This window comes from Plenodomus lingam (genome assembly GCF_022343315.1).
Source record: "Plenodomus lingam strain CAN1 chromosome Unknown contig_8, whole genome shotgun sequence".
Classification (NCBI taxonomy): domain Eukaryota; kingdom Fungi; phylum Ascomycota; class Dothideomycetes; order Pleosporales; family Leptosphaeriaceae; genus Plenodomus; species Plenodomus lingam.
The window spans coordinates 51,855-120,614 of NW_027093972.1; the positions used below are offsets into that span (position 1 = coordinate 51,855).

At 43.6% G+C, this 68,760-nt stretch overlaps 17 protein-coding genes across 17 annotated transcripts; 8 read left to right on the forward strand and 9 right to left on the reverse strand.

Annotated features, from left to right (window-relative positions):
- Positions 1–18,461: 18,461 nt before the first annotated feature.
- Positions 18,462–19,439, reverse strand: IAQ61_010077 (uncharacterized protein; the record flags this gene model as incomplete). Its single annotated transcript, XM_003841403.1, has 1 exon — positions 18,462–19,439. The coding sequence occupies one exon, from the start codon at positions 19,437–19,439 to the stop codon at positions 18,462–18,464; it is 978 nt and encodes a 325-aa protein (XP_003841451.1).
- Positions 19,440–19,927: 488 nt separating this feature from the next.
- On the forward strand, positions 19,928–22,801 carry IAQ61_010078 (uncharacterized protein; the record flags this gene model as incomplete). The annotated part of the gene is made up of 3 exons (XM_003841404.2): positions 19,928–20,167; positions 20,227–21,775; positions 21,830–22,801. The coding sequence occupies exons 1-3, from the start codon at positions 20,022–20,024 to the stop codon at positions 22,799–22,801; spliced, it is 2,667 nt and encodes an 888-aa protein (XP_003841452.2). The 5' UTR covers positions 19,928–20,021.
- Positions 22,802–23,603: 802 nt separating this feature from the next.
- On the reverse strand, positions 23,604–27,867 carry IAQ61_010079 (uncharacterized protein; the record flags this gene model as incomplete). Its single annotated transcript, XM_003841406.2, has 4 exons — positions 23,604–24,531; positions 24,647–26,645; positions 26,704–26,898; positions 26,968–27,867. 4 exons carry the CDS (start codon positions 27,865–27,867, stop codon positions 23,849–23,851), a joined length of 3,777 nt encoding a protein of 1,258 aa, XP_003841454.2. The 3' UTR covers positions 23,604–23,848.
- A 1,384-nt stretch (positions 27,868–29,251) lies between these two features.
- On the reverse strand, positions 29,252–31,984 carry IAQ61_010080 (uncharacterized protein; the record flags this gene model as incomplete). Its single annotated transcript, XM_003841408.2, has 3 exons — positions 31,258–31,984; positions 29,950–31,203; positions 29,252–29,884 (listed from the first exon to the last, which is right to left on the reverse strand). Exons 1-3 carry the CDS (start codon positions 31,639–31,641, stop codon positions 29,252–29,254), a joined length of 2,271 nt encoding a protein of 756 aa, XP_003841456.1. The 5' UTR covers positions 31,642–31,984.
- Positions 31,985–32,230: 246 nt separating this feature from the next.
- Positions 32,231–33,781, forward strand: IAQ61_010081 (uncharacterized protein; the record flags this gene model as incomplete). Its single annotated transcript, XM_003841409.2, has 1 exon — positions 32,231–33,781. The coding sequence occupies one exon, from the start codon at positions 32,231–32,233 to the stop codon at positions 33,779–33,781; it is 1,551 nt and encodes a 516-aa protein (XP_003841457.1).
- A 420-nt stretch (positions 33,782–34,201) lies between these two features.
- IAQ61_010082 (uncharacterized protein) lies at positions 34,202–34,947 on the forward strand (the record flags this gene model as incomplete). Its single annotated transcript, XM_066098655.1, has 3 exons — positions 34,202–34,274; positions 34,332–34,420; positions 34,480–34,947. 3 exons carry the CDS (start codon positions 34,202–34,204, stop codon positions 34,945–34,947), a joined length of 630 nt encoding a protein of 209 aa, XP_065951200.1.
- A 233-nt stretch (positions 34,948–35,180) lies between these two features.
- Positions 35,181–36,113, reverse strand: IAQ61_010083 (uncharacterized protein; the record flags this gene model as incomplete). The annotated part of the gene is made up of 2 exons (XM_003841411.1): positions 35,181–35,727; positions 35,797–36,113. 2 exons carry the CDS (start codon positions 36,111–36,113, stop codon positions 35,181–35,183), a joined length of 864 nt encoding a protein of 287 aa, XP_003841459.1.
- Positions 36,114–36,534: 421 nt separating this feature from the next.
- Positions 36,535–40,182, forward strand: IAQ61_010084 (uncharacterized protein; the record flags this gene model as incomplete). Its single annotated transcript, XM_003841412.2, has 2 exons — positions 36,535–36,927; positions 36,988–40,182. The coding sequence occupies exons 1-2, from the start codon at positions 36,679–36,681 to the stop codon at positions 40,180–40,182; spliced, it is 3,444 nt and encodes a 1,147-aa protein (XP_003841460.1). The 5' UTR covers positions 36,535–36,678.
- A 922-nt stretch (positions 40,183–41,104) lies between these two features.
- IAQ61_010085 (uncharacterized protein) lies at positions 41,105–42,046 on the forward strand (the record flags this gene model as incomplete). Its single annotated transcript, XM_003841413.1, has 1 exon — positions 41,105–42,046. One exon carries the CDS (start codon positions 41,105–41,107, stop codon positions 42,044–42,046), a length of 942 nt encoding a protein of 313 aa, XP_003841461.1.
- A 255-nt stretch (positions 42,047–42,301) lies between these two features.
- Positions 42,302–42,879, reverse strand: IAQ61_010086 (uncharacterized protein; the record flags this gene model as incomplete). Its single annotated transcript, XM_066098656.1, has 3 exons — positions 42,628–42,879; positions 42,469–42,601; positions 42,302–42,422 (listed from the first exon to the last, which is right to left on the reverse strand). The coding sequence occupies exons 1-3, from the start codon at positions 42,785–42,787 to the stop codon at positions 42,302–42,304; spliced, it is 414 nt and encodes a 137-aa protein (XP_065951201.1). The 5' UTR covers positions 42,788–42,879.
- Positions 42,880–43,301: 422 nt separating this feature from the next.
- Positions 43,302–44,225, forward strand: IAQ61_010087 (uncharacterized protein; the record flags this gene model as incomplete). The annotated part of the gene is made up of 1 exon (XM_003841414.2): positions 43,302–44,225. One exon carries the CDS (start codon positions 43,302–43,304, stop codon positions 44,223–44,225), a length of 924 nt encoding a protein of 307 aa, XP_003841462.2.
- A 370-nt stretch (positions 44,226–44,595) lies between these two features.
- Positions 44,596–45,009, reverse strand: IAQ61_010088 (uncharacterized protein; the record flags this gene model as incomplete). Its single annotated transcript, XM_066098657.1, has 1 exon — positions 44,596–45,009. The coding sequence occupies one exon, from the start codon at positions 45,007–45,009 to the stop codon at positions 44,596–44,598; it is 414 nt and encodes a 137-aa protein (XP_065951202.1).
- Positions 45,010–45,121: 112 nt separating this feature from the next.
- IAQ61_010089 (uncharacterized protein) lies at positions 45,122–45,452 on the forward strand (the record flags this gene model as incomplete). The annotated part of the gene is made up of 2 exons (XM_003841416.1): positions 45,122–45,216; positions 45,266–45,452. 2 exons carry the CDS (start codon positions 45,122–45,124, stop codon positions 45,450–45,452), a joined length of 282 nt encoding a protein of 93 aa, XP_003841464.1.
- A 119-nt stretch (positions 45,453–45,571) lies between these two features.
- Positions 45,572–48,035, reverse strand: IAQ61_010090 (uncharacterized protein). The gene is made up of 5 exons (XM_003841417.2): positions 47,145–48,035; positions 46,847–47,095; positions 46,416–46,795; positions 46,111–46,360; positions 45,572–46,058 (listed from the first exon to the last, which is right to left on the reverse strand). Exons 3-5 carry the CDS (start codon positions 46,715–46,717, stop codon positions 45,621–45,623), a joined length of 990 nt encoding a protein of 329 aa, XP_003841465.1. The 5' UTR covers positions 46,718–46,795; positions 46,847–47,095; positions 47,145–48,035; the 3' UTR covers positions 45,572–45,620.
- A 932-nt stretch (positions 48,036–48,967) lies between these two features.
- IAQ61_010091 (uncharacterized protein) lies at positions 48,968–49,576 on the forward strand (the record flags this gene model as incomplete). The annotated part of the gene is made up of 1 exon (XM_003841419.1): positions 48,968–49,576. The coding sequence occupies one exon, from the start codon at positions 48,968–48,970 to the stop codon at positions 49,574–49,576; it is 609 nt and encodes a 202-aa protein (XP_003841467.1).
- A 283-nt stretch (positions 49,577–49,859) lies between these two features.
- IAQ61_010092 (uncharacterized protein) lies at positions 49,860–53,289 on the reverse strand (the record flags this gene model as incomplete). The annotated part of the gene is made up of 5 exons (XM_066098658.1): positions 49,860–50,486; positions 50,546–51,970; positions 52,047–52,591; positions 52,664–52,882; positions 53,268–53,289. The coding sequence occupies 5 exons, from the start codon at positions 53,287–53,289 to the stop codon at positions 49,860–49,862; spliced, it is 2,838 nt and encodes a 945-aa protein (XP_065951203.1).
- Positions 53,290–53,560: 271 nt separating this feature from the next.
- IAQ61_010093 (uncharacterized protein) lies at positions 53,561–54,259 on the reverse strand (the record flags this gene model as incomplete). Its single annotated transcript, XM_003841421.2, has 1 exon — positions 53,561–54,259. The coding sequence occupies one exon, from the start codon at positions 54,257–54,259 to the stop codon at positions 53,561–53,563; it is 699 nt and encodes a 232-aa protein (XP_003841469.1).
- Positions 54,260–68,760: the final 14,501 nt, after the last annotated feature.

The following is a 68,760-nucleotide window of genomic DNA, read 5'->3' on the forward strand; positions in this document are numbered from 1 at the left end:
CTAACTAACCTTAGTGTAATAATTTGGCCGCGCGTCGCGCTAGCAACCCTACTAGCTACTCCTAACTACTTAACCTGTATGCAAGACAGCTTTATAGCACTTTTCCTAGACACTACTACCTATACTATAACCTAAGGGACTCTAGGATTGTCTCTAGTAGAGATTAAGGGCAACACTAACCTTTCTTACCTAGTCTATAGTGTGTTTAACAAGGTAGACTAGGATAAACTAAAATTCTACTTTATTATATATATAGTAGAGCCTATCTAAGTATTTATTATATATAACCTAGACAACGCACTAAAATAGATATATTAATATATTAGCAAGGACTAGCTTTTATAACTTATTAATAATATCTATAAGGAAGCTATTAGCGTAGTGCTAGATTCCTTTAATAAAAACGCTGCAAAACGCACCTATACCTGCAAAGAACCTATAACTTACTAAGTTAACAAGTAACTTAAGGAGAAGTTTAATATTACTATATTAGAGGCTATTATAAATACACAGGACTTTATTAAAGCTAAGTAAGAATATATTATATATAATTCTACTAAGTAATAATACTAAGCGTTTGCAAAGTTATTATGTAGTATTAGTATAAAGGAAGTTACTAAAATAATACACTAGGCAAGTATAGTAGCTATAGTTAACTATTTACAGGATTAGCGCGTTATCTTAGATACCTAGCAAGAACTTTATTAAGAGGGTAAGAGGCTCTTTATAAATATAGGGGTGTAGGTGCTAGGGCTAATAGACGCTAGTATAATAGAATATGCTATAGGCAACGAAAGTATACTAGCAACCTAGCTTACCTAGACACGTAGCGCAGGGTAGGGAATAAGCCTTACACTTATAGGAATTAAGGTTGCAAGCTTTTGTTAGCTATTAGCTATAGTAAAGTAGAGCAAAATAGCTAATATCTTAGGAGATATATAGCACTAGTAGGTAATAGCAGCACTATATAAGGAGTATAAACGTTTAGAAGGCCTCTTATAGTAAAGAGTAAAGTTAATAGGTTAGTAAGGGAGGGGCCTTACTATAGTAGCAAGAGAGTAGTTATTTAGTAAGGTCTATTAGGACAAGAATAGCAACACTATATTAGTGCAGGATAATCTAACAAGCTATTAAGCCTAGTCCTAGTACCTAGAATATAGTAAATAATAGAAAATATTAAAGGATAGGTTTAGGGTTAGGATTTTTGCCCTTCTGCTAAGAGGTGGCGTACTAAACTCTTTTGTAGAAAGAAGACCCCTATAGGTCTTGCAAGAATAGATTAAAATAATTGCGCGATATAATAAGAGGGTTAAAGACATAGCTAAGGCAATTAAACTATTGTTGCTAAGCTGTCTGCAAGAAGAATAGCCACTAGGGGAGCTATGTTAGAAATAGTAGATTGTAACGACTTAGGTAGGTAGGGCATCTAAAAGGTATCCTATACGACTTAAAGGCATATGGGAGTGCGCGTCTATACGGAAAAGGATGAGATTCCTACACCTATAGGTCTTGTACGAAAGGACAAGAAGAACATGCCTATCCTAATTATAGGCGAGCTATTCTCTATATACATTAGTAAGTCGGGCCTTTATTAGGCCTAACTTAGCATAGAACAATAGGCAGGCAATTCTGCCTTATTATTACACTACCCCCTCCTGTAGAGAAAGGATAGTCCCTATCCTTAGGATTAGGTTTAGATCCCTTATTAAAGAAGAGCTTTTTGCAAATAATTCTACCTTTACCTCTGCCTTTACCTTTACTTCTTCTTCCTAGGGCACGGACCCCTATCCTTAGCCTGCCTATAACTAGCCCTCTACCTACTAACTTTCTTATTCCTATATCCCTAATTTTTTAATTATTTAACCTAATCTATCTAAAATTTAGTAAGTATTTAATCTATATAATTAAACAGTTGCTAATCTAAATTAGAACCTTTAGCTATGCTAGTACTAGTACTACTAGGAGTCCTCCCTGTTACTTATCGCGCTCTCTGTATAAGAGTAGTTAAGGCTCTAGCTAGGGGCAGGTTTAATAATTTTAATTTTAAGTTAAAGAATTCTAAGAAGTGCTAGTACTATATCTCCTAGAATAAGTATTGCAATCTAGTAAGTATCTAAGTCTAATAGGGTTCCTTTACTAATCCTAGTAGATTCCTTCTTTTGTTAGCTAAGAGTACTCTACCCTTAGGGGTGCTCTAGAAGAATACTATAGTCTAATTAGAAACCCTACTAAAGGGGATAAGGATAACAAAGCTGTAGTTACCTATTAGAAGGATGTTAAGCAGTTTAAGGCTGCCGTTTAAGAAACTGCCTAAAACCTAGCTAAGTGCGTTACTATTGCTAATACTTAGACTAAGGGTATAGAGGCTACTAAAATCCTTATAGCTACCTATTATACTGCTATATCTAATTTACGTTAGCTTTAGAACAGTATCTATAAGATAGTCTTAGTAGTTAAGGGCTTAATAAGGGCTGTTAAAGAACTTAAGGAGGAATTAGCGCTGAATTAGGAGGCAACTTTCCTAGTCTAGGCTAAGATAAAGGCGTTCCACGAGAAGGAGTCTAAATTGGTCCTAGCTCCTGTCCCTACTCCTGCACCTGCTCTAATTCCTGCTGCACTAGTTGTCTAGAAGCTAGCAAAGAAGAATAGTCTAGGCGCGATCTTAGCTAATACAGAGTCTAAACTAGGTTCTAATAGAGAGATAGATATAGAATAAAGAGGTTTCCTAGGGGTAGTGTCCTAGGAACCTTTAAGGTTCTAAATAGGATATAATAATAAATAGCAACAAGAATAATAGTAATAGATAGTAGTTAATAGGTAATGCGTAGCTAAATAGGATATAAATTAGTTCTAATATTAGGTATAATTGTCGTGAAGTAATATTAGGTTCTCTTTCCCTTTTTCCTAGGCTTAAATCTATTTTAGTAAGCTGCGTAGGGGACCTAGCTAATTTAGATACTGTTAGTAGAATACCTATAATTTATAGGGAGCACCTATAAAGTTAGAGGTAGGATACTAAATAGGATTAGGATTGTGTCTAACCTACTTAACCTTATATTTTAGCTTAGATTAATATAATTTGCTAGCTAGGATTTCTTCTACCTCCTATTCCTCTACACCTTGTATAGGAGTACTAGGGGGTTTTAGAGCCTCTTATCTAGGCAATAGGTCTTAGGGATCTTTATATAGTATATTAGGAGAGAAAACGTTATAGATCTTAGAACTAGGTAGTAATTAGAGGCGATACGCGTTTCCTACTTGTTCTAATACCTTAAAGGGACCTTCCTATTATTTAGATAATTTTTAGCTAGGTTGTGAAATAGCAAGATTAGCGGTGGATAGATAAACATGGTTACTAACCTTCTAGTTAACTAGATAGTAATAGCAATTAGTAGCGGAGCGCATTTGGTCTTAAGCTCTTTCTATATTTTCTTTAGCAATCTTCTAGGCGTTGTGCATCTAAGTAGCAAGGGATAAGGCGTCCTTGTAGTTTAGTTTCTCTAGTATAGTAGATAGGGTCTTTTCTAGTTTCTAATTCTAACTTTACTTTAGTAAGGAACTAAAAAGGAGCTAATATAGAGCTATGCTAATAGATAAATATAGAAGAGTACTTTAGGCACAGTCTATTATAAGTAGTAGGTTGCTCTAGTTATCTTAGTAATAGGATACAAAAGGCCTTAGTCTCTAATTAATATACTTGTTTATAATCTTAGTTTATCTATTAGTTTATTTGTAGTAGGTAGTAGAGAGCTTAACTTTAGTGCCTATAATCTAACAGAACTTAGACTAGAAACTAGATATAAACTAAGGGCCTTAATTAGAAATAATAGTATCTAGAGTGTGTCTAAATTAGTACACCTACTAAACAAATAAGGTAGCTATACCTTAGGCGTCTATAGTTTTATAGTAAGGGATAGTAATAGCTTGCTTTAATAGGCGATTAATAATAACTATAATCTAATTATAACCACGTTAATCCTAGGGAAAATCCTTAAAATTAATGCACAAGTGTTGTATTAGTAGACTAGGGATAGGAAGGGGATAGAGCATGCTAGGGAGTTAGTGCTATCTTAGGTGCCCTCTCCTGTATAGGATACAGTTCTAAACGTAGCGTTTATAGGTAGTCTCTATACCTTTCTAGTAGTAATGTTAGGCTAGAATCTAATAGGTTTTAGTAGCTAATAAGTAGGTAGTAGATACTTAATTATAAGCCTCACGAATTAGTCTAGTATATAGGACTAATCTAGCAGGCACGCAAAGTTAATCCTAGTAGAGAAGGAGTCTGTTTTCTATCTAATAGTGCTTAGGCAACTCTAATCTTTCTATTAGGAATAAGGACCTATTTTCTTAGAGAAGAGTTTTAATAAGTTCTAAGGATCTAAGAGTTATAGGGTTCTAAACTACTATAATTAAAGCAAGGATTAGTAAGGAACGCTTAGCTAGGTAGTCTTGCGCTAAGTTAGAGTTAATTTAGGGGTGTAACCTGTCTAGGGAGATTATTACTTGTAAGCGATTATCCCTTTGTGTAGTCTTAAGGTTAACTATATCCTATTCCCTTCTGCTTAGGATATCCACTTAGGCGTTGTGAGATCTAGGAGTATACTTAATTTAGAAGTTAAAAGGACTTATAACCTCTAGCTATCTAGCTTGCCTAGCACTAAGGACTTTAGTAGATATAAAGTACTCTAGTGCTCTATAGTCTGTGTATACTCTAATAAGGTGCTAAGTACTTATTAGGTTAGCACGCTATTTCTTAAAGGCGTAGATTATTGTAAACAATTCTTTGTTATAGATTTCCTAGTTAAGTTTAGAACTAGTAAGGGTCTAACTAAAGAAGGATATAGGGTACTATTTCCTATTAGGATACTCCTATAAGAGGACAGCTGCAATAACTCTATTAGAGGCGTCTGTCTCTAGTTTTAGAGGGTACTTAGAATAGAAGTAAGCTAAGCTTAGGATTACTAGCAGGGTATTCCTAAGCTAGTTAAAGGCTTGTTAGTATTCTAAAGTCTATACAAATAGGGTAGCAGGACTCTAGAGAGCGGTTAAGGGCTTAGCTATCTTAGAGAAGTTTTCCACAAATTGCCAGTAGAATCTAGTAAATCCTAGGAAGGACTTTACTCTAGTTATTGTCTTAGGAGCAGACTAGTTTTAGAGTACTTTAACTTTGTTAGGGTCTACCTCTAAGCCTTTGTTAGTAAGGATATATCTAAGGTAACAGGTACAAGTTGTATAGAATTTGCTTTTCTTAATATTAGCCTGTAATCTAGTAGAATAAAGATACTTAAGGACTTTTTAAATATGGTCCTTATAAGTAGCAAGGTTTTTAGAGTAGATAAGGATATTATCTAGATAGGTAATGCAGAAGTTGTCTAAATAATCTATTAGTATATTATTTATATAGCGCTAATAGGTTGTAGGTCTGTTACACAGCCTAAATAGTAGGACTTTGCATTTATAGGCACTATACCTAGTGCGGAAAGTAGTGTACTCCTCTAAGTTAGGGTCTATTTAGATCTTATTAAAGGCAGCACAAATATCTAGCTTAGTGAAGATTTTTATATTAGCTAGCTAGGATAATAGATTGTCTATATGGGGTATTAGATACACGTCCTTTTGCGTTAAGCTATTAAGCTTATAGTAATCTACACAGATCCTAAGGCCTCTATTTAGCTTCTTAACACACAGGATAGGAGAGGCGAATAGGCTCTAACTAGTCTTAATAAAACCTTTCTATAGGTGCTCTTAGATATATTCCTTAGTAGCCTAGAGTTCCTTAGTATTTTAATAATAGAGGGGACTCTAGTAGTTTAGAAGGGGTTCCTCTAGGACTATCTTGTGGTTGTAAGGCTAGTAGATTAGAAGTTTGTTAGCCTTAGCCTTGTTAAAGACGTCCTAATAGGAGTTATAGTTAGATAGGAGCTTCTTATCTAACACGTAGTAGTTAAGAGTATCCTGTTTAGATAGGGTTTGGATCCTACGCTTAATCTTATACAGGCTAGTAGTAAAGAATTTATTAGAAGATTTTTTTATATTAAAATAGAAAGCATTAGCAGAAATAGTAGCAATTTAGAATTTTGTAGGTAGGGTAACAGTTAGCAATTAGGCTAGGGTAGGTAGTGTAATAGGTTTAGTAGCAGCCCTATAAGTAGCTAGAATATTAAGTATACCACGTATCCTATTAATTAAACTAGGACTATTTTAGTTCTAGTTCTCCTCTTAATCCTAAAGGGCGTCTCTTTGCAAGATGTCGTGGGTAACTAGAGTAGACAGCACTTGCTAGTGGAGTCGTACTAGAATAGGAGGTGCAGGGTTATAGGTTAGAGGATATTTCTCTAGCTAGATTAGTTAAGATTTATCTGTATTAATTAGGATTTAGAACTGTTTTAGCTAGTATTTTCTAATAATACAATCCTAAGAACCTAAGTCTACTATTACAAAGGGGTAGTTGTGAACCTTTTAGCTACTAACTATTATATAAAGCTAAATATAGTAGGCAACTAGGGAGGTAATCTAGTCCTAGAACCCTTTAATAGTAAGCTTATATAGTAACTTTTAGATAGGTACCCTAAGCGTGGAAGAGATATTATAAGCAATTTTTAAATTAAGAAATAAGTAACCTTAGGCCCTAGTATCTACTAAAGCGTTTAGGCAAACACTAGATCTATTAAGGCACAGGGTCGTACGTGCAAGTAAATAGGAACTAATAAATAATTTAGTTAAGGAAAGGTTTAATAGGTTATATTAAGTTAGGCCTAGGAAGGAGGATCCTCCTAGGCGTTGTCGTTTCCCGTCTAATAGCTATCTGAATTGGTTAATTTAGCGGTATCTTCTTCCTTAGAATTCTTGACACCCTGTTCTATATCTATGGCCTAAATCCTAGGGGGTTTAGGGCAGTTACTAGAGAAGTGTCTAGGCTTTCTATAATTATAGCAAGTTACTAGGGTTCCTATTATAGTAGCGCTAGGAGTGGCTAGCGTAGCAGATAGGGGTTAATTATTTTAAGGGATAGTGCCTTGTTATTATAAGTAGGGCATATAAGGTTTGGCTATTAAAGGTCTATTATAGGGTTTCTAATTAGCGTCTAAATAGGACTAATTTCTAGAGTGTTAGAAGGGGGTTAGTCCTTTTCTAGATAATAGAGTAGTCTAGGTAGGAGTAGATAAGGTAGGGTATAGGCAGCGTTCTATATTAAAAGTAGTAAGATAATCTACTATAGTCTTGAAATTATTGTGCTAATTCTATTAGAAAGCGAGGTTTGGCATCCTTAGGGAAGGTGTAATCTTTATCTAGAGGTAGTAATACTACTCTAATTAGGGTACTTCTCCTCTAATAGCAAGACTCTAGAATTATAACTTAAAAATAGGGAACATCTCTATATTAGTTATATATAGGCGGTTAAATGCAGTCTAACTCTTAGCTATCTTATTTCTAGTAAGGAAGTAAGTTTAAAGGAGGGTAATTATTTCCTTAGCTTTTTAGAATTAAAGACTTAGGGAATTAGATAGGTAATGTGGCTCTAAGTATTCTCTTACTAGTCCTAAGCAGTGTCCCTAGACTAACGCTATCTAAGCTCTAGAAAAGGGGTAGTAATTAGCATTAATTTCTAGCCTATCCTAGATAGATGCTTGCTATTATCTAAAAGTAGGATTAGCACTATTACTAAGTATAGAGATATTTAGCGTCTTTTTAGATTGTCTCTTAGCTTTTATAGTATATACTATAGGGTTTAATATAGAAGCTAAAGACTAGCTAGGTTAGGTAGTACCCTATATCTCCTTATAGAGGGAGGTGTTGTACAACTAATTAGTAAGTTGCTTAACTTGTTCCTCTAACCTCTCCTTTTTAGATAGGGTTAATATATATTTATCTTTAAGGGAGGTGTTGCTTTAAGATTTCCTAGGAGCACAAGGTACCTTAAGAGATAGATAGGAAGCGGGTCCTTTAAGGAGGGCGTTATTAATTAAGTCTTCCTTATCTAATTTCTTTCTATTAGTAAATAGGCTTTTAAAAGTGGCTAAACTAGATACCCTTCCTTTGCCTTTGTCTAATATTTTGTAGTTAATAAGAATAACAAATCTTTTCTTTTTAGGGGGGTTAGTTATAGGAGGATATTAGCTTTGCCTCTAATTCCTCTAGGCTTTTAGTAGTCTCTAGGTCTCTACCTTAACGCAATCTAACGCGATTTTTCCAAAGGTAATCTAGCACTACCTATAGGTCTAGAAGTCCAAGCCTATAGGCTTTAGTCGTTAGAAGTTCTAATAGCTATTCTAACTGTGGAGTTACAGGGTTAGGTAGCTACTAGAACTAAATTAGTAGCTTAAAATAACAATAAGTGCGATATTCTTAAATGCCGTTACTAGCTAGGGTGATATTCTTCTTATAATATAACAACTTAGGTAGGTAGGGCATCTAAAAGGTATCCTATACAACTTAAAGGTATATAGGAGTGCGCGTCTGTATAGAAAAGGATAAGATTCCTACACCTATAGGTCTTGTACAAAAGGATAAGAAGAACATGCCTATCCTAACCATAGGCGAGCTGTTCTCTATATATATAAGTGAGTTGGGCCTTTATTGGGCCTAACTTGGCATAGAACAATGGGCAGGCAATTCTGGCTTATTGTTACACTAGGTTTACAGGAAATAGGTTCTAGGTCTAGGTTTGCAGGAAATAGGTTTTAGGTCTAGGTTTATAGGAAATAGGTTTTAGGTCTAGGTTTATAGGAAATAGGTTTTAGGTCTAGGTTTGCAGGAAATAGGTTTTAGGTCTAGGTTTGCAGGAAACAGGTTCTAGGTCTAGGTTTGCAGGAAACAGGTTCTAGGTCTAGGTTTGCAGGAAACAGGTTCTAGGTCTAGGTTTGTAGAAAATAGGTTTTAGGCAGGGGTTATAGGAAATAGGTTTTAGGTAGTAGGGGTTATAGGAAATAGGTTTTAGGTTTTAATTTTCCTCGCATAGTTATTTCCTGCCACACGCTAGTAACGCACAGTCCTCTTTAGAGTCGTTTCCTAGTAGGAAACGACTTTCCTATAATATGTAGGTAAGGGAAGACTTAGTTAATAAGTATAAATAGTAGTAGTAGTACTAGTAGGATAAGGGTAGTGCTTTAATACTCTACTAATAAGTATCACCCTAGGCCTAAAGAAAATAAACGTTAGAATAAATATAAGGGGACAATAGAAAATTAATACTAATAATAAGAGTCTTAATACTTTAGGTAGTGCGCTTAGTAGCGCTCTTAAGCTTATTAATATAAAGGTTAGTTTAGGCCTAAGTCTTATTTATATACTAGTTAATACGCTAGAAGGTAACACTAGTAGTAGTAGTAAGCTATATAACGTTGTTATTACTATATCTACTACGTAAGGGCGTAATAGTAGACTAAAGTAGAAATACTAGAGCACTAGTAGTAGATAGGATAATAGCACTAAGCTAATACTAATTATAGGCGCGCAAGTAGGTAAAGGGAGTAAGTAGAGTAATAGTGTTATTAGTTTAGGCCCTTAATATAATATCCTTAACCTAATAGTAGAGCTAGTAAAATTATAGTATAAACTAGTAGTAAGTATATTTAGTAGGTTTTCTTATAAAGGTCCTAAGGGTCCCTTTCTTTATAATATAAAGGTAATCCTCTTAGTAACTATAATAAAACTAAAGCTAGTTATAGAGGGCTTAGTAGGTATTAGGATTATTAGTAAGGATAGCCTCTAACCTAGTATAGGTCTTATAACTATAATAGCAAGACTTATATAAACGCCCTAGATATAGTTATAACTTGCTATAAAGAATATAAAAATTAAGAGGAACGTACTACTACCCTCCTAATAGTTACACTTACTAAAGAGATAGAGTTAGTTAATATACTAATTATAAGGAAGTACCTTTATAAAACTACTATTATACTTTTTATTATCTAAGTTACTAGAAATAATAAAGCTACTAAGTAACTAGGTTTAGGGAGGTATATACTAAGCAAAGTTAGTATAGGAAATATTAGGAAGAATATTAGAAGTACGTATATTATTATAGTAGGCCTAGCGTAGGGTCTAACTGCCCTATAGTAGATCTCTACTACTAGCACTAGTAGTAGTAGATAGGGATATAGTAAGTGTGGAAATTTGGATCACTAAGGTTAGGAATAATTTAGGAGATGGATTATTAGATTGTATCTACTACGATCGGACTCATATATATAGAGCTTTAGCTACCCTTACTAGAAGGTAAATAATTAGTAAACCTTCCTTACTAGAGCTCCTGCTTTTTATTAGGCACTTAGCAGTAAGCTAGCAGTTAATTAGATAGTGGGTTATATAGGGGTATTAACTAGGATTAATTAGGATTAATTAGGATTAAGATGCTCTGTAATCTAGTTAATATCCCTCCTATAACACACCCCCTAGGTGTAGGTAGATCTTTTGTTATTATAGTTACACTTATAGTTAGTAGGTAGTGTAGCTAATTAGAGCGTTGTATATCTAAAGGGTTAAATTAGCTTACCCTTTAGATACTAACTAGCACGCCTTCCTTGTTTAGCCTGCGCTTACGCGCGTAGATATTATCTAGATAGAGCTCTATAACTCTATCTACCTAACTATAATCTTTTACTATAGCTTAAGTTATAAGATTATATAACCCTAAAGATCTAAACTATACCTATATCCCTACTAACCTATATCTTAGTTAAAGTTAAAACCTGCTACTTACGCTCGCTCTACCTACGCTACCCTTATTGCCTCCTGCGTAGCTAAAGCTACAGTTACTAAAGCTGCTACTACTAAAGAAAAGCGTGCTGCTACTAAGCGTAAGGCTATTATAGAGTGTGCAGTAGCTAAGCACGCAGCTACTACTACTATAGCTAAGATTATAAAGCTAAGGTAAGGCGCTCCTGCTCTAGCTCCTACTACTCTAGCTCTAACTCTAGCTCCCACTCCCCCCTAGACCCTACCTAAGGCCCCCGCTCCTGCGCCTACTCCCTCTCTAGCTCCTAAGGAGACCCTAAGATCCTCCTACTATAGAGAGCCTAGTATTTGTTGTGCTAAAACTTATCTAAATTATCTGCGCTTAGCGCTCTTTAATAAGTCTAATAGCGAGTGCTATAACTCTTCTAGTAGGGGGACTTAGTACTAGTAGTGCTCCTCTAGGTATAGCTATATCCTAATATATATAATCTATATAAGAATTTTTCCTTTATAACGCTTTTAGTAAGATCTTATACTAATAAACTAATTAATAGCCCTAAGCTTGCCTAACACTCTATACTATCCTTCCTAGCAAGGAAGTAGGTAGGTAAGAGCTAAGACCTTCTTAAGGATAAGAAGCGAAGGGTCTTAGTGCTCCTTAAGGAGAGCAAGGCTAAATAGCAGAAGCTAGTAAAAGCCGCTACTGCTACTGCTAAGCTTACGCACAAGGCTACTTCTGCAGCTAAGGGCGCCTAGAGCTTCTTATTAGAAGATAAGGACTCTAGCTCCTCTAAGGTTCCCCCTATAGATCCTAGGGTAGGGCATCCTAGGTAGCTCCCTATAGACTCTAAGGCACGCTTTGCGCGCGTAATAGAGCTCCTTAGGGAAGCTACCTAGTTAATAATAGAGAGGTAGGCTATAGTTAGTTATTTTTATATTATATATTAATAGATCTTATATACTACCTTACTTTAATTAACGCTATATAATATATACTCTACTATTATATAACTTTAGGTGCTCTCTAAACCTTATAAATTATTATACTATTAGGTTTTTAGTAAGCCTATTAGCTAGTATATTACTAGTAGGTAGGTAGGTAATATAGAAAGATCCCTTTATATACTCTTACCTAAGCCACATGTTTTAAATATCTATATAGCGCAGCTTAGTGGTAATCCTTTTATTATTGCCTACTACTAACCTAATAGTTTATTAATTATTACAATTAATTATCTAGGTAGTATCTAAAGTAAGGTGTATTTTAGTTAAAAAGCATTTTAACGCTATTACTTCTTTACTTACTTGCTTAAGCGTAAGGAGCTCTACCTTAGTAGTTAAAGTAGTAACAGTTGCTTATTAAGCTACCTTCTAAATAATAGGTCCTCTAAAGAGCGTAATTAGGTATCTATATAATAATTACTAAGTATTAATATTATTAGCAAATAACGCATTACTATATATTATAAGCTTATTAGGATTCCTATTCCTATATTAGATTAATTAGTATTAAGTTTAGTATAGATAGATAATTACTTAATTAACTGTATTAAAGTGTTGTTTAGATAGGTTAGTAAGGTATTAGGAGAGCTAGGAGGCTGCATAGGTAATATTAGGGGGCACTATAATTAAGGTGTAAAGGATTAATCTAACGCGCTCCTAATAGTCCTTAATCTCCTTTTTAGTGGCTTCTCTAGTGCTCTTTTTAATATCTTTACTTAATAGTAGTGTAGTAGGGAATTTTCCTATCTCTGCTAGATTAAATTTCTTTGCAATCTTGTTAATGTATTTATTATAAACAAGCGTTATTGTCTATCTCTTTCTATCCTAGATTACTCTTACCCCTAGAAACTAGCTTACAGGTCCCTTCTCTTCTATAGTATATCTTTGCTTTAGAGCTTAGATAACTTTATAAGCTTAGCTTACGTAGTTTTAGTAATAGAGCGATAGGATATTGTCTACATAGAATATTAATAAGATACTACAATCTCTATTAAAGAATAGGTATAGCTCCTCTTTAGAAGTAATAAGCTTATTTTCTTAGAGTGTAGTTAAGAGCTTATTATACTATAATAATAGTAAGTCTTTTAATCTATATAGAGCTTGTTTAAGCTTAACGTACTTCCTAGGTATTTAATATCCTTTAGGTAGCTTATAGATAACTATAGGGTGTTAATCCCTTAAGGCGTTAAGGAAAGCTCTAACAACGTTATATTAATATATCTTAAGGTTAAACTTAGCTCTAATAGCTATTATAGTCCTAAAGGTTTAAGCTACTAGGGTAGCTACGTAGGTTAAATAAATTAAGTTAGTAAGCTATAGATCTCCTCTTACTACTATCCTTGCTTTGCACTTAATTAGGTAACTATCCTAATTAAGCTTATATGTAAACACCTATTTAAGTAGGAGTAGATGCTCTCCTTTAGTTAGCCTATTAATCTCCTCCTAGGTACTAGCTTTTAGTAGAGTATTAATTTCTTTATATACTGCGTCTCTAAATTGCTGTCCTATTTAGTGGTTATAGAGATCCTTCTATTATTTTAGCTCTTTTTGTAGAGCGTCCTAGTGCGTATTCCTTTTAGAGTTTTTAGGAGATTTACTCCCTATTACTACTATAATTACAGCGTAGATTATAGCGTTTAGTTTAGGATATACTAAAAGATTGTGCAAGGGATTTCTAATTAGATCTATATCTAATAGATCTATTACTATATATATCCCTATACTTGTAGATCCTCCTAGTAGTTTATTAGGGTCCTATCCCTAAGCTTGCTTACTAACACGCGTTAGTAGTAGTCCTTTAACTTGCAGTTTTCTACTTCTTCTAGGAGCTCTAGGTGCCGCTTGTAAGGGATCTGCAGGAGATACAGAATCTAGTCCTAAAGCAGGTAGATAGGAGCTCTACTTACTACCCCTATAAGAGCTAGATAGGGTGCCCTTACCTATCTCCGTGCTCTTATAGAGTGACCCACTAATAGCACTCTCCCCTCTAGGTCTTTCCTAGGAGCTACCTATTATAGCATTAAAGTAAGTTAGATTACTACTATCTTAGGTAGTATAACCCTAATCTATAACCTATATAGATCCTTTGTCTCCTATACTAAAGTTTAGTTCTAGTGTTAGTTTAGGAGTTTAGAGCCCTATTAGCTTAGGGGACTTTATATAGATCCTTTGTGCTAAGCTAGCTATACTTAGTACCTACGCTAGAGGTATCTACTTAGGGGGTTGTAAATTACTAGGCTAGCTAGCCTAATTATCTACCTCCTCTAGCTCTACTCTACCCCCTAGCTCCTGCACTAGGTTTAGTCCTCCTTACTTACTAGACTCCTTATATTGCTCTGCTATAATATAAAGCTAATTAAAGATATTAAGCTCTTTATATGCTTCTCCTGTATTATAGATCTTATCTTTGCTAATAACGTTAACTATCTTTTAAGCCTCTAACTATTAAAGCTACTCTTAATCTTTCTCTTTATAGAAAAGATCCTTATTAAAGGTAATATTCCGCGTTATAATAATCTAATTAAGCAAGGGGATCTATATCCTATATATATTAGATGCTCTATATCCTACTAGATATCTAATATAACCCTAAGGGTTTACCTTAAAAACCCTCTTATAACGCCTAGCTACTTAATCTCTGTTAAGGGGGTAAGCTTAATAGCTATAGGCGTATATTCTGCTCTAATTAGGGCAGAGATTAGTAGTTGCCTCCCTTATCTGCTCTAGTTGCCACTACCTAAAGTATCTAGTAAACTAACAATCTAGCACTTTATTAGGTGATATTATATTGTAAGCATAGGACAGGCTTATATTATAGAGCTAAGTTACTACTTTAATAATTTTAGGCTAGAGCTTTGTTAGTAGGTTAGCACTAATCCTTATTTTAATTGATTTTGTTATAATCTCCTGCCCTACTCTTTCTACTCCTCTATTAGGTTTATAGGTATATATAGGTAAGCTCTTAATTTTAATACTATTATTAGCTACCTAGATCTAAAAGCAAGATTCGCTACGCTAAGGGAGCGTTGCAACGTTGTTGTCTTGTATAATCTTAACTATGCTAAGCTTATATTAGTTAAGTATTAAGCTCTTAAAATTTTTAAACACCTATATAATCTTATTAAGGTTTTTAGCTTGCAGTAGATAGGTATAAAGCTTTCCTAAGTAGTCGCACTTTAATACTAAGATCTATTGCTTATAAGCTATACCTGTTAGTATATTAAATAGATCCTATAATACCTAGTAGTATAGATATAGTAATCTTTCCCTTAGTTATCTTAATATAACCTATTAGGCATGTGTAATAGCGTAGTGCTCGTATTTGCTCCTAGGAGTTCCTTTAATCCTAATATTTATAGCTAACTTAACTAGAGCTTTAAGCGCCTTAGGTCCTAAATAGCCTAATTATTAGTGCTAAAGCTCCTTACTGTTATGTCTTAGGTAAGTCGTCTAGGATCGCTAGGGTTATTTAGGCACTATGCTTTAGATTATTAGATAAGGAGTAGAGGGCTTGTATTCTAGGAAAGTTAAGTTAAACTTGCGTAGTAACTTAGCTAATACAACGCTCTTTTCTAATAATCTAAACTGCAAGGTAGTATCTAGCCTAAGGAACTAAACTCCTGCTTTAAGCAATTAAGCTTCTAATATAATATTTATATAAAAAGCTTCTACTAATACTACGTTAGTAAGCACTAAATCTTCTGTTTTTAGACCTCTTAGTCTATTAAGAGTATTAGGGATTACTCTAGTCCCTCTACCTAAGATTAGAAAAGCTTAAGTTCCTGCTTTAACTATCTTATATTTAACTAATCTAAACAAGCTTTCTTCTAGGTAGCTTATATTATTAACTAGGTGCACTACACCCCTATTATTAAAGATAGTGCTCTTTAATAGAGCGTAAGCTTTAAAGTCTATAGTTAAATAGATCCTGTTCGTTTTCTCCGCTATTAACATAGGGTTAATTAGTGCCACCTAGATACTGCCTAGATAGGTAATCGCGTTTTCTTTTGCCTTACTACTATAATCTTAATTAATAGGATAGGACTTAATTAGAGCTTTTCTTAACTCTTTAAATTTTAGATTCCTATTAATCTTTTTCTTAATCTCTAATTATTAAGTAGTAGTAAGCTTGTTACCTATATTAGTCTAAGCTTTAATAACGTTTTTGTATTTAGGAGGTTTCTATAGGTAAGATCTAGTATATAGGTATAAAGACTCCTTCTTAGGTTAATTAGAAGGTAGAGCTCCTATTATTATAAACACTCTAGGACCTTTAGAGCTTAATCTTATATTATTTTCTTAGAGAAGTAATAAATAGATCTTAGTAACCTATAGGAGGTTATAAGTTAGCTCTCCTATTACTAATTTTTTAATAATCCTTTAAAATATAGTTTAACCCTAATCTAGTAAGATCCTAGTAGATAGAGCTTTAAGATAATCCTATACTATAAGCTATCCTTTAATATTAGGAATATTATATACCTTAGCTTACGTATATAGGATTGTCTACTCCTTCTACTAGTAATTAGTGTCTTAGCTACTTATCTTTGCCTTAGCAAGATAAGCTTTATACTATAATCTCGCTAGTGTTGCAGCGCTTAAGTCTATTAGCGCTAGGTTGTTGTAGAGCACTTAGATTAGTGCTTAGAGGGTTACTCTTCCTTAATTAACAAGCTCTATATAGGCTAGGGTAAGGATCCCTTAATCTACTATATTGTTAACCTATATAAAGAGGTTCTAGATTACTAATAACTTTAATACCTAATCTAATAAGCAGGCTTAGTACTAAGCTATTTAGAGCTTGTACTGCTCGCTTATTGTATTAGATAGCGCGATATCTATTAGTATATTAGGCTTAATAGGTTTATTCTTAAAGTAGTTTTTAGCATCTAGAGCCTTAGGGTCTACCTCTGCCTAGATCTCTTTAGTTAGGGCATAGTATCTAAATTAAATATACTAGGTAGGCTAGTTAGTTAATCTAGTAAGTAGGATATCCCCCTTTAGGATTTAGTCGCTTATAGTAGAAGAGTAATAAGTAAGCTTTTGCTTAAGAAATAGTATAAAGAGTAAAGCTTGCTAGCTTAGTATCTAAGTTAAATAATACGCTTAAATAGATAGGACAATCTTTAATAAGGTAAAGCGCGAACTAGGCTTATAACTATAGAAATTTAGATTACTAAGGTTAGGAATAATTTAGGAGATAGATTATTAGATTATATCTACTATAATTGGACTTATATATATAGAGCTTTAGCTACCCTTACTAGAAGGTGAATAATTAGTAAACCTTCCTTACTAGAGCTCCTGCTTTTTATTAGGCACTTGGCAGTGAGCTAGCAGTTAATTAGATAGTGGGTCATACAGGGGTATTAACTAGGATTAATTAGGATTGATCGGGATCAAGATGCTCCGTGATCCAGTTGATATCCCTCCTGCAACAGTAAGGGTAATAGGGGCTAGATTATTAGAGAAAGAATAGAAAGAAGGCTAATTAGTAGGGAAAATTAGTTATATAACAAAGTAAGTTTAGGAAATTTATAGTAGGGTAGGATAGCTATATTAGAACTTTTATAGTAGGGTACTAAAATAAGTATATAGATACTACACACGTATACTACTTAATATATAGGCCTATTATAAATTAGGAAAGAATATAGAGATATAATACTAAAACCTAAATATATAGTAATAAAGCCTAATATAGATTATAGAGGATAAAAATTTAACCTTAAACCCCTAAAAAGATAATTATATAATAGCTTATAGGGAAGGTTAGGGGTATATAAAGGGCTTTGGCTTACGCCTAAGCCTAGGCCTAATATAAGATAGATAGAGTCTAATACTACTACTAAGCAAACACGCTATAAACCTATAAAAAGGCGTAGAGGGCTTACCTCTCCTTTAAGATACTAAATACTATTATTAACACTTATTGTATTCTCCCTTAAGGCTAGTCTACAATAGTATTTACGCTTAGGATGCCTTATAGTGCTAAGTATTCGCGTAAGATGTGCTCTTCTATTATTACCCTTTATTATTAAGGTCTTAGATAGACTACGATATTAAAATAGCTACCTATCTTACCTAATAGGGCTTTTACCTTTATAAAAAGACTCCTTAAATAAGCTAGTATAGCCTATATAGTAGACCCGCGTTCTTAACCTCTCGTCCTACTAAAGGAGACTCGCCGCGGTTGTCGTGAACAGTTCCCTAAGGGCTCTAACGTCGCTAACGCCTTAGTAGAGACGGCGGTGAGTGACGATAACTAGGAGACTCTACTCTCCTTGTTGCATAGTGTTGATTATCGCAAAAATAGGTGGCAACAGGTAGCAAATCACATGATACTCAAACTACCCGAGCGCATGAGAAGTTATCTAGCTAGTCTTAGAAGTCCAATACTTTCTTCGAGTACCCTTCCCTCGGACCAGCGTCGCGTAGCGAATCGTCGAGGACAAAGTACGTCTATTAATGTAGTTGTTCCACACATCCTTTGATGTATCGAGAATACCACTGCCAGTCACTGAGAAGCATATGGCATGTGAGATGGCCATGATCTGTTTCGCAAGGCATCATGGCCAGGTGTAGTACTAGAGACCAAGACACTCGAAATATGGCATTCGCTTGGCTATAGACTGACAGTACTTTGAAGGGACAACAAGTGTTCTGGTTTTCTTAAAATACCTCCATCAATATATACAATTCAGGCTCAGCTAAAGTGGTGTCTTTCGAGACGCGCTAGCTCGATCGACAGTCGACATATCGATGCCTGCATGGAACGACTATGTTGATTCAGCAAAGTCGACGTGCCCAGATTCATTGTGGTGCAGTGTTGCTGCCTGTTCACCTGCACCCTTCCAGCCACACGTGTTGCACTGAATGGAGAACTTTTGGGTGTCGGTGAAGTAGTGTTGTTTTTTGAGCTCCCCACAAAGTTGCCGCGCGGCCTCGAGTATGACGTTATCGGAAGCGTCGAAGAGCTTCACGTCATTCTCCGTGTCCAGAGGCGAGACGCCCTGTGGGACAAAGGCGATGGTGTCGTAATGTATACCCGAGTAGACGAGGATGACCCGTCTTGTCTGGCCTTCATTGAATCGGTCGACCCGCAAATCCTGGACATTGATACTGGCAATCTCAATGTCGAAATGCTGTGATAGGATGCTAAGCTCGATACCACCACCCCATGAGTTGGGGTTCATTATCCACTTGCAGTACTCGTCGGGTGACTTTTCGAGCGTGGCCTCGTTATATAGCTCTGGGTTGCTCTGTATGCCTTGCGCGACCAGTGAACGCAACTCATCCATGGAGTCAAGCTCACCAGTCAACACTGCCGTACCAAGAGCTCGAAACATGCAGGAATTATCGTCGGGCATAACGCGCATCACAATGGTACCGCCACGAGAAGGGAGCGGTACTTCGGGTGTGTCTTTCAGCGCTGCTACCTGCTTCCGCTTCAGCGAAAGTAGCTCAGAATCTGTCTTGGCTTCCTCTTCCTTCTTCTGTTCGCTTGGGTCGCCTGTCGCCTGACCGATGACTATGATTTGTGCGCCATTCAACTTGAGATCGGTGTCTCTGAGTGGCGTTGATAAACCATATAATGCGGGGTCAAGTGGCTGTGGTGGGAAGTTCCATTTGAGCTCGAATAGGGGAAGCTCTGTGGCATTGCTGATAGAGGACAGCAGGTCGGATACTGCGGCGTTGTCATCGAGGGACAGTGTATGCTGGCCATTGGGTGCACGAAGACGTATACGGATGGGCATGCTGCTGATTCTGGAGGGAGGTTGTTTAGGCGGAGGTCTTGGACGGATGGCGTTGAATAGACAATCGATCTGGATGTGAGTGGTGAGCTCAAGGGCAAGGTGGTGACGATAGATGGTGGGGCGTGCTAAAGTAGGTCCAAAAGTAAGGAAGTGGTGGAGAGCTATCTGAGAGAGGAAACTGTAATCAGTGAGTGGGGAGAATGGGGGAGCATGATATCACGTAGGGTCAAACACGAGTAAACTAAGGATAGTGAATCATTTGGGTCGTTTGTCAGCTATAGAGAAGTAGAGAGAGAGGCGAGAGCGGGCAGAAAGCCGCGGGCATGCGTTGTGAGGTTGCCAGTGAATGTTCCCGAATCACAGGCCGAAGGCGGACTTCCGAGGGGTTGTTGGCTTACATAAGTGGGTGAAAGGGGTCCGAGCGCCCGGACGCAGGGGCCATGGCCAGTCGCGACTTTGTACATGCCGGAGACGCGACAACCTCAGCAACCGGCGTGCAGTAGAAGGGGGAGGAACTTCTCGACAACATCATCGGACAAAAGAAAATAAGAAGAGTAAAGACCAGATCATCGAGCAGCAAACATGACGTCTGCACGCGCTCCGAGTTCCACCCCGGTTCCGACCACAGAGACGGCTGAGTCTGCCGGCGCAACTTCGACGGTGACGGCGCAAGAATGGGAATCCATGGCCGAGTTTGTCAGAAATGTGTACAACTACCGAATCGACGAGTATGTTTCCTCCATGTGTGCGTCTGCAGCGGGCCATCTGTGCTTACCATCAATGGCAGTGACTATGATCCCACGAAGCTCTTCCAGCGCAAGGTCAATAAGCGCGCGGTGCCCGACTACTACGACATCATCAAGGAGCCCATGGCATTGAGCACCATCAAGGCAAAAGTCTCGCAAAAGGAATATAAGAGTTTTTCTGAATTCGTGCGCGATCTCGCACTCATCCCGCACAATGCCCAGGTCTACAACCGGCAAGACTCGCAGGCCTATGTGGATGCGCTCGAGGTAAAGAAGGTCATTGAGCGCGAGCTCAAGAGGCTCGTGGACGAAAAGGTCATCACAGAGGAAGTCGCGACCCTTCCTTATCTTGGTGAGATCCCAGAGCAAGACCCTCTTCTGCCCGAAGAAGAGGAAGAGGACGAGGACGAGGATGACGAAGAGGAGCTTGAAGTGGACGAGGAAGAAGACGACGAAGAGGAAGACGAGGGCGGCAAGCGGAAGAGGAGGCGCGGCCCTCGCTCTACAGCAGCCATTACGAAGCGCGAAGGCGGTTCGAGGGCGACCAAAGAAGACCCAAAGAAAGACGACGATCCGGAATCGAGGAAAAAGCGTGGACGGCCGCCGCGGGTCGATACGCCCATGGAAGCACGAATCAAAACCATCATGAAGGGCATCCGGAAGCCGCGCAATTCGCTCAACAAGCTCATGGTCAGTGCATTCGAGCGCGTACCTGACAAGGCTGTCATGCCCGAATACCACGCTGAGATTAAGAATCCAATGGCCATGGATATCCTCAAGCGGAAACTTAAGCGCAAGAAGTACAATTCGGTAGACCACTTCATGGTGGACGTGGAGCTCATGTTTGAGAATGCCAAGCAGTACAACGAGGAAGACAGCCAGATCTACAAGGACGCGGTGCATCTGCAAAAAGAGGCTCGTAAGATTGCTAAGGCCGAGAAGGAGAAGCCAGACACGGACTACGTCATGGAAGAGGGACGCATACCTATGCCTAATGGCATCCTTCACAACGGCGAGCTATGGAAAGTTGGCGACTGGGTGCACATTCAAAATGCAAACGACCTCACCAAGCCCATTGTCGCTCAAATCTACCGGACATGGCAGGATGCAGAAGGGGGCAAATGGGTCAATGCATGCTGGTACTATCGTCCTGAGCAGACTGTGCATCGTTGGGATCGTCACTTCCTCGAGAATGAAGTGGTCAAGACGGGGCAGTATCGTGATCACCGCATCGATGAAGTGGTCGATCGCTGTTTCGTCATGTTTGTGACGAGATACAACAAGGGACGCCCTCGGGACTTTCCGCCAGACAAGGAGATTTACGTTTGCGAAGCTCGGTACAATGAGGAAAATCACAAGCTCAACAAGATCAAAACATGGGCCAGTTGTTTACCTGATGAGGTACGCGACAAGGACTATGTCATGGATCTGTTCGACTCGCAGCGAAAACTTAAAAAAGTACCCAGTCCAATTGCATACTTGCTAAAGGACGAACAAACCGAAGACGACGACCTTCCGAAGCCTGAATGGGGCGCTGAAAATGCTCCTCCAAAGATTGGCGCCGTTCATCGTCGCCCTCGTGACCCCAAGGTAAAGATGCAGCTCCCCTTCACCGCATGATGTCAAGGCTTACACTAATTGTAGGATTCACCACCACCTGAGCCAACTCCACCACCTCCGCCAACACCTCCGCCCGCGCCGGTGATGCCCACACCAAGCGTACCCGCTGCCTCGTCGCATGTGTACGACCCATCAAGAAGTTACTCCATTGCGCAAGCCCCCACTCTCACCCCAATGCCTGCTGCAACGCCTCAACACAATCACATTGCGCCTGCATACACGCCAACTCATGCACAGCACTATCACTCTCACTCGCAGTCGCCAGCACCGCACATCCACCAGCAGGTTGCCCAAGCACCAGCCTACCAACCCATCACGCCCCACGTCCCCTTCACCCCCCAGCCCACTGCGCCCATGCAGTCATTCCAAACCCCTCGTCCAACACCCGCCGGCTACCAACAACCCTACCCCCAGCATCCAGCCTCGGGCTACAAGGCTCCGCAGCCCATTGAAGTCTATGTCCTCAACGACCACGCCAACGCCGGCATACCAGAAGACATACGCCAGCAATTCCAGCGCGACGACAAGGGCCGCGTCCTCTTCTTCACCGCCCCCCCACTCAACATCCATCAGCCCCTCACCAAAGACGGCCATGCCCTCGGCCACTCAGCCCGCTACCTCGCCGCCAAAGCAAGGAAAGAAGCCCTCCGGGCCGCCAAACGCAAAGCCGACGACGCCACCCTCGACCCGCGCCAGACCACGGCGAAACAGGCAAAAGCCACAGAGACACAACTCCAATCCGCCATCCACCAACTTGGCCTCAAGGCCCTCGGCGCACTCGAGGACCAGCTCGCCGCTGCGACAAAGGCTGAGCTTCAAGATGCGTTTGGGGCGCGCGCGGACTCGGCGCTGCGGGTTTTGGTGGATGAGTTGGCCGAGGCGCAGGTCCGGGCTGGGCGGGCGCAGGTCGAGCGGGCAAAGTATGTGGAGGGGAGGGAGAGGGCGAAGAGGGTTGCTGTGAGGGGGATGACGGGGCGGTTGGAGGATAAGTATTAGGTGTTGGGGTTTTTTTTCTCTCGGTTGAGTGGAGGTGGAGGTTCTGGGGTTTTTTTCGGTAGAATGGGTGGTGGAGAGTGTGGTTCCTTTTAATGTTCTCCCAACCTACTTATCCAAGTCTGTCTTTTTCTTCACTTTTCATTCCAAGGACGGGGATTATATGGAAGTGCGTAGAGATGGACATGGACATGCACTGCACATGGTCATTCAAAAACTTCCTCATCTTCCCACCTTTAACCTACTCCTCTTTTCTCCTCCCCTGCTTTTCTCCCCCGTCTCTCTTTCTCTCTCTCTCTCTTGTCGAAAAGCTAGTTTGCAGGTGGAGTGAGTACGACTAGTGAGGTGTGTTTTCTTTTTCTTTTTTTTTGCTTGGGGCTGGGGGTGTGAGTCTGGGTGTGGGTGTGGGTGTGGGTGTGAGTAGTGGGCATGGATATTGGAATGTGAACCGAAACTGGAGTTTGGGTTGAACCAAGACAGGCACAGTGCATCTTGAGTAGTACTCCTCTGATTTGGCGTGTACTTTATATGTAGTTCAAGGCCATGTACCTAGGTTCTTGACTCTTGATTCTTGCTTCTCATCTCATCTCCTAGCCATGTTTATCCACATCATTACAGTTACTTGGTATCCCCACTACCATTTTACTGGCAACACTCTGTACAACAGACGCGTCCAAAGTCTCTCAAGTCTCCAAAGCTGAAAAGTCCAACAGTCAAAAGTTCAACAGGTCATGGTCTCCAAAGTCTACAATTCAAAAGCTCAAAAGCTCAAAAGCTCAGAGATTGCAAGACTTCTTCAATATACCATGGTATACCATGACAATGGTATGAATATAAAGGTATGAATATAATACAATACATCAACATGATGCTACGCTATGCTATTACTTTGCTATTGCTGGCCTGCAACACAAGTTCCTTCTCTTTCTTCTCTTTTCCCCTTGATTACAATGACGGTTATTGCAAGCCATCTTGGCTTCAATCAAGCCATCTCCACTCAAGTCAAGCCCATTGCCCAATGTCCCCCTTTCTGATTGCCTACTCCCCACCCTAGTCCCCTCCAAACATGTCCGCCACACCACCCAGCTCCGCACTCCCACCCCTCACTATCCTCTGGCTTGTATCCTCCTCCATACGCATATAGCCCTCCATCAACTTCGTCCGGCCCTTAGCCACACCCGCACCCGCACCCGCACCCGCACCCGCACCACCAGCCGCCCCAGCCCCACTGCGCCGAATCTTGCCCTGCTCATGGATCCCCACGCCGCGAACGCCCTGTAACAGATCCAGCACCACACTCCTCTGCGTGCGTTCGTCCCTCGGCCCGTTCCGCAAGCGCGCGAGCCTGCGCTCGACCCGCGCTCCATCCTCGAGGCCCGGCAGACCGAGGACAATCTGCCGCGTGACCTCCTCGTCCAGGTGAATGATGCCGGCGATGAGGCTGGCGAGATCCTTTTGGCAGTCGACAAAGTAGGGTTCGTGTAGCGAGGAGATTGCGGATTTGAAGATGTCGGTGCAAAAGTAGGTGCGTATGGGCGAAGCGGATTTGAAGTGTGGGAGCAGAGAGCGCAGGACGCGGATGGTGGTGATGACGGAGCGGGTGTCGTGGACGCGGATGGTTGAGGTGCAGAAGAGGAGGATGGGCTCGAGGACAGAGGGTGTGGTGAGGATGAAGGTGTGCATTGGCGGCGCGTTGCAGTCTCGTCGGGGCTCGTCTTCGGGGCGCGTGTACTCTGTTTTTTTCGATCCGTTAGCGAGATGTCATTCTCCATGTCCAATTGTGACCTCGAACTATGCAACGAGTGAAGGATGATAGAAGGAAAGAGAAAGGAGACATGACAGACGAACCTTGTCTACCATCCAACAGGACAGCCACCAGCGAAACACTCGAGTACGTCAACTGCCTCAGAATACTCTCCGTCTTCATCTCATCCGTCAAGTTATCATTCTCCCCACTCTCGGCAACTTGGCGGGCAACCTCATTCCACTCGGAGCTAATCTTATGATCCAGCTCGCGGAACAAGCCTTGAATCATCGGCGGCAGAAAATGCGCGCGCAAATCCGGCGGACAGCCTTCAATGAGATGTGTCGAGACAGTCAGCAGGACAGAAAGATGGTGGGCCGTCAGCGCCCCAGCGTGGCCGAATAGCGCTTGGCTGAGGGGCCCGGGTAGGTCCTGTATGCCGTAAAAGACGTCTCGGAAGCGGGTGAGTGAATACAGAATGTAGTACGAGGATTCTCTAATCTGGCGCACGGTTCCACGTACCGTCGACGCAAAGCCCTCGAATGTAGACTTTGAGCCGCTGACGCGGGCAAAGAAGTCGTCGCGGCTTTCGGTGGAGATGCCCGCTTGCCAGAAACGGTCGGTGAGTACGCGCTTGATGACTTGCTGGAGTTCCGGGGGCAAGTGAGACCAGTTGTGATCAATGTCATTGAACGCTTGGGCATGACTGACGAGCTGGAGCAGGTTCGGCAGGAGGACTGGAATAGCCTCTGCCCACAGAGCGGCAGCTGTCTCGTATGCCGGCGAGCCATCACGTAGCTTCTCCGTCGACGCCGCAAGCAAGGTCTTGGTCAATCGCAAGGGGAGATGCTGTGATCGCTCCAAAATGTTAGCCTGCAATGCCTGGCCATCACCCGGCAGTGTCTGCTCAGACCAATCCTGCACAGCTCGGAAGTTGTTGGCTGCCAAAAAGTCCGGCAGCTGTCCCATACCCAGGACCCCACAAAAGGACTGCAACGAAGAGATGGCCTGCGTGAATTCATCGTTCCGCCAGGCCTCCTTGACCTGGTTGAGCATCTGTCGCATGCGCTCTTCCTGCGTCGAGCGGTCTAATGTTGTGCATCTATGTATGATTATGAAAAGGAAAGCAGAGTATGCCATGCGTTGGCGTTCATCGGTCGTGGGATCACTGATCATTTCATTAATCTTGGCCTCGAGCTGGTCGTATACGCTCATAAAGTCGTCGGCAAACTTCATCGCGAGTTTCTGCATTTCCAAACTGCACATGCGCTCCAGGTCCTTGACTGCATCAGAGTACAAAGCAAAGGAAGTGTCGTCTGCTAGCCGTATGGTGAGCATATATTCCAAGAAACTCAAGGCAAACGCTGGACGGTCGCCAAGAGCTTTTGTAGACAGCGTGGACATGAGTGAGATGATCTTGCGTGCAATCTCTGGGTCCTCGAACCGAGCCTGCAGAATCTGGCGTCCCCACTGCTCTAGTGAGTTCTCCAAGGAGATTCGTTCGCGCTCATTCTCTGGTGTTGACTCTTCAGCTTGGGCTTGCAGCCATTTCATGTAGCCCTTGAGCGCTGCCTCGATGACCGTGACTTGTGCATCCACCTGAAGCACTGGGTATGCATTCTTGGAGAATGTACGGGGCTGGAAAGCAGGGTGTTCGCGGTATAAATTCTGAAGCATACTCGTGGCCTGCGCGAGAATGTGCTCCAGGGCTTCCACGGGGGTCCTTCGCACCAATGTCTCCACAACGTCGGCGCAGAACCTACGGTAGTTTCCCAAAAAGGCGTGGCGTTCTGGAACAGTGTCAATGTCCTCGTTCAAAAACTGTAAAGTAACATCTTCAGACTCTTCCGGAAGGTTTTCGTAGCGGACTAGCCGTGCACAACATGTCTCTAAAAGGCCACCGACCATGGAATTAACGACCTCGGAGTCGCGCACGATGCGTGACCGCAAGAGTTTTGTCCAACAGTGCAGGACAGGTATGGATACAACAAGACTTGGGTTGCGCATAATGTCATAGAGGAAGCCAAAGATGCCAGGGAGATCGCTACCGTCGGGTATGGCTTGCGGTTTCTGCTCAATGAAGAGTCCCAGGCTGTTTGCCAACTGTGTATGTCAGCCACCAACTACCGTAAGCTATGCCAGATGGAGAGAGTCATTGTACCTCGGAAAGCTTCTTGCAAAGCGTGTACTTTTGGTCATCAATCGCATTGACATCCATGTCCGCCAGTGTCCAATTATATACTTCTCGCAAGAGCGAGACGCTTCCGGGTGTGAACATGGGGCAGACGAGCTCGACGAATTCGTTGTTGCTGAGGTGGTGTCGGCTATAGATGGCTTGTAGCACTTCAATGGCAGACTGTCGCTTGTTAGTGGCCATCCCGTGATGGAGGGTCATTTCATCATCGTCTTCTTCAGGGAATCATACCAATTGTATCTCTACAATAGGTACAGCCAGCGCCTTGCAGACGGCCTCGATGACCTGCGTTGCAACAATGGCCTTGGGTATTATCCAGGGCATAGCAGCTCTAAGCGAGTTCATCGTCTTGATTGCACATGTGCGAATGGCCTCTTGGTTCTGGTAGTCCTGGCCCAGACACCAGGCCAGATTATCACACAGCCTGCGTAGCCAGCCCTCTTCTCCACAACGTACTTGCAGACTTTTGTCTCGAGTTGGCAGCTGCTCGTGCAGGACGACGAGTGGAGTAAAGATCTCGACGCAGGCTCGGCCCAGATCGCTCCCTCTGAGACCGGCCGTGGCATCCTCACGATTGAAGACTTCTTCTGACAGCGTCTCGAGAACGTACAGGACGACGGCCTGGTGGTGCAGAGACACTGACCACAGCGCAACGAGCTGCTCGTCCATGTTCAGCCAGTCGTCGCCCCACGTCCGCTTCGCAATCTCCGTCCACAGCTGTGCGACCTTGTTCCTCAGATAGACGGGGTCGGCCTCGGATAGGGTCTGGGCCAGCTCCATGACGTAGCCCCTCAACAGCGTGCCCTGCTCGACGGTGAAGTCCTCCCAGTTGTACTTGATCGAGTACTCGAGCATGGTGAGGCCATAGTAGCGCAGCTGGGTGGGCTGTGAGCGATCGCGGGCCAGCGTGTGGCCATGCGAGGGCGCTTCGGGGTGTCTTTTTGCCAGCTCTAGGTATTCGGTCGCTTGCCGGCGCGTGTCGTTGGTGGATGAGTTTGCATAGATGGCCTGCAGGGCTTCGAGCACCTGCGACAGGTCCGAGGCACTGTTGCCATTCAGCTGTTGGCCATGCGCCTCGCCGCCGCCATTTGTGAATGCTGTTTGCGGGGTGAGGTCTGGCGCAGCATTCATGGTCGGAGGCGCGCGAATTCTCGCTGGGCGGCGGGGGAGGGGGAGGAGAAAAGCTGATGGCACGCGCGGCAGAGAACAAGGACTTCAGGCAAAAGCTACTATAGTACAGGCCTAGGGATTTGGCCAAGTCGGGGCGAATGGAAACGTCACTGGGGTTTGTTGGGCACTTTGGGTTGTTGTTGTCTCTAGCAGGTACGGTAACAGAGGATGACAAGCCTCGGAAGTTTGAATTACCGCAAGCGGGCAGGGTTTGGAGGGGCGTTTGAAGGAACCAGGTATTGGGCAAAAGTCTGCCAAAGGTTGTGAGGGTGAGGGGGGAGGAAGCCTGTAGCCAAGGTGGTGGGTGTGTGCAGATGGGTTCGCAAAAGCTTTGGCGCCCAAAATGTGTAAAGTTTACGGTACGGTACGGTACCGGTACGGGTGGTACGCCTAGAGCAGACTCAGCAGAGGGCGCTGGCGGTGAGGCGTTTGTGGGCTGAGTGGCATTCGTCTTTGCCGTTTCATTACCTACGGTGCACACATGCCGGCGGTACATGTCAGAGAGAAAGAGAGACGGCATCAAAGCACACAGGTTTGGTTTGTCGTTGGTGTTGGTGAATGGGCATGAGCTGTTGATTGCTGTTTTTTTTTTCCCTACTTGTGACTTGAATACCTAAGATACCGGTAGTAGGTAGGATGGCTGCATACGTATAGGATACGTGGATGGAGATTTACCAAACAGATTATGAAGGTGGACTAGAGTTAGAGATTGGCCTATTCACTGCCTACAACATGGTATTCCCTGGGTGTTGTATCGAGTGTGCCCAGGGGCGCAAGAACGCGCTTTGCCAGGCTTCCTTCCGCTTCCGAGCTTTGCTCCTTCCATGCCGCGTTCCAGGCCAGGCGCGTGTCCCAGCAACGCGGTGTCAGCTGCCTTGCGCCCGGCTACTCCTAGGCTTGTCACCTCTTGGAGTCCAACATCATCACTCTTGTACGGTACTCCTGGTAAGAGTAGATGGGTCTCGTTCCCAGTGCTTCCAGTGGCAATACATGTACCCAGTACATAATCAGCTACACAGCAAGTCACTGTATACTATCCATATCGCTCTACTGGACCAATCTTGAAAGAAACCAAAGAAGAAAAAAACACCCAAAAAATCCCTCGACAATCTCCCACTTCCCACTGGCCACACCGGCCACATTGGCCAACACCGCCAAATCACATGTGCGCCAAAAATGCTGACCTGCGTGATCGTCACCTGACCCGACAATCGCACGACATGACATCACCGTGCATTCACATCCCACAATCGCCTCCAACAACACCTTCATCCTCTGCCATCCTTTACACACACACACACACACACACACACACACACAGCACATCCATCAAACATGCCCTAAACTACATGACCGCGCATGCCTGTCGCTGGCATTGCTGCAGATATCCCTCATCCTCCTCCATCCCTACCGCCGTCCCTGGCTTGCGAATCACCCCCTTGACCAGGAGGCTCTGGTCGCCCTCTGCGTGCCACCACGTCAGCAACTGGACAAGAGCGCCGTCCCGTTCTTCCGATTTGATGGTCCACTTTCCGCCGCTGACTTCAACACTCGTCTGGCCGGAGGGGAAGTGGAATTCTGGCAAAAAGCAAATCGTCGGCGCATCTTCCGACGTCGAACTGGGAGCTGAGAGTGCCAGTGTGAAGGTAGACGACTTCAGGTCAAAGCCATACGACACCACGTCACCATGCACCGCAACAGGCGTAGGACGGATGAAGGCTTCTGCAGCACGCAGACCTCGCACATCCTCGTCTGTCTTGCTCGACGTCATTCGCTCTTGGGTGACTGTCCGTTGTAGAGTAGACGGCGTGACACTGACCGTGTCTGACGACTGCGTCTTCGAAAAGGAGGGCGAGTCCATGTCGAGCGATGCCCGTGCGTCCGAAGACGAGAAAGGGCCTGCGGGTACCGCCTTGTCGTCCAGCGAGTAGATGGACAGATCCTCACCATTCCATAGGTCACCCCAGAAATGGTTGTTCTCCTCGACGTTAGCTAGAGTACTCACACTGCATCCCCATCAAAGAATAGTAAGAATACACATACGTTGGTAACATAGGTCCACAGCGCAAACCCATTCGCCTTGCTGTCTTCGAGCGCAAAATGGTTGGCGTCCAGCGCCGCAATCTGGCTACTGTAGTTGCCCGTCTTGTAGGCATACTTGCCATCCATGTCATAAGGAATGCCAATCTCCGTGAAGACGCAGGGATGGATACCCGTAAACTCTGTGCCCTCTTCTCGAATCGACTTGAGTTGGTGGGAAAAGCAGTTTCGGATCGCATTCTCGCCAATCTTGATCGCAAAGGCGGGGGTGAGGTACTTTCCTCGCAGCACACCAAACACGTCAATGTTCCATACCCGATTCCACTTCTTCGTTATCAACGTGATGCCGTCGTAGAAATGTGGCGAGAAGATCAGATTCGGATCATCGTCCTCGGTGCCCTTGATCGTCGGGGGTATCTCGAGCACTGGCGGCTGGAAGAACATGAGCGAGTCTGGGAAGATCGACTTGATCATCTTGCTGTACGATCGGTAGTGCGGCAGCCAGTAGTGGTTGGTAAAGTATTCGTAGTCAATCTTGGCCCCGCCTTTCTTCGGATCCTTTCCAAAGTAGTCCTTCTTGAGGACTGTGTCGGTTGCCGGATCCCACACTCCATGCTGTGCCCACAAGCACTCTCCAAGCCGCCACCCTGGATCGCGCTTCCATCCATACTTGCTGTCATCGTAATCTGCTGATAGCCACGCACTCTTCCCTTGGGGATCAATCAATACCGTCCCGCTCTTGTACGGCCCAAGACCGCCAAACTCCCATGTCGCAATCTCGCAAGCTCTTCCCGATCCGGTCAAGATGGCCTGCCACGCCGTTGGAGAGGTGCCCTTTTGCAACTTCTGCTCTGTCGGGATTACTGTAATATCCTGATAGCTAATCAGGCCCCTGTTGGGTTCATTCAGGCTTTCCCAACCGACAATGGGGTCGTGCCATAGGCCACCTGCATCTCTTATCCGCTTTGCAAAGTGTTCGATCGCTCCAAGATAGTGGTCCAAAAGGTAGTCTTGAATGTTCTTACCATCGATGATGGCTTTGGGCGCAAAGTCTCGTCCTCCAAAGAACAATGTCCACAAGACCTGGCATGCCAGTCGGGTGTAGTTGGTTGTCCAAATCATCTTGGGGAAGGTGGCGGGATCGGGGTAGGTGTTGTGCACGAGAGCAGCTTCGGTGACGGCGAACATCTCTGGATCCAGTCCACAGGCATAGATGGTCCACAAGGGTGCTCCTGAGCCTCCCGAGAACCGTGACCACTGCCTAGCTGTTAGACGAGACGAAAAGAACTATAGTGGCACATGACGACATACTACATCCTGGTGCGGATCCATGAAGATGTAGAAGTTGTATTCCTTTGCCTTGCGTAGTATAGCAATGGTATGGTCTATCCACTCTTCGTCGTACTTTCCTGGCCCCGCATGCTCTATTGCCTCCCATGTGAAGATGTACCGTAGGGTGTTGTATCCCCAGCCTCGGAGCCGCGCAAAATGGGAGTCTGCATCTTTCAAGGGGAACGGTCGGTTCACAAAGGAGACATTGTCGCCATCGAAGAACTTGTCGGATACGTGTGAGGGCAGGTCTGGTGTGGCAGGCTGTTTGGCGTCTGCAGCCATGTTGATGCCATGGAGGATGACCTCACGGTTCTGGGGGTCGCGGAACGTGCGCCCGTCGATGCGCAACTTCATGGTCGACATGGTGGTGGCGAGTAAAGCAAGGTAGGTATGGATGGAGAGTAGAGTACGGAAAGGACGGGGTGAAAGCAAAGTGAATGTATTGAAAAAGAAGAAAAGGAAAAGGAAAAGGAGAGAGAAAAACTGAATCACTAGACAGGCCGCAGAGGGAGTAGGTAGAGCAGACACTCTAGACACTGGCTAGCGTGTCGAGTGTATTATGTCTACCTATAGGTTAGAGAGTAGGATGCAGGAGTAGTATGTGCGTGCGGGAAGTGATGGATGGGCAACAACAGGAAGGGAACGAACGAACGCCGCTTGCGTGGGACGGCGTCATAGGCCCGCAACTTTCCCCCACGGATAGCGGTAAGGCTGTGGCAGTGGACCCTGAAAGCGCGCGAAGCCTCCCCGTTAACCCCGTCGCAAAAAGGCCACCTTGTCACGACTCACGACACGTTTCCTTCACACTCACCTGCCCACACGGCATGACTTATAAACAACACCAGACACCCCATACACCCGCCCCCGCCCCCATCCTTCCCAACCCATAGTAAGTAGTCTTTGTCTCCCCCATCACCCGCCGATTCCGCGACGACTACAATCTCTCCACATCATGATACTGCGACTGTCGTCCCTCGCCTTGGGCTTGCTCTCGGCGAGTCCTCTGGCATGCGCACTGTCCGCCGCAGACATCCCCGCAGACCTGCCCGTGTCGCAGCTGATCAAGGATGCCGGCGTGAAGCTGGCGACGGGCGAAACCCACGATGCTCTTACCTACTTCGACGTGGCCATTTCGCGCGACCCGCAAAACTACATGACGTACTTTCGACGCGGCGCCGCATACCTCTCCCTTGGGCGCACTACCCAGGCACAACACGACTTTGACAAGGTGCTGGAACTGAAGCCTGGGTTCGAAGGCGCACTTGTGCAGCGAGCCAAGATTAAGGCTAGAAAGGCCGACTGGGCTGCGGCGCGCAAAGACTACGAGGCTGCAGGCAAGACGGCTGAGATTGCGGAGCTTGATGAGGCCCAGGGCGCTGCCATACTTGCGCAAGAGGCGGCTGACAAAGGCGATTGGGAGGCCTGCGTCAGCCACGCGGGCACTGCCATTGTCGTCGCAGGTGGCGCACATGACATCAGGAAACTCAGGGCAAGGTGTCGCTTCGAAAAGGGCGAGGTCATCGAGGGCATCAGCGACCTGCAGCACCTCCTGCAAATCAACACGGGCGACATCGAGCCTCACCTTCAGAGCTCCGCCATGGCCTTTTACTCTCTGGGTGAAACCGAGAAAGGGCTCAAACACATCGCACAATGTCTCCAATCAGATCCTGACTCAAAAGTCTGTATGAAGCTCCGACGACGCGAAAAGAGCCTGGAAAAGAGCCTGAAGAAAGTCCGCAGCTTCTTCTCAAAGCGCCAATTCGCCACTGCGTCCAAGCTCCTCATTGACCGTGGCGAAGAAGAGCCAGGCCTGTTGAAGGAGGTCAAGCAAGATTTCCAGGACTACGTTGCGGCAGGCTATATCTATCCCTCTGCACCGCAAGGCCTGTACCAAGAGCTCGTCGAAATGACTTGTGAAGCCTACATCGAAATGAACAACTTCAAAAAGGGCGCACCTTACTGCACCGAAACACTTCAACTCAACCCCGACTCCCTTCACGGCGCCCTCTACAAAGCACAAAAGGAAATTGAAGCCGATGACTTTGAAGCCGCGATCCGCACCCTCGACCACGCCAAGGAACACCATCAATCACAAAAACTGAATGAACTCTACAACAAAGCACACACGCTGCTCAAACGATCAAAAACAAAAGACTACTACAAAGTCCTAGGCGTATCCCGGGATGCAAGCGAGAGGGAGATCAAGAAGGCCTATCGCAAGCTGTCCAAGCTCTTCCACCCAGACAAGGCAAGCGCGAATAACATTACACCCGAGGAAGCGCAGAAGAAGATGGCGGCTGTCAACGAGGCGTATGAAGTCCTCTCTGACCCAGAGCTCAAGGAGAGGTTTGATCGCGGCGATGATCCAAACAACAACGAGCAGCAAGGACATCCATTCCAGGGCTCACCCTTTGGCGGTGGACAACAATTCATGTTCAGACAAGGCGGAGGGTTCCCTGGCGGAGGCCAGTTCAAGTTTCAGGGCGGTGGGTTTCCTTTCTAGGCTTGTCTTTGGTGCAGTCCCATTTGTAGAGACCTGGTGTTTGATGGCGTAGTTCTTGGATATTGTTCATCGAGCACAATTAGGGAGGACAAGGGTTTTACGGCGCTTTTACTGATTCAATGTATATGATATGATGTCATCTTTTTCTGTTGTTCGAATACCGTTGTAGCAGCCACATGAAAACTATGGCGTGAAAACCGTAATCATTACATTTCAATCTTCTTCTCGTCTCTGTAATGTAGACAGCCGTGCCCTTGAGATCATGACAATATAGGTGGTGTGCCCAGGTGGTACCTGAAGCTTCACGAGTCATTGCCTTTACGTGCACGTGCTGATAAGACCCGATAACATTCACGGGCCAACCCTGCTCCCCAACTTTTTTCCCAGCCTGGCATCCAAACACGTGCAAACCCACACACCATGGCACGATACCAACCACCAGCAATTGCAGCTCCCAAGCGCAAATCCAAGAAGAGAAAAGCACGCACAGAAGGTACATCTTGGCTGCCCAGAATGCGATTCTTCAACTTTTGCTGATTAGTGCGCCAAGTTTCCTCTTCGAGTGAAAGCGATAGCGATAGCGATGTCGAGGTGCCGAGGGAAAAGAACGAGAGTGTAAAGGCTGGTGCTGTGGTTAAGGTATGTTTGAAGGGGGTACGTTTGCACATTGTTTTTGGGGAGACTGACGAGAGGGAAAGGATGTGTCGACTTCGTCTGCGCCTGTGCATGTGGCAGCTCCAGTAGTGGAAGAGGGAACCATGTCTAAATCTGCAAAGAAAGAGAAGAAAAAGAAGAAAGACAAGAAATCTCGGTCATCGATAGCAGCAGCACAGGAACAAGAGTCTACTACCGATGTCACCATGCAAGACGCCACTTCCTCAGCGTCAATGTCACCCGCACCAGCACCAGCGCCAGCATCTACGAGCAGCACAACCACAAAGTCAAACCCATCCAAGCCTGCCAAACCAGCCCCCGAACCTCGAGAAGATTTCGAAGCACTCTATCTTCGCAAGGTAGCTGCCGAACTAGCAGATGACCTTGACAAAGTACGCGAGGCGCAGGATTTCAAGGCGAGTAGTGTGCCGATGCTTATTCATGCATTGAAGCAAGGTAGTGCTTTGTTTAGTGCCGAGGAAAAGAGGAGGGTTATTGGTGCTGTGGTTTGAAAGAGGGTGAAGGAGGGATGGGAAAGGGTGGATGGGTGGAGTTGCTGGAGTAATTTGTTGAAATTGGATACATGAGCATGTACAAGGTGTGGGAAGTACACGGTATGTATGTAGTTCCCGTTACGCATCTACATCGTGATCCCCAGTCCGACTCCCGCACCCGACCGCTCAAACGCCCTTCGTACCGTCGTGATCAAATCCGAATCCCAATTCCGAGTCTCGCCAACATAGTCCTAATACGCCTCCAGCTCCAATCCAGACCGCCACTCCAACTCGATATTCCACGCCAACAGATACGGATGCTTGATGACAACCATGTCATGCGCCAACCGCATCACCTTCTCCCTCTTCTCTCTTTTCTGTCCCGCCGGCAGCACAAGCAACGTCTCATACGCGCGCCGCAACAATCGCTCCTCATAGTCCCTCCTCAACTCGTCATCATTCGTCCAATTAATCAGCTCCTCGTATAAACCCTCGAGCGGACTCGCCGCAAAAACCTCGTGCTTGACCGCCGCCGTTGTCGTCTCGAGCGTTGCGCCCAAGCGCTGTCGCCGCTCATCAATGAGGCGCTGGATTGTGGCTTCTTCGGCGACCTCGTGGATCTCCGCAATGCGTGCGTAGGTTGCGCCCGGTGCGGGGAGCCGGCCCTCGAGGTAGGCGTAGATGGGGGAGGAGGGGAGTTGGGTGGCTAGTGCGCGTGCGTATTGGGGTTTTGTGCCATGGCGCCGGGCGTGGTCGACGAGTTTATCGATTGCGGTTTGAGAGCGGTGAGCGTCGTCGCTGGATGGTTGATTTTATTAGCTTCGTTCTTGTATTGTGGTATATGCGGGCGACGAGGGGAAAATGTACAGGTTCATGTAGAGCTCTGCGAGCTTGAGTCCGACATGGATGTTCTCGTCTACTTTTGACGGCCCCAGACCCTCATACAGGCCCCTCAGTCCCAGCCATGCTTGCGTATCGTCTGGCTTGATGGCCGTCGCGTCCATGTATGCCCGCGCAGCTTCTTCGTGTTTCCCCAATCCATCATTTGCACGACCCAGGAACAGTTTGGCAAAGTAATTGTTGGCGTCTTTCTCTAGCACTGCGTTTGCCTGCTCAATCGCCTCATCCCACTTCTTGCTGTCGATGGCGGCTTTCGCGGCCTTGAGTGCGGCTTTGGTGGACATGGTGGCTGTGAAGTATATGTAAGAATGATAGTGTGCCGGTTTGAACGGGCGCTGTCGGGGGGGGGTTTATGAGTAGGAGGCCATCGAGCTGAGGATGAATAGACGTTTGGTCGCGGCAGTCTACGTAGCGTGGAAAGCGAGGAGAGATGCACAAGCTAGAGATTAGGGTGGACCCATTCACAGGCTTTATTCGGTGGAATGATAGAAGCAACGTTGTGGAATTAACTATCTCTTATTTGGTCAACAATGCCTTCGTTTGCCCGTCTCTGGTCCATTCGCACCGTGGTGGGGGGGGGGGGGGGGTGATATCAATGCGCACAAATGACGCGCTGTGCAGCCTGTGCTCTAGTTTAGTGCGTACCGGTACAGTTATGGTGGATTCAGCCCTACCGGTACCTACGAGAAGGCACAAACATTTCAACCCCAATCGCCGTGTCCCGCCACGAACCAACTTTCTTACCCAGCTTTGCCGCTCCGCACACTTCTTTTCGCAATCTGTTTCCATCATTTCAGCATTAGGGCGACTTCCATTGGCTTGAGCTGGTCTAGGTAGTCATCGAAAGTCATGGCGTCACATGTTGACAGTGCCCATGACCTTTTGGACCTGGACATATCCATATTACGCCAATATGTCACCCTGTTCCCGGCAGAGGGCCTGTCCAAGGTCATTACAGGATGGCTGAGTAGTGGGATATCCAAATACCCTCTCTCGGCGGAAGGAGACGAAGACAACCGACCGGATCTGAGCGAAGGCGGGGTATCCCTTGTCCAAGATGTACCAGTCTCGCAAGAGGACTGTTTGGTATTGATGACAGTAAGTGCAGGCTCAACAGTTGGACCGGGCCATCATGTGCTGTATACTGACATTTTATAGGAGGGCATAAGCGAATGCGAAAAGTCACCATTGGCACATTGCTTGCTTGCAGATTTCTACCTCTCACTTGAAGAATATGAAAGTGCAGTCGAAAGCGCCCGCAAAGGCCTAAAGTATGCTGCGATAGAGGCGAAGAAGACCGACCTGTCGTTTCAAAGGACTCGCGATGCTCTCAACAGTACTCTTGCCACCGCTCTCGTCTACTACCAGGCTCCAAGGAATCATCAAGAAGCAAAAGAGATATTTCAAGGAGTCCTTAAGCGCAAACCAAAGTTCACAGCTGCTTTGATAGGTATCGGCCTTGTGCTCGAAGAAGAAGAAGAGTACGAGCAAGCTTTCCAGTTCCTTGAGAAAGCATTGCAGCAAGATCCATCAAATGGCCGCATTGGCGCTGAATCGGCGTGGTGTCAGGCGCTCGCCGGTGACTACAAGACAGGACTAGAAAAATTGCAAGGTTACCTAGACTATCCACAGCTAGATGCCTCAAAGCAGCGTGGCCGTGAGCTCCGCGCGCAAACACTCTATAGAATAGGGGTTTGCATATGGGAGCTCGACACTTCCAAGGCTGCACGTAAGGATCGAAATGGAGCTTACGCAAAGCTACTTGCGGCCATCAAAGCGAATCCAAACTATGCACCGCCCTACACCTTGCTTGGCATCTTCTACGAGGATTACAACAAAGACCGCAAACGTGCGAGACAATGCTTCCAAAAGGCGTTCGAGTTGTCCCCATCGGAGATTGTCGCAGCCGAGCGTCTGGCAAGGCTATTTGCCAACCAGGGAGAGTGGGACATTGTGGAAGTCGTAGCGCAACGAGTCGTAGACTCAGGCAAGGCCCGCCAAGTACCCGGTTCAAAGAGGAAGGGAGTCAGCTGGCCATACTCAGCTCTTGGTGTTGTTCAAATGAACAAGCAAGAATATCAAAAGAGTGTCGTCTCATTCTTATCGGCACTCCGCATTAGCCCGGACGACTATTACTCTTACGTCGGTCTCGGTGAGAGCTACCACAATTCTGGACGCTACAACTCTGCCTCGCGGGCTTTCAATTACGCCGAAAACCCCGGTGATGGAATCGTATTTAAGAAGACGGAGGATGAGAGTTGGTTTACAAAGTACATGCTCGCCAATGTCAATCGTGAACTGAGCGAGTTCGATGAAGCGCTTGCTGGGTATGAAGCAGTCTTGGCAAAACGGCCCAAGGAATTTGGCGTGTCTATCGCTCTACTGCAGACACTTGTAGAGAGGGGCTGGCACTGCATCCAGACGGGCTTTTTTGGTGAGGCAGCAGATAGTGCGGTTCGAGCCATCGAGGTTGCGGCGCTGATAACAGAGTACAAGCCCGACGCTTTTAATCTCTGGAAGGCTTTGGGAGATGCTTGCAGTCTGTTCACTTGGGTACAAGAAAAGCTGGTCGACTTCTCGGCTGACAAGGTCGAGCAAATCCTCAGCAGCAAATCGGATGTTGGTGTCGACTATGATGAGCACAAGGATATCGACGGTGTCGGAAAGGAAGCGTTGTCGTCACTATCACCAGGGAAAGACGATGCGTTAACCAAGGTGATTTGTGCCTCTATCCTTGCACAGAAACGAGCGATATCGAGCTGCGCCAATGATATCCATGCACAAGCAGTGGCATGGTACAACCTCGGATGGACAGAGTATCGAGCACATGTCTGCCTAGAGCAGGAGACTCACGATGAATCGCGGCTTACATCTTTCCTGCACGCTGCAATGCGATGCTTCAAGCGTGCAATAGAGCTCGAGGCCGGCAACTCTGAGTTTTGGAACTCGTTAGGTGTGGTTACGACAACTTTGAGCCCAAAGGTCGCCCAGCACGCGTTCGTTCGTTCTTTACATCTGAACGAGCGAAGTGTGCATACATGGACGAATCTGGGAGCATTGTACCTCCTACAAAACGACACAGAGTTAGCACACATGGCCTTTTCGCGAGCACAATCTCAAGATCCAGACTATTCGCTTGCATGGGTCGGGGAAGGCATCATCGCTCTCCTGACTGGAGAAGCCACTGAAGCGCTCTCCCACTTCACCCACGCCTTTGAATTGTCTGAATCATCCTTACTCTTAACGAAACGCCAATACGCCGTCTCAACATTCGACTTTCTCGTTTCCTCATCTTCCACATCGAGCGACATCACAAATCTCATACAACCTTTGTTCGCTTTGCAGCAGATCAACTTACAAGCACCATACGACATTCCACACAAGCATCTCGCTGCGCTATTCCTGGAACGTGTTGGTAACCATGACGCCGCAGTCACTGCTCTCCAGGCCGTCACAGCAACAGTGGAAGAAGACTACGAGAAATCCGAATCCCTAATCGCACTTGCCCGCGTTGCCCAAGCGAAGACAGATCTTGCGCGAAACTTCCTCGCTACAGACGCTGTATCTACCGCAATAGAAGAAGCAGAAACCGCTCTGGATCTCCTCTCTGAACTCGACGATGACACGTCCCAGTCTGCGTTGACAAAAGAACAGCTTGCTAAGGTCAAGCTATCAGCGCGTCTTACAGCTGGTCTCGCACAGTACTTTAGCGGTGCCCTCGACGCAGCGATCCCATATTTCCGCACTTGCCTCGAGGCCACAGGCTCAAACCCCGACATCATCTGTATCCTTGCCGAAGTTCTCTGGGCCAAGGGTGGAGAAGACGAGAAACAAGTTGCGCGAGACCAACTCTTCACCGCCGTCGAGAAACACGAAGGCCATGTCGGACTTTTAACGCTCATCGGCGCTATGACCGTCCTCGACGACGACACTGAAACCATGGAAGCTATTAAGGACGACCTCGACCGCCTGCGCACCAATAAATCCATTAGCGACATGCAACTCGCACGTGTCGAAAAAGTCATTGAAGCCATGTCGATCTGCCTCGGGCCCCAAGACGACGCTCTACACGACGCTCGCCGTAGTGTTATGCTCGCGCCGTGGAAACACACAGGCTGGAGTGAACTCGCGGATTCAGCGGATGATGACTCATTTGCGCGGACTATGTCGTTGCAGACGGCGGTTAAGAGTGCGCCGCCTAGGGGGGTCTTGGGCGCGCTGGAGTTGGCGGGGACGATGGCTAGGACAGGGAGGGTGGGGGATGCACAGAGGGCGGTTGTGATGGCGCCTTGGGGAGTGGAGGGGTGGAGGACGCTGGGTCACAGTGTGGGTGTTGATGTTGGGGCGGACTAGAGGGGAAGAGGGTGTTGATGGAGTGGAGTGTTTGGAGGAGTCGCGGGAGAGTGTTGATGTTATTGCCTTGGGAGGATGTAGGCCTTCGAGGCTTTGGTTGCACACAGCGAGAACCCCTGTATGAGAATCTGGGCCTGGAGCCTGGAGATCGTCGTACACGGATGCAGGAATAATATCACAGACAGTCAGCTAGTCAGCTTAGTGTTCTGCCCTATAAATATCTCAACAGGACTCATCAACTAACTCAGTTTCCTCTCTCCTCCCAAGCCTTAGCAATATCTAAATACCCACGATACTCAAACCCATCATCTCTTCTCACCCACAAAGTCAACTGAAACCCAACCGAACCTCCCACCTCTCACACTTTCAAACCCTTTTGTAGCGGTAGTATGACTTGGAGCGCAAGTCCTGGTTATTATGTGTGGCCTTTCTTTCCTATGGTTTTAGAAGATAGACATGGGCAGTTTTAAGATTCTGGGGATGGATGGGTGGGGATGAAGGTTCTTGGAGGACAGACTGGTAGAAAATGATACACGAACAAGATAGCTCAACCTGAATTTGATCCAGACTGGGCTAGGCAGAGAAATATTAATGCACTAATCCGACGATGACTCCTTTCCTGGCTACCTTGATTGTACTCGCTGAGGTTGATGAAGTTAATCTCGGAACTATCGGAATACCGTACGGTAACTTATATGTGCGGTTATTGCAGGCCTTCGGAATGGACCCGTTACAACTCATCCCACCTTTTTCAGACTTCTACTGTAGGATTCTGAATTCTACTGCGCACAGGTTACCGTTCTATAAGACCTTTGCTCGATTACAAGCTGCGTCTTGACTCGAATCTTCCTCCGGTTCCTCTGGAAAGAATAGCCATCAATCTCATCACAATCAGGCCTTGACCCAAGTTCACGCTACAATCATGGCCCCTCCTCCCGCTGCTGGTGTATGGTGTCCTGCAGTAACCTTCTACGACACCACGACCGCTCACCTGGACCTTGACGCCCAGAGGAAGTACTTCTCCTACTTGGCCAAATCCGGCCTAACAGGTCTCGTAATCCTTGGATCCAACGCTGAGGCCTTTTTGCTCACGCGCGATGAGAAGATCGCTTTGGTGAAGGCTGCACGCGAAGCAGTTGGACCAAACTACCCCTTGATGGTCGGCGTCAGCGGTTTCTCCCTTGCTCAAGTGCTTGAAAATATCAAAGATGCGGTCGCGGCAGGTGCAAATTACGGCCTGTTATTGCCAGCTGCTTACTACGGCGCTGCGACCTCCAAAGAAGTAGTAGTGGGCTTCTACGACGAAGTCGCGCAAAAGGGCGATCTACCAATTGTCATATACAACTTTCCTGGTATATGCAATGGCGTGGATCTGGATTCCGTCACCATCGCCGACCTTGCGAAACGTAACCCGGGCAAGATTGTGGGAGTCAAGCTGACTTGCGGATCCGTGGCGAAAATCACCCGTCTATGTGCAGAGCTACCTTCTGACAAATTCTCAACCTATGCTGGACAGGCTGACTGGCTGGTGGCTGGTCTTGCGGTTGGAAGTGCAGGCTGTGTTTCGGCGTTCAGCAACGTGTTCCCCAAAGTCTGCTCAAAAGTCTACGAATTATACACGAATGGCAAGACACAAGAGGCTCTGGAATTGCATCGAAAAGCCGCACTAGCTGAGAGCCCTATCAAAGCTGGTATTGCGCCCACGAAGCACGCTGTAAGCCAGTACAGCGCGAGGCTAGCTGGAATAGAGGGCGCGGAAGACAAGCTGAAGCCGAGACGACCATACCTACCCGTCAGTGATGCTATCAAAACGAGTGTCAAGAACGCAATGGATGAGCTGGCGGCAATCGAAGAATCTTTGTGATTCATGGGTAGATAAGGTATGTAGCTGTATATCTATCCGACACCTTGTCGAAGAGTTAGTCAATCTTCGTATCAAGCTGATCGACTTCGTCTTCCGACAATCTTGCGTGTGATCATGTCGAAAGCTCTACGCTTCTAAGCAAGTGAAGCCACAGTCTACATCGTACCACTAGAGCATATTAGTGGTATATCAACCACTACCAATACTACTAGAAACAGACGAAGTTAGTAAGAATTAGCCGCTTGCCCTTGCAAATCAAGGGTCCTGGGCCCCAACTCCTCCGAAGCCGACCTTGGTGTTGCTCGTTGTCATTCCAACCCCTCCTCCCGTCCTTGTGACTCCCGTACAGGTACTCAATGTGGATTGGGGATTTTCACTGGATCATCGTTGGCTCGCCGTGGATCTTCATATCCTTAGCCCACTGAAGGATATCTCCCAAGAGAAGCAAGTTCCCGGAAACCGGCATTCCAAGCCCGAGAGTCTTCTTTCTGTTCGGGCCACGAGCGTAGGAGAACTTGAGGCGGACGTTGGTGTTCACGTTAGAAATGCACAACTCTCAGACCTTGGCGTGGAATGTGCACCAATCCTGAAGACCTGCGATGGCGACATGCTGTTGGTGCTGCCAGAAGCCAGGGTCTCGTTCAAGGGGTTGACAGAGGTGGTGTTGATGGCGCCTTTGTCTACGAAGACAGTGAGGCAAAAGAAGTCCCAGAGGGCGATGATGTTGAGGATCATGGGCATATATGGTATTGCAGCAAGGAACACTGTCGTAGCCGATATATGTTGTAGTTCGGCCGCAGTAGATGAGGAAGGTGTTATATCAATATTGTAGACTAGAGTACCGGTAAGAGGGTTAAGGGCTATACTTGGCTTCTATTGAGGATCTTGCACTCTCAATTAGCGCTTGATTGGCGAGACGAGAAGGAGCAGGAGAGCTGGAAAGCTGGACGTCTTCTCAGATCCCAGGCAGCAAACAAGAAGGTTGGTATAGGCTGGACACACTTAACGAATATTTCCGATGATCGGCTGTGAATGATGAAGGTGACCGCGGATATGAGCCACAACTAGTACACGGACCCACTGACTGCGACAACAGCTCAAGTAAGTGAAGTAGCGTTTGTATGACGCCATTATTCACTATAATATATCTCCTCATTCTGACTCTGTAGCCTGCTTTGCTCACCCTCCACTTCCACTCTCGATCAAACCAAATTTTGCAATCCGCAACAACGTCGAGAAAGCCCCCAGCCCAGCGATGGCGCCGCCCAATCTACTCGACCTCCCGCCAGAGATCCGAAACTACATCTATGAATACGCTCTAGTCTCTGAGACTGGTAGTCTTTTCTATCGCGATCCCCAGGAAATGGAATTGCCCCCAGAAGAGACTGAGGCTAGGGTTACCAAGCGGGAGAATACCGGCACAAAGATCCTATTTGCCTATTACAAAGCCCCTTCCGTATCTCGAATCCATTTATGCGAGACTGGGGAGTCACATACAGAGATGAATCAACTCAAGTACGTCTGTCGACAGCTTCACCATGAGACCAAACGACTCGAGATGAGGTACAACAACCTGGTGTGCCAAGAAGACGCGATATGCCCCCTCCCTGCAGACATACAACTTGCTCGCTGTCTGCACATCTGCGACCATGCTTGGCTGTCGAAGATACGGACCATCATTCTAAAGTCAACAAAGAGTCATGGTGACTCGGCCACATTGCCAGTGCCCTCACAGATCCCCAAGATTAGGCATCAAGTCGATTTTGAAGCGTATCCTGTCAAATTCATTACAGACTTTTGCGTTGCCAACCCTAAAATCACAATCAAGTATTACAGGAGTGAACTACGACAGATCACATGGCGGGGTTTCTGGGCCGGCTTGTTGGTAGGCCATTTGTCAACTGGACGACAGATGCCCATCAACCTTTACGGAACGAAACACTTGCAAACCTACCAACGCAGAGTAGCGGGTAAAAATGGAATGATTGGGTCCCGTGGAACGCTTGTGCAGTGCCCAAACTTGCGAATGTTCCCCCACGACGAAGCTTTTGACGAAGCCAAGTTCAGGGCGGGAGCTGTCGCTGATGCCAATATGCGGTCGGAAATCCTGCCTTTCATCGCTGGTGGACTTGATACATGTGTCAAGGAGGTGAAGAGGATCTTTCTGGAAGGATTCTGAGGGTGACAGCGGATGACGCTGGCTGTCTTTTGCTGATTGCTGATCTCATGCGCTGTATGGCGCGTTCATATCGAGCAACGGCTCATTTTGAATATGGAGACTTTGTAGGAGAAGGTACTTATGGTCTGTTCTGGACGGAAGAGACTGGATTTGTCGGTTGAATGCTGGGCTCTCGGCACAAAATGTTCACCATTGTTTGGCCGCAACATCTCCAGGGTTTGGAAGGACAATACACGAGGATTGAGCATTCATGTCGGAGCTTGCACCTTGCAGTCTGGCTAGACCAGGGAGATAGTCAAGGCCGGAGTAGTAGGTTTCAAGACGGGAAGTTTCTGTGACGAAGCTTTCTTGCCAAATGCCGATTACATCACTAGCCGACGAGTCCAGCGTGTGGTAAATCTGCAAGAGATCCAAAGCATTGTAGTTTTGATCTCGCATTGCGATAGGTATCAGTCCAGTAGCACACCCAAGCCGGACTACCTTTCATATCCTGCCCACCGATCATGTCGAATGATTCCGAAACCACGAGTGCTTTATTTCTCTGTATCCAGTCTTGAATGGCATTTACAATGTCCAGTCGAGCACTGTTTGCTCGCGAATCAGAGTCATGCTGCTGCAAACCCATGTAGGTGGTAAACACTCGCTGGCAATCGTCGGGGAGACGGAGTTTCCATCTGGGTAGGTATGGGAAGCCGGTGATTTGGCGGCTTTCGAAGTGGGTATAAACGAGTAGGACAAGACATGACGCTCTTTTGCTCGGAACCTGAATGAAGCCCTTGCACATGCTTTGTGGTGAGAAGAATGCTTGAGGTATATCTGAACCCTGCGCGTGCGGCAAATAGGTATGTCATCGCATCAGCTCTACCGGTAGTTCGCTAACATCTGTGCCTACTCGGATGTACCGTACCGTAGCCTCATCGCCAACGCGCCCAAACAACCTGTTGTACGAGCGCCAGAAGCTCCAAGTCTACCGCATACACATCGATCAAGCGTAAGCCTTTCCTGCCGAGCTCAAGGCGCTTCTTGACACGATCTGCCAGCTGCGCAACACTACCAAGCGTGCATGCAGAGGACATCACCCATCGCCGCCGGTCCGCTCTCGATCAGATCGAGTGCGACGGCATCCGGCACATAGCACTCTTCCTGCCATTTACTGGCGAGGCCGAGAAACCTGACGCTTGGATTAAGCAGACATGGTTTGCTTTGAAGGAGGCTTGCGTTGTTTGACAGGTGTGTTGGGTACCTACGTGTCGCGGCAAGACGCCAGGAGCACCCACATACAGGAAGGAGTCTTTGAGGAAGCTGGCTTTGGCGTTGACGAGGGCTGAAGAGTATATCTCCCAGTCAGTATAACACTTTTACATGGCGTCTATTTGCTATGTATTGCCTAAGCCTCTATGTAAGCTTGAAGAGCTTTCTCGCATTGTCCTTGCCAATCTTTGCCCGGGTTGCCTCATTCATCTCCGCGTTATCGAACCAGCCGCAGGCATCATCAAAGGTCTCGAAAGGATAGTCGACAGAAAACAAGACGCGATCCACGCCAACCTCTGACAAGCAGAAGTTCAATGTGTTTGTCGAGAAGTGCCCAGACGTGGTGATGTAGATGTTCTCGTTGAAGTACTCCCGAATGGTCTTCTTGCAATCAAGGCCAAGCAACTTCTTGCGGTCCTCAAACCAATGGTTGATACGCCACATGTCAAAGGGAATGTGCTCTCCCAGGTGACCGAGGATGATCTGCAACTTTGGGTGACGATCAAATACCCCGTTAGTCACCATACCGAGAACGTGAAGGCTGACGCCTTGGGCAAACGATAATGGAGGGCCGATGAGCCACTAAATCAGGTTAGCGAAGATAAGCTGTGTGCATCAGTAGGAAGCCCCATACTTGGCGATCTTTCCAGAGCTTCTCAAAGATGATGCCCGTCGGGTTGCGTGGGTGGAGGTAGAATGGAACCTCCAGTTCGACAACGGTCTTCCAGAAGACGTCCCACTCCGGTTGATCGTAGAAGATCATGCCCTCGCCATCCGAGCCTGCTCGCTGCGTGTCGTTGACCAATGCACCCTTGAATCCATACTTGGTGATGCATCGGCGTAACTCATCGGCGGCCTCTTGTGGATTGTGCATAGAGAGCGTGCTGTCCACATGTGTCAGCCCAGGACCTCGTCACGGAAGCGTGCGGGGAGTTGTACGCAAATGCGCCTAGCCGATCAGGATAACCTCGGATTTGTTCTGCAACGTAGTCATTGATCTCGACGGCGAGCGCTTGCGCCTCCTTTGGATCCCAGACATCTTGAACGCCAGGCGCAGTGTAAGAGACAATGGTGTACCCAACACCGTGCTTCTCGGCGTGCTTGAGACGGATATCCGTCAAGTCCTGTATTTCTTTGGTGTGCAACTCTGCGTCGGTGCTGAACATCCCAGCCCACCATTTGGTCTTCTCCTCCAGCCGTGGCAAAGCGAAAGCCTCTTCCAAAATGATTTTTCCTTTCATGATTGGCGGCGGTGAGTGTATGGGAGAGGAATGCGGCAATGCTAAAGAAGAATTCGGAATGGAAGAAACGCCAGCCACCTAAATATATGAGATACACTGGCTCTTCCTTGGACCACACTCTCCGCATACCGTAAGACCCCGCCAGATTCCTTGGACAACGCGGGAAGCCCCTCCGACAACCTGCTTCCAGGATCCCACAAAAGACGTTTACCCACTGCAACCCATAGGAATTGGGTTTCTGAAGAGCTCGCACTGGCAGCTATGACCAATAGCAGGAAGATCCGACATTCTCGGGTAATGCCCCAGATGCCCACGACCCGACGCTCTCGGCTCATACCCCAATGGCAGAATGACTCGTCACCCTCAAAGCTCCTTTTGGTACGTCAGTCAGTCATGATAGGATACCTACCCGCGCCGACAGAAGCAGTTTCTTAGGTTTGTTGAACACGTTGCAACACAAGGCGCTGCCGCATAGCTTGGTATTTCTCAAAGCCAGGTAAAGTTGACAACTTATGCTGAAATCAAATCATGCAAGCACGATGGATTGGCTGAATCGAAAAGTAGGCGTAGGTATATCTGCCTACATCGAGCAAGCAAAATATAGGAGCGCTGTTATATCTCGACATCTAGCCGCACGTGCAAGGACAAAGCATGTCTTCAGCTTGTACGATTACTCATACTCCTCTCCTACTTTGTTAACCCAATAACAAATCGACCTACTCCTGCAGCACATTCCCAGTTCACCGGATGTTCCAGGTCTGGCTTCGCTTTTGACGCAGGATACACAAACCAGCCGTGCTCGAAATCAAGGAAGAATTGCCTCACATGGAGCACTAATCATACCTGGTCGCAATATGTCTAATGCATTATGCAAGCCGCCGTTGCCGTATCCTAATCGTGACCTCTAGTCTCTGAAAACTTTCAAATACCGAGACGGGGTGCAGACTGAAGTTCACAGGCACAGGCCCAATTAACAGAATCCAACCAACTTCCACCCTGTTCGCCAAATCAGCGAACGATAGCGAGGACTCGCTGCATATGTCCCAGGTCAGCTGGCCGGGGCTTTTTCACGGTCTGGCTCCATCATTGCCTTGTGACGGAGTAATCGCAACCACGACGAGTTCCTATGCGAGAGCTTGCCTAGGTAGGTGGAAGTGGTGGCACGCGGAGATGCAGCACCTCGGGAGTGGGGAACCGGGAGCAGGGATGTGGAAGTGCCGTCTCGGATACCTTGTCAAGCCGTGGTAATCGCATCGTTTATGCAGTCTTTCTTCGCAAAGTTGTATGAATTCGATCACTGGCTGGAGTCAGATCTAAGAATACCACTCGAACTTGAGATCACGTCAGGGTTCAATATTCATCAAGTGTCCCAAAGGAGTCATGCCTTACTCCCAAGCACGGCTGATGACCTGCACTTTCTGAGCGCCTTTGCGTCTCATATCGTGTGTTCGAATTACAAGACCTAACTTGGACTATAACATACGATAGGTAAGAATTGTGTACAAGTCATGTTCCCTTCTGACCAAAAAAACGCAGCATAACGTTACCTGGGAGATGATTGGATGTATCGCCATGCTCGACGAAAAGTGAGCATCGGTATCCGGATCTCTCCCGCACAGCGATAGGTAAGTGGCATGTCTATATCTGGAAGTTGTTACAGCACGTGCCTCGCCTTTAATTCTGCGAGCAAGCCATGACAGGTGACCGAGTCGAAGCTTACCTATGCTGCCTTTTGTATATGAGACCTCTTGGGCAAAATCAGGTCAGCCCGAATAAAAAAAAACGTGGCGTGGATACCATATCGTAGCCTCAATGTCTTAAGTGCTGTTAGAGACCTGAAAAGGTCTGGCAAATGGCCCCCAAATCAGCCCTAGTCCTTCATTGAGTTATGCTTACCTGAGATGCGACCTATGAGAGAAGGACTCACGCAGGCTGGGGCTGTAGAGCACGATAATGCTAAGCAGATCTCGTGGAAGCCACACCTGTGTTACTTCGTGTTGAGCACAAAGGGCACAGCATGGAGCGAGTCTTAGCACGAGTCTCTATAAGCTTATGCCGCAATGGCTATCTTGGCAATGTCTGCCTGAGACACGGCGTTGAGATGTACAGGTCCCGATTGAGATATATAAACCACTGATCCATTCGCTTCTAGCTATCATTATCATCGGCATCCAAAAGGATCAAACTTCTTTTCCACAATCATTGCTAATCTGTTGGCTTGGGTATATATTCTCCCTTTCTTTGCTCAACATGAAGTCATTTCATTACCTCGCAAGCTTTGTAGCACTGGCTGTCGCCATTCCAACAGACCTCGGTCCTCGAGCTGATTGTCCCACAATCGATCAGATCGCTCCCACGGGCCAACTCCCACCAGGCACACTCTCCCCAGCATTCCTGCAAACTGTATCCAAAAAGGAACCAAACAAAGCATTCCCCGCTAGCCAGTCTGCAATCGTCACACCCAACGACAAGTGCACAATCACTCAATTCGACATACCGGCTTCCGCTCAAAACAAGACCTGCAGCCTTGTCCTCACACTTGGAGACTGTGGTGGGAATGCGTATGAGAAGGGACCTGGCAACATCATCTTCCAAGGTCTCACTGGCACCAGCTTTCCCGTCCCAGGCCAAACGACCTATGCCAATCAACCTCCGCTCGCAGACCCCTTCCCGGACTCGCCTGTGATCACACTTGGTAATGCGTACCGGCTGGGTGGTGGTCCATGTGATTACAGACCTGGTCAGGCTTTCACCAGCGTCGGTGGCAGCATCTGCAGTACTGACACTACATTATCGTTCACTGAGTCTTATGGCGGCAACGGCAAGTGCCCCATTGGGTTCCACATTATCATTACCTAAGGATTTTTCGAATTTGCGAATCGAAGCTCTGGAGAAGGCGTGTTAGGGTGTCACTTGGTGTGAAGGATACAATCTCGTATGTGCGCGCTGATCGGACAGTCGTTTCCAAAAAAAGAAATTTAATAGACATTTTGTTCAATATAAATCTTGAAAGAAACAATTCAGATCAGAACTTGTGCTGGTGGAGACCGAAGCTAACGATCAAGCTATCAGCACAAGATCTACTGAACGCACCAGGAGTTTCACTCTATCAAGCACACTCCACCAGCCCGCAATTCAGAGTCTAGTAGGCCGCCTCTCTCTTCTCCCAGCTCGACATTGGTGCCCTCGGAACCAGACCATACCCACTCTTCACCGGCATACCGGCAATCAGTTCAAACCCGTCTGGCTTTGCACCACCTTCCTCCAGTGCCCAAATACTAACAGCAATCATATTGTCGCCCTGATAGTTCAAGATGCCCTCTGGTACTGGGAACCTGCGCTGTGGTCCAACACTGTTTGCAAACTTTCCAAAGTGGTAACCATTGACCCAAAGCTGCGCACGCCAGCCTTTACCTTGGCCATTGAATGCATCACCGTGGAAGACAAAGGATAGTGGGATGTCCCAGCCGGATGGCATGTCAAGAGGAAGATTTGCTATGTAGAAGCCTACACCGGGGTGCGATAGACCACTCGCTGGGCCAGTGCTTGTGGCCCATTCCGCTGTAGGCGCTGATGGAAGATGGAATCCATTGCGCTCGACCCAAAGCGCACCTTCGTTCAGGGGACCACGCGTTCGATCGCGTAAATCTTCACCGCCGAGGTTGCCGGTGATCTTCCACTTAATACCATCGTTGGCGCGAGAAGCATTGGACGAGGAGACGGTGTGGCCGGGGAAATCGTAACCTATGATTCCGCGCGGAGTTTTCATCTGTCGTAACAGTAACGGTAAGCGCGAGTCTCATGAAACAGAATTGTGCAATCTCCTACCTCGTTATATCCAGCAAACCAGTTACCATTATGACCCATGTGGTCGCTCAGCACCGTCAGGACGTAGTGTTCTCCACGATTCAGCATAGGCATATTCATGGTAACGTTGGCAATCGCAGCTTCGCCAGTAGCAGGCCATGATCCGATGAACGTCTTATTGACCCACGCTGTGAACGCGAAAGCGTTGCCACCAGAGACGTTCAAATGAATCACGCTTTCATTGCCTGTTGCGGTGAAGTGGCCTCTTGTGATCAATGATCCTCCATTATAGCCATATTCTGCACCCCAGAGAACGGTGGGAGTTGTCAATGGCCAGTACATGTTGTTGGTCTCGGTATGATCAGCATCAGTCCAGAGTGAGTCATCGTAAGAGTTGCTGATCTCTGGCATCGTGTCAATGTATTTCCACGCAAGCGAATCCATTGCAGGCAGGGTAAGAGCAGGAACTGAGAAGTCCACAACGCCGCTAAGAAAGCCGTTGCGGTCGAGTTTAGCTGTTACATCGACACCGTTGAAGGTAAGACCTGTGATGCTTTCATGTGCACCGCCGATGACTTCAATTGTTGTTGTCACGTTGACATCACCAACGAGGTTGATCTTTCCTTCCGCGACAGTAGCATTACGGATTAGATATCCCGCATGAATAATGAGCTCAGATGATGGTGTTGCCTCGTGCGAGTATGCCTCATCGCCAAGTGTATTCACTGTCCAGTAGTTGTAAGCTGAGTTACGGTCGAGGATGACAATGTATAGGTCGGACCCAATGCGTACGACGCGACGATTTGGACTAGAACTCCAATGTAGTATGGTGTTGCCGTTTCGATTCGACAGATTCACCCCCGACCCTTCAGCTACAGTGCCGCCACTTGTTTCGGACACGGCTAGTTCGTGTGTTTCGTTTGGTCCACCATAAACGACGAGCACGGTTCGACTACCATACCTCTTCCAAGTGAAGATCTCGGCGGTCGAATACAGCACATTGAAATCGCCTACTTCATAGTCTGCAACATGGATTTTGCTGTCCCGGCCGTGTATCGAAAGATTGCCACCAAGCTGCGGTACAGTTATGTTACCAGCGCTAGTTCGAAGCTTCAGCTTGTAGGACTCGGAGCCAACGGCGTTGTATTTGGTTTGACGGCTGACGTAGAAGCTTGTTTTCTCGCTAAACAGTGGCGTGATGGTGATTGCAGTGTTGTCCGCGTACACACCAGTGGTATTATATCCTGGTACCGCCGATGCCAGTGCAGGTGATGATTGAACAAAGTGAGCAATAAGCTTCGCCTCACTGTATTTCTCACGATATACTTGACGCTCTTCGGTAATTGCGGCACCATAGTCGTAACTAGTGTATCCTTGGGCGTGGCCAAGATTGCCCCAATTTGTGCCACCAAAGGTCTTCTTCGGGTTAGCATAAACGTGGTAATCCTACTATTCGTCGAAAACCTACCATGTACACGTTGAAGATTGTTGCGCCTGCTGCAATATTATTCTTATAGAATACTCGCTCGAATTCGTGGTTCGTGAATTCGGCACATTTCTCAAATCCATCACCGCCCCATGGCTGGAATGCGCCTCCTTGATACTCAACGAGCATGTATGGTGTGCTTGCACTTTGGTTCAAATGGAGCTCCCTCCAGTTTGTTGGCAGCGAATCATCAATCCAATATGTGGGATCTGTGCAGTTCATACCCAACGGATACGAATCGTGACCGTAGATGTCGACCGGAGCATCAGTTCCGGGTGCATTGATACCGTTGGGAAACGCTACGTTATTGATCAACGGCACAACGATACCCAGGTCTCGGAATTGACGCATGAGACCATTCATGTAGTCAGCATCAGGGAAGGTCACATTGTTCATGCCCATAGTGTACTCATTCTCCGGTTGAAAGAGGATTACTGGGCCTCCATTAGTAATTTGCGCCTTGGCAATGATCGGTGTGATAGATTCAATGTAGTTTTTAGAGGCTTCTTGATAGTCTGCATCGGGTGTTCGAAGATTGCCTGAAATGCGTTGTAGCCAGCCGGGAAAGCCACCGCCCGAGACTTCTGCATTGATGTATGGTCCGGGACGCTGTAAAACGGGTCAATAGTGGAAAGCCGGTATGACCATGATACTCACAGCAACCAGGTACACTCCAGCTTTCTTTGCCGCATCAAAGTATGGTTCCCAGTCGAATAGGCCTTCTGCACTGAAATCACCCCGTTTGGGCTCATGCAGTACCCAAGCAGAATACAAAGAAACTCCGTTGTAACCGAGAGCCCGGATCTTTTGGAAGATATCTAGCCAAAGACCTGGCACAGGAAGACTGTCATCAATAAGTGAAATTCCAAGATCTTGTGCAAGTACGGAATTACCGAAAAGGGTGAAATTCACCACCCCAGAATATCACTCGCTCGCCATGGACGAAGAGGGAATGCTCATCCCAAGTGACCTGCTGAGGTCAAGATCAAATTTCGTTATATGATTATCACATGCATACCACATCTTGAAGCGGAGCCCGTTTATCGGCGATTATGAAGTCCGCTGGCTTCCCACTCAAGGCTCTTGCAATAACAGCCTGGGTATGGACAGATGCCAGTGCAAGAGAAAACAATACATCAGTGACCCGCATCGCAACATCCAGGTCATATGATAGTGAATGGTCAAGACGCAGCAACAAGAAATAGTTCTACGAGAGAGATGGTGCAGACTTATATTGCATGTTAAGACTCGATGTACAATTGAAAATGTCATCCTGCATGTTACGCCAAGACAATGCAGACCAGCAGCATGGCGGGCCCTTGAGATTGGCGTAATTTAATCCCAATGCACATTAGAATGTCGTCGTTACGCATATAACGGTGGTCTGTCCACAAGTAATCTGAAGGCGGAGAAATACATCTCCAGTCCGTGCGGGGTACGTATATGTTGAAGCGGAGAGGAGCCGCATAGAACTAGGTTCTTCGGTCCGCTCAAGCGCTCAAAAAATGGTCTTTTGGTCTCGATGACATCGCCTGGGGGCTACAATACTACTACAACCCCCAAACTTCAAGATTTCGGTACTGTGCAATCAACGGTTGCATCTGGCGCAGTGCAATGCGACCGCCACGGACGACCGGGCCAGTCTCTGTGTGCGTATCATCGAAAGAGAAGAGGAGCAGTCCGTTGACGGAGAACCTGGCTTCACGCTCATCTTTCACAACTTCGATTTTGTAAAAGGCGCCTTGGGTATCTACCACGGGGGGAATGGGATCGGCACCTTGCGCGACGAGATGGAAACCCGGCGATTTGCGGAGGTTGGCCAAATGAAATGCGCGCTCTTCAGGCCATCGGCGGCGGAAGTAAGACGCATGTAGAAGTCGAATATCGCTGGAGTGGTATTGCGGATAGGAGCCATTGCGAGGCTTCAGTCCAGGATCAAAAACGCTACCACCATCGACAGCGGTAGCGCCGAAGAAAAGCATAGCGAGCCCAGGTTCTTGAGTTGGCAAAAATTCCCAACTGATCCGAATGCGATCTGGGAATACTTCCGGTAGCCAGTAGACGAAGTAGTCGTTTGGGTTGCCAGCACCACTCAAGGTGAGGGTGTTGTTCGAAACACTTGCTACTACGGGGCCCTCTGCTACCCAGCCAGCTATCGCATTGGTACTGTTAAATGTGTTGCGGTAGAGCAGCTTCTCGGCCGCAGTGAACCCAGCAAAGAGCGCTGCGAAAAGTGCAAAAGATCGCATGGTGTCAAGTGAGATGGAATGGAGGGGACGGTTGGTGCAAGTGTCGGCCCAGTATATGAATTCGATCGAGAGGATGAAAGCTGACCCTGCCTCGTGTACTAATGTTCAATTTCGCTTCCTCGGTGATTTGGTGTAGGTTAGTACCTCCGGTGTTGAGGATCACATAGCTCCGAGCCGCTCAGCGAATGCGATCTGATGTCGCCAAGGCATCGCGGAACGAGGTAGTATGTACTTCAGTTGACTTGAATTGCATGATGAGCCGAGGAGCCGATGAGGAGCGGCAGGCTGTCGTTGTTGGGAGCATCAAATCATGGCAAATAGTTCTGAAGTGGAATACGGTACTTTGAGGAGGTGGGCGGAGGCTTAGCTCACCCGGCTCGGCGTTTCGGGACACATTGGGCCGAGGCCCAGGATTCAAAGGTTGTAACATCCGCCAACCACTCCAAGAGTCAACCGCAATGGTTGAAACGCATGCTTAAACCGATCACTTTGTTTGTGTACTTAACAGGTTATACAGGTGAAAAACAAAAAACCAAGCCAAAAAACCTATCTGGTTTTACTAATATTCATAATATGAATAAACGGAGAAGATTGAAGAATATAGTCGCCATCCCGGCCAGGAAGCGTGTACGCCGGCGGAAAAGCATGCCGAGAGAAATGTCGATAGGCAAGCGTAGAAGAGGGAAGCAGAGTTAGAGCAGTGGGTTAACTGCTAAGAATATTCAAATCTCTAAAGCGTAATACGTCCTAACCGTTATAACGCCGTGATTTATGTACAACTATATTTCTCTAGAGCTATACTAAAGAAGAGAAGGGATGGATAAAACCCTAACATCTACACTACGGTACAAAACTGGTTTATAGTAGCCATATTTATCTAAAGTAGACTAAGAAGTGGTTTAGGTAGAAGAAGTAAACCTAAATAGGGTTTATTAAACTATGTATTCTGTAACAATAAGGCAGAATTGCCTGCCTATTGTTCTATGCTAAGTCAGGACCAATAAAGGCCCGACTCACTAATGTATATAGAGAACAGCTCGCCTATAGTTAGGATAGGTATATTCTTCTTGTCCTTTTATACAAGACCTATAGGTGTAGGAATCTTATCCTTTTCTATACAGACGCGCACTCCTATATGCCTTTAAGTTATATAGGATACCTTTTAGATGCCCTACCTACCTAAGTTGTTACATTATAAGTGTGAAGGACTTAGGCTTATGCCCAAGCCTAGGTCTAACACAAGACGGACCAAGTCTAACACTACTACTAAGCGAACACACTAGACACCTATAAAAAGGCGTAGAGGGCTTATCTCTCCTTTTAAGATACTAAATACTATTATCAACGCTCATTGCATTCTCCCTTAAGGCCAGTCCATAACAATAAGAAGAATATTATCCTAGCTAGTAATAGTATTTAAGAATATTGCACTTGTTATTATTTTAAGCTACTAATTTAGTTCTAGTAGCTATCTAACCCTATAACTCTATAGTTAGAATAGCTATTAGAACTTCTAATAACCAAAGCCTATAGGCTTAGACTTCTAGACTTATAGGTAGTGCTAGATTACCTTTAGAAAAATCGCGTTAGATTATATTAAGGTAGAGACCTAGAGACTACTAAAAGCCTAGAGGAATTAGAGGCAAAGCTAATATCCTCCTATAACTAAACCCCCTAAAGAAAAGATTTGTTATTCTTATTAACTACAAAATATTAAATAAAGGCAAAGGAAGGGCATCTAGTTTAGCTACTTTTAAAAGCCTATTTACTAATAGAAAGAAATTAGATAAGGAAGACTTAATTAATAACGCCCTCCTAGAAGGACCTACTTCCTATCTATCCCTTAAGGTACCTTATGCTCCTAGGAAATCTTAAAGTAACACCTCCCTTAAAGATAAATATATATTAACCCTATCTAAAAAGGAGAGGTTAGAGGAATAAGTTAAGTAACTTACTAATTAGTTGTATAACACCTCCCTCTATAAGGAGATATAGGGTACTACCTAACCTAGCTAGTCTTTAGCTTCTATATTAAACCCTATAGTATATACTATAAAAGCTAAGAGATAATCTAAAAAGACGCTAAATATCTCTATACTTAGTAATAGTGCTAATCCTACTTTTAGATAATAGCAAGCATCTATTTAGGATAGGCTAGAGATTAACGCTAATTACTACCCCTCTTCTAGAGCTTAGATAGCGTTAGTCTAGGGACACTACTTAGGACTAGCAAGAGAATACTTAGAGCTACGTTACCTATCTAATTCCCTAAGTCTTTAGTTCTAAAAAGCTAAGGAAATAATTACCCTCCTTTAAACTTACTTTATTACTAGAAATAAGATAGCTAAGAGTTAGACTATATTTAACTACCTATATATAACTAATATAGAGATATTCCCTACTTTTAAGTTATAATTCTAGAGTCTTGCTATTAGAGGAGAAGTACCCTAATTAGAGTAGTATTACTACCTCTAGATAAAGATTACACCTTCCCTAAGGATGCTAAACCTTGCTTTCTAATAGAATTAGCATAATAATTTTAAGACTATAATAGATTATCTTACTACTTTTAATATAGAACGCTGCCTATACCCTACCTTATCTACTCCTACCTAGACTACTCTATTATCTAGAAAAAGACTAACCCCCTTCTAACACTCTAGAAGCTAGTCCTATTTAGACGCTAATTAGAAACCCTATAATAGACCTTTAATAGCTAAACCTTATATGCCCTACTTGTAATAATAAGGCACTATCCCTTAAACTACTTAACCCCTATCTACTACACTAGCTATTCCTAGCGCTACTATAATAGGAACTTGCTATAATTATAGAAAGCTTAGGCACTTCTCTAGTAACTACCCTAAACCCCCTAGGATTTAGGCTATAGATGTGGAACAGGTTATTAAGAATTCTAAGGAAGAAGATACCGCTAAATTAACTAATTTAGATAGCTATTAGACAGGAAATAATAACGCCTAGGAGGATCCTCCTTCCTAGGCCTAACTTAATATAACCTATTAAACCTTTCCTTAACTAAATTATTTATTAGTTCCTATTTACTTGCACGTATAACCCTATACCTTAATAGATCTAGTATTTACCTAAACGCTTTAGTAGATACTAGGGCCTAAGGTTACTTATTTCTTAATTTAAAAATTACTTATAATATCTCTTCTATACTTAGGGTACCTATCTAAAAGTTACTATATAAGCTTACTATTAAAGGGTTCTAGGATTAGATTACCTCCCTAGTTGCCTACTATATTTAGCTTTATATAATAGTTAGTGGCTAAAAGGTTTATAACTACCCCTTTATAATAGTAGACTTAGGTTCTTAGGATTGTATTATTAGATAATACTAGCTAAAATACTTCTAAATCCTAATTAATATAGATAAATCTTAACTAATCTAGCTAGAGAAATATCCTCTAACCTATGACCCTGCACCTCCTATTCTAGTACGACTCTACTAGCAAGTGCTATCTACTCTAGTTACCTACAATATCTTATAAAGAGACGCCCTTTAGGATTAAGAAGAGAACTAGAACTAAAATAGTCCTAGTTTAATTAACAGGATACGTAGTATACTTAAAATTCTAGCTACTTATAGGGCTACTATTAAACCTATTACACTACCTACCCTAGTCTAATTACTAACTATTACCCTACTAGCAAAATTTTAAATTGCTACTATTTCTGCTAATACTTTCTATTTTAATATAAAAAAATCTTCTAATAAATTCTTTACTACTAGCCTATATAAGATTAAGCGTAGGATCTAAACCCTATCTAAATAGGATACTTATAACTATAGCTTGTTAGATTAGAAGCTCCTATCTAACTATAACTCCTATTAGGACGTCTTTAATAAGGCTAAGGCTAACAAACTTCTAATCTACTAGCCTTATAACTACAAGATAGTCCTAGAGGAACCCCTTCTAAACTACTAGAGTCCCCTCTATTATTAAAATGCTAAGGAACTCTAGGCTACTAAGGAATATATATAAGAGCACCTATAGAAAGGTTTTATTAAGACTAGTTAGAGCCTATTTACCTCTCCTATCCTATGCGTTAAGAAGCTAAATAGAGGCCTTAGGATCTATATAGATTACTATAAGCTTAATAGCTTAACGCGAAAGGACGTGTATCTAATACCCTATATAGATAATCTATTATCCTAGCTAGCTAAAGTAAAAATCTTTACTAAGCTAGATATTTATGCTACCTTTAATAAGATCTAAATAGACCCTAACTTAGAGGAGTACACTACTTTCTGCACTAGGTATAGTGCCTAGAAATGCAAAGTCCTACTATTTAGGCTGTGTAACAGACCTGCAACCTATTAGCGCTATATAAATAATATACTAATAGATTATTTAGATAACTTCTGCATCGCCTATCTAGATAATATCCTTATTTACTCTAAAGACCTTACTACTTATAAGGACTATATTTAAAAAGTCCTTAAGCATCTTTATTCTGCTAGATTATAGGCTAATATTAAGAAAAGCAAATTCTATACAACCTATACCTATTACCTTAGATATATCCTTACTAACAAAGGCTTAGAGGTAGATCCTAATAAAGTTAAAGTACTCTAAAACTAGTCCGCTCCTAAGACAATAACTAGAGTAAAGTCCTTCCTAGGATTTACTAGATTCTACTAGCAATTTGTGGAAAACTTCTCTAAGATAGCTAAGCCCTTAACTACTCTCTAGAGCCCTGCTACCCTATTTATATAGACTTTAGAATATTAACAGGCCTTTAACTAGCTTAGGAATGCCCTACTAGCAATCCTAAGCTTAGCTTACTTCTACCCTAAATACCCTCTAAAACTAGAGACAGACACCTCTAATAGAGTTATTGTAGCTATCCTCTTATAGGAGCATCCTAATAGGAAATAGTACCCTATATCCTTCTTTAGTTAGACCCTTACTAGTTCTAAACTTAACTAGAAAATCTATAACAAAGAATTATTTGTAATAATCTACGCCTTTAAGAAATAGCGTGCTAACCTAATAAGTACTTAGCACCTTATTAGAGTATACATAGACTATAGAGTACTAGAGTACTTTATATCTACTAAAGTCCTTAGTGCTAGGCAAGCTAGATAGCTAGAGGTTATAAGTCCCTTTAACTTCTAAATTAAGTATACTCCTAGATCTTACAACAACTAAGCTAATATCCTAAGTAGAAGGGAATAGGATATATTTAACCTTAAGACTACTTAAAGGGATAATTGCTTACAAGTAATAATTACCCTAGATAGGTTACACCCCTAAATTAACTCTAACTTAGCGCAAGACTACCTAGCTAAGCGTTCCTTACTAATCCTTGCTTTAATTATAGTAGTTTAGAACCCTATAACTCTTAGATCCCTAGAACTTATTAAAACTCTTCTCTAAGAAAATAGGTCCTTATTCCTAAAAGAAAGATTAGAGTTGCCTAAGCACTATTAGATAGAAAATAGACTCCTTCTTTACTAGGATTAACTTTGCGTGCCTGCTAGATTAGTCCTATATACTAGACTAATTTATAAGGCTTATAATTAAGTGTCTACTACCTACCTATTAGCTACTAAAACCTATTAGATTCTAGCCTAATATTACTACTAGAAAGGTATAGAGACTACCTATAAACGCTATATTTAGAACTGTATCCTATATAGGAGAGGGCACCTAAGATAGCACTAACTCCCTAGCATACTCTACCCCCTTCCTATCCCTAGTCTACTAATACAACACCTATACATTAATTTTAAGGATTTTCCCTAGGATTAACGTGGTTATAATTAGATTATAGTTATTATTAATCGCCTATTAAAGCAAGCTATTACTATCCCTTACTACAAAACTATAGACGCCTAAGGTATAGCTACCTTATTTGTTTAGTAGGTGTACTAATTTAGACACACTCTAGATACTATTATTTCTAATTAAGGCCCTTAGTTTATATCTAGTTTCTAGTCTAAGTTCTATTAGATTATAGGCACTAAAGTTAAGCTCTCTACTACCTACTATAAATAAACTAATAGATAAACTAAGATTATAAACAAGTATATTAATTAGAGACTAAGGCCTTTTATATCCTATTACTAGGATAACTAGAGTAAGTTATTACCTATAATAGACTGTGCCTAAACTACTCTTCCCTATTTATCTATTAGCATAGCCCTATATTAGCTCTTCTTTAGCTCCTTACTAAAGTAAAGCTAGTTTTAGAAACTAGAAAAGGCCCTATCTACTATACTAGAGAAACTAAACTATAAGGACGCCTTATCCCTTGCTACTTAGATACATAACGCCTAGAGGATTGCTAAAGAAAATATAGAAAGAGCTTAAGACTAAATGCGCTCCTCTACTAATTACTATTACTATCTAGTTAACTAGAAGGTTAGTAACTATATTTATCTATCTACTACTAATCTTGCTATTTTATAACCTAGCTAAAAACTATCTAAATAATAGGAAGGTCCCTTTAAGGTATTAGAACAAGTAGGAAACGCGTATTACCTCTAATTGCTACCTAGTTCTAAGATCTATAATATTTTCTCTCCTAATATACTATATAAAGATCCCTAAGACCTATTACCTAGATAAGAGGCTCTAAAACCCCCTAGTACCCCTATATAAGGTGTAGAGGAATAGGAGGTAGAAGAAATCCTAGCTAGCAAATTATATTAATCTAAGCTAAAATATAAGGTTAAGTAGGTTAGACACAATCCTAATCTTATTTAGTATCCTGCCTCTAACTTTATAGGTGCTCCCTATAAATTATAGGTATTCTACTAATAGTATCTAAATTAGCTAGGTCCCCTACGCAGCTTACTAAAATAGATTTAAGCCTAAGAAAAGGGTAAGGAGGATCTAATATTACTTTATAATAATTATACCTAATATTAGAACTAATTTATATCCTATTTAGCTATATATTATCTATTAATTACTATCTATTACTATTATTCTTGTTGCTATTTATTATTATATCCTATTTAGAACTAACCTAGAACCTTTAAGGTTCCTAGGACACTACCCCTAGGAAACCTCTTTATTCTATATCTATCTCTCTATTAGAACCTAGTTTAGACTCTGTATTAGCTAAGATAGCACCTAGACTACCCTTCTTAGCTAGCTTCTAGACAGCAGGTGCGGGAGTAGGTGCGGGAGCAGGGGTAGGGGCTAGGACTAATTTAGACTCCTTCTTATAGAACGCTTTTATCTTAGCCTATACTAGGAAAGTTGCCTTCTAATTTAGTGCTAATTCCTCCTTAAGTTCCTTAATAGCCCTTATTAAGCCCCTAACTACTAAGACTATCTTATAGATACTATTCTAAAGCTAACGTAAATTAGATATAGTAGTATAATATATAGCTATAAGGATCTTAGCAGCTTCTATACCCTTAGTCTAAGTATTAGTAATAGTAACGCACTTAGCAAGGTTTTAGGTAGTTTCTTAAATAGTAGCCTTAAACTGCTTAATATCCTTCTAATAAGTAACCATAGCTTCCTTATCCTTATCCCCTTTAGCAGGGTTTGCTACTAGGCTATAGTACTTATCTAGAGCACCCCTAAGGGTAGAGTACTCTAGGCTAATAAAAGAAGGAATCTACTAGAATTAGTAAAGGAACCTTATTAGACTTAGATACTTACTAGATTACAATACTTATTCTAGGAGATATAGTACTAGCACTTCTTAGAATTCTTTAACTTAAAATTAAAATTATTAAACCTACCCCTAGCTAGAGCCCTAACTGCCCTTATATAGAGAGCGCAATAAGCAATAGAGAGGACTCCTAGTAGTACTAGTACTAGTATAGCTAAAGGTTCTAATTTAGATTAGTAACTATTTAATTATATAGATTAAATACTTACTAGATTTTAGATAGATTAGGTTAAATAATTAAAAAATAGGGGATATAGGAATAAGAAAGTTAGTAGGTAGAGGGCTAGTTATATACAGGCTAGGGATAGGGGTCTATGCCCTAGGAAGAAGAAGTAAAGGTAAAGGTAGAGGTAAAGGTGGATTTATTTTGCAAAAAGCTCTTCTTTAATAAGAGATCTAAACCTAATCCTAAGGATAGCGACTATCCTTTCTCTATAGGAGGGGGTAGTATAATAATAAGGTAGAATTGCCTGCCTATTATTCTATACTAAGTTAGGACTAATAAAGGCCTAACTTACTAATATATATAGAGAACAGCTCGCCTATAGTTAGGATAGGCATATTCTTCTTATCCTTTTATACAAGACCTATAGGTGTAGGAATCTTATCCTTTTCTGTATAGACGCGCACTCCTATATGCCTTTAAGTCGTATAGGATACCTTTTGGATGCCCTACCTACCTAAGTTATTACATATTCTATAAAAGTAAACTACTTTTATTTCTACTTCTATTAATCTACTATATAGTATAATAAACCCTATTTAGGTTTACTTCTTCTACTTAAACTACTTCTTAGTCTACTCTAGATAAATATAGCTACTATAAACTAGTTGTCTACTATAGTGCTCCTATTAGTAAAAATATTATAGCTTATTGTTGCAGGAGGGATATCAACTGGATCACGGAGCATCTTGATCCGATTAATCCTGATCAATACCCCTGTATGACCTACTATCTGATCAACTGCCAGCTTACTGCTAAGTGCCTAATAAAAAGCAGGAGCTCTGGTAAGGAAGGTTTACTAATTATTTACCTTCTAGTAAGGGTAGCTGAAGCTCTATATATATAGGTCTAATCGTAGTAGATATAATCTAATAATCTATCTCCTAAATTATTCCTAACCTTAGTAATCTAATTTTCTACAGTTATAAGCCTAGTTCGCGCTTTACCTTATTAAAGATTGTCCTATCTATTTAAGCGTATTATTTAACTTAGATACTAAGCTAGCAAGCTTTACTCTTTATACTATTTCTTAAGCAGAAGCTTACTTATTACTCTTCTACTATAAGCGACTAAATCTTAAAGGGGGATATCCTACTTACTAGATTAACTAACTGGCCCACCTGGTACATTTAATTTAGATACCATGCCCTAACTAAAGGGATCTAGGTAGAGGTAGACCCTAAGGCTCTAGATACTAAAAACCACTTTAAGAATAAACCTATTAAGCCTAACATGCCAACAGATATCGCGCTATATAACATAACAAGCAAGCAGTATAAACTCTAAATAGCTTAGTACTAAGCCTGCTTATTAGATTAGGCATTAAAGTTATTAGTAATCTAAAACCTTTTTATATAGGTTAATAATATAGTAGATTAAGGGATCCTTACCCTAGCCTATATAGAGCTTGTTAATTAAGGAAGAGTAACCCTCTAAGCACTTATCTAAGTGCTCCGCAACAACCTAGCGCTAACTAACTTAAGCGCTGTAATACTAGCGAGATTATAGTATAAAGCTTATCTTACTAAGGCAAAAATAAGTAGCTAAGACGCTAATTACTAGCAGAAGGAGTGGACAATCCTATATACGCGAGCTAAGGTATATAACATTCCTAATATTAAAGGATAGCTTGTAGTACAAGATTATCTTAAAGCTCTATCTACTAGGATCTTACTAGATTAGGGTTAAACTATGTTTTAAAGGATTATTAAAAAGTTAGTAATAGGAGAGCTAACTTATAACCTCCTACAGGTTGCTAAGATCTATTTATTACACCTCTAAGAGAATAATATAAGATTAAGCTCTAAAGGTCCTAGAGTGTTTGCAATAATAGGAGCTCCACCTTCTAATTAACTAAAGAAGGAGTCTTTATGCCTATATAGTAGATCTTACCTATAGAAACCTCCTAAATGCAAAAACGTTATTAAAGCTTAGACTAATACAGGTGACAAGCTTACTACCACTTAACAATTAGAGATTAAGAAAAAGATTAATAGGAATTAAAAATTCAAAGAGTTAAGAAAAGCTCTAATTAAGTCCTATCCTATTAATTAAGATTATAGTAGTAAGGCAAGCGCGATCACCTATCTAGGTAGTATCTAGGCGGCACTAATTAACCCTATGTTAATAGCGGAGAAAATAAACAGGATCTATTTAACTATAGACTTTAAAGCTTACGCTCTATTAAAGAGCACTATCTTTAACAATAGGGGTGCAGTGCACCTAGTTAACAATATAAGCTACCTAGAAGAAAGCTTATTTAGATTAGTTAAATATAAGACAGTTAAAGCAGGAACTTAAGCTTTTCTAATCTTAGGCAAAGGGACTAGAGTAATCCCTAATACTCTTAATAGACTAAGAGGTCTAAAAATAGAAGATTTAGTGCTTACTAACGTAGTGTTAGTAGAAGGTTTTTATATAAATATTATATTAGAAGCTTAATTGCTTAAAGCAGGAGTTTAGTTCCTTAGGCTAGATGCCACCTTGCAGTTTAGATTATTAGGAAAGAGCGTTGTATTAGCCAAGTTACTGCGCAAGTTTAACTTAACTTTCCTAGAATACAAGCCCTCTACCCCTTATTAAATAATCCAAAGCATAGTGCCTAAATAACCCTAACAATCCTAGACAACTTACCTAAGACACGACAGTAAGGAGCTTTAGCACTAATAATTAGGCTATTTAGGACCTACGCTTAAAGCTCTAGTTAAGTTAGTAATAAATATTAGGATTAAAGGAACTCCTAGGAGCAAATGCGAGCACTACGCTATTACACATGCCTAACAGGTTATATTAAGACAACCAAGGGAAAGATCACCACGTCTATACTACTAGGTATTATAGGATCTATTTAATATACTAATAGGTATAGCTTACAAGTAATAGATCTTAGTATTAAAGTGCGACTACTTAGGAAAGCTTTATACCTATCTACTGCAAGCTAAAAACCTTAATAAGATTATACAGGTGTTCAAAAATTTTAAGAGCTTAATACTTAACTAATATAAGCTTAGCATAGTTAAGATTATGCAAGACAACAACGTTGTAACGCTCCCTTAGCGCGGCGAATCTTGCTTTTAGATCTAGGCAGCTAATAATAGTATTAAGATTAAGAGCTTACCTGTATATACCTATAAACCTAATAGAGGAGTAGAAAGAGTAGGGCAGGAGATTATAACAAAATTAATTAAAATAAGGATTAGTGCTAACCTACTAATAAAGCTCTGGCCTAAAATTATTAAAGCAGCAACTTAGCTCTATAATATAAGCCTGTCCTATACTTACAATATAATATTACCTAATAAAGTGCTAGATTATTAGTTTACATAAGGAGTCTAGTAAGTAAGGAGGACTAAACCTAGCGCAGGAGCTAGGGGGTAGGGTAGAGCTAGAGGAGGTAGATAATTAGGCTAGCTAGCCTAGTAATTCACAACCCCCTAAGCAGACACCTCTAGCGTAGGTACTAAGCACAGCTAGCTTAGCACAAAGGATCTATATAAAGTCCCCTAAGTTAATAGGGCTCTAAACTCCTAAACTAACACTAGAACTAAACTTTAGTATAGGAGATAAAGGATCTATATAGGTTATAGATTAGGGTCTTACTACCTAAGATAGTAGTAATCTAACTTACTTTAACGCTACAATAGGTAGCTCCTAGGAAAGACCTAGAGGGGAGAGTGCTATTAGTGGGTTACTCTATAAGAGCACGGAGATAGGTAAGGGCACCCTATCTAGCTCTTATAGGGGTGGTAAGCAGAGCTCCTACCTACCTACTTTAGGACTAGATTCTTTATCTCCTGCAGATCCCTTATAAGCGGCACCTAGAGCTCCTAGAAGAAGTAGAAAACTATAAGTTAAAGGACTGCCACTAACGCGTGTTAGTAAGCGAGCTTAGGGACAGGACCCTAATAAACTACTAGGAGGCTCCACAAGTGCAGGGATATATATAGTAATAGATCTATTAGATATAGATCTAATTAGAAATCCCTTATACAATCTTTTAGTATATCCTAAACTAAACGCTATAATCCACGCTATAATCGCAGTAGTAATAGGGAGCAAACCCCCTAAAAACCCTAAAAGAAATACGCACTAGGACGCTCTACAAAAAGAGCTAAAATAATAGAAGGATCTCTATAACTACTAAATAGGACAGTAATTTAGAGATGTAGTATATAAAGAAATTAATACTCTGCTAAAAGCTAGTACCTAGGAGGAGATTAATAGGCTAACTAAAGGAGAGCATCTACTCCTACTTAAATAGGTGTTTACATACAAGCTTAATTAGGATAGTTACCTAATTAAGTGCAAAGCAAGGATAGTAGTAAGAGGAGATCTATAGCTTACTAACTTAATTTATTTAACCTACGCAGCTACCCTAGTAGCTTAAACCTTTAGGACTGCAATAGCTATTAGAGCTAAGTTTAACCTTAAGATATATTAATATAATATTATTAGAGCTTTCCTTAACACCTTAAGGGATTAACACCCTATAGTTATCTGCAAGCTACCTAAAGGATATTAAATACCTAGGAAGTGCGTTAAGCTTAAACGAGCTCTATATAGATTAAAAGACTTACTATTATTATAGTATAATAAGCTCTTAACTATACTCTAAGAAAATAAGCTTATTGCTTTTAAAGAGGAGCTATACCTATTCTTTAATAGAGATTGTAGTATCTTGTTAATATTCTATATAGATAATATCCTATCGCTCTATTACTAAAACTACGCAAGCTAAGCTTACAAAGTTATCTAAGCTCTAAAGCAAAGATATACTATAGAAGAGAAGGGACCTGTAAGCTAGTTTCTAGGGGTAAGAGTAATCTAGGATAGAAAGAGATAGATAATAACGCTTGTTTATAACAAATATATTAACAAGATTACAAAGAAATTTAATCTAGTAGAGACAGGAAAATTCCCTACTACACTACTATTAAGTAAAGACATTAAAAAGAGCACTAGAAAAGCTACTAAAAAGGAGATTAAGGACTATTAGAAGCGCGTTAGATTAATCCTTTACACCTTAATTATAGTGCGCCCTAATATTGCCTATATAGCCTCCTAGCTCTCCTAATACCTTACTAACCTATCTAAATAACACTTTAATGCGGTTAATTAAGTAATTATCTATTTATACTAAACTTAATACTAATTAATCTAATATAGAAATAGGGATCCTAATAAGCTTATAATATATAGTAATGCGTTATTTACTAATAATATTAATACTTAGTAATTATTACATGGATACCTAATTACGCTCTTTAGAGGACCTATTATTTAGAAGGCAGCTTAATAAGCAACTGTTACCACTTTAACTACTAAGGCAGAGCTCCTTACGCTTAAGCAAGTAAGCAAAGAAGCAATAGCGTTAAAACGCTTTTTAACTAAAATACACCTTACTTTAGATACTACCTAGATAATTAATTATAATAATTAACAAACTATTAGGTTAGTAGTAGGTAATAATAAAAGGATTACTACTAAGCTGCGCTATGTAGATATTTAAAATATGTGGCTTAGATAAGAGTATAAAAAGGGATCTTTCTATATTACCTACCTACCTACTAGCGATATACTAGCTAATAGGCTTACTAAAAACCTAACTATATAATAATTTATAAGGTTTAGGGAGTACCTAAAGTTATATAATAGTAGAGTATAGATTATATAATATTAATTAAAGTAAGGTAGTATATAAGATCTATTAATATATAATATAAGAATAACTAACTATAGCCTACCTCTCTATTATTAACTAGGTAGCTTCCCTAAGGAGCTCTATTACGCGCGCAAAGCGTGCCTTAGAGTCTATAGGGAGCTACCTAGGTTGCCCTATCTTAGGATCTATAAAGGGAACCTTAGAGGAGTTAGAGTCCTTATCTTCTAATAAGGAGCTCTAGGCACCCTTAGCTATAGTAGTAGCCTTGCGCGCAAGCTTAGTAGCAGTAGTAGCAGCTTTTACTAGCTCCTACTATTTAGCCTTGCTCTCCTTAAGGAGCACTAAGACCCTCTACTTCTTATCCTTAAGAAGGTCTTAGCTCTTACCTACCTACTTCCTTACTAGGAAGGATAGCGTAGAATATTAGGTAAGCTTAGGGCTATTAGTTTATTAGTATAGATCTTACTAAGTATTATAAAGGAAAAATTCTTATATAGATTATATATATAGGGATATAGCTATACCTAGAGAAGTACTACTAGTACTAAGTCCCTCTACTAGAAGAGTTATAGCACTTACTATTAGACTTATTAAAGAGCGCTAAGCGCAGATAATTTAGATAAGTTTTAGTATAATAAATACTAGGCTCTCTATAATAGGAGGATCTTAGGATTTCCTTAGGAGCTAGAGAGGGAGTAGGAGTAGGAGCAGGGATAGGGGGTAGGGTCTAGGGAGGAGCAGGAGCCAGAGTTAGAGCTAGAGTAGTAGGAGCTAGAGCAGGAGCGCCCTTCCTTAGCTTTATAATCTTAGCTATAGTAGTAGTAGCTATATGCTTAGCTACTACACACTCTATAATAGCCTTATACTTAGTAGTAGCGCGCTTTTCTTTAGTAGTAGTAGCTTTAGTAACTATAGCTTTAGCTACGTAGGAGGTAATAAGGGTAGCGTAGG

Bases quoted from the DNA above. Each gene is read 5' to 3' on its own strand.
- IAQ61_010090 (XM_003841417.2), bottom strand. From the start codon at position 46,717: ATGAAAGGAAAAATCATTTTGGAAGAGGCTTTCGCTTTGCCACGGCTG. The intron at 46,361-46,415 runs GTACAACTCCCC...ACATGTGGACAG, and splicing joins GATCGGCTAGGCGCATTTGC to CACGCTCTCTATGCACAATC. The intron at 46,059-46,110 runs GTATGGGGCTTC...AACCTGATTTAG, and splicing joins AGCTCTGGAAAGATCGCCAA to TGGCTCATCGGCCCTCCATT.